At 36.1% G+C, this 72,089-nt stretch overlaps 1 protein-coding gene across 1 annotated transcript; it reads right to left on the reverse strand.

Annotated features, from left to right (window-relative positions):
- Positions 1-11,887: 11,887 nt before the first annotated feature.
- On the reverse strand, positions 11,888-17,042 carry LOC131856383 (disease resistance protein Roq1-like). Its single transcript, XM_059208153.1, has 5 exons — positions 16,126-17,042; positions 14,888-16,031; positions 14,515-14,781; positions 12,541-14,379; positions 11,888-12,331 (listed from the first exon to the last, which is right to left on the reverse strand). Exons 1-5 carry the CDS (start codon positions 16,656-16,658, stop codon positions 11,888-11,890), a joined length of 4,227 nt encoding a protein of 1,408 aa, XP_059064136.1. The 5' UTR covers positions 16,659-17,042.
- Between the last annotated feature and the right edge of the window lie 55,047 nt (positions 17,043-72,089).

Genomic DNA, 72,089 nt, shown 5'->3' on the forward strand with positions numbered 1-72,089 from the left:
GTATATCAAGTACCTCACCTTTAGGCACCTCATAGAGGTTTTCACCTTTGGGTACATCCTTTATTTTCTCCTTTTTAGAGTCTGACACTGCCACAATGTGTTTTTCGCTATCAGATCTTTTATTCTTATTTTTCTTGTTTTTGCGACTAAGATACTTGATATCCGCTTCAGTCATGTTTTCATTTTGTTCGCTGGTGGTGGAAGAGTACATGGGTTCAACTGCATTGAGATAGTAGGCTAGTGTATAGTCATTGGCAAAAGTAGGCACGTTCAAGGGTTGGTTATAAAGAGTATTACCAATCAGTTCTTGATGTATTGAGGATAAGGTTGGTACAGGCTCAAGGGAGTTCATGGTACTATCATCATTGTTTCGAACTGACCAATCGAGTTCCAGAATACTACCTTGCATATGTGTCTTGAGACCAGGAAGAGTTACGACATGATTATCATCATTCATGTTAGTATTTATTGGACCTAACTCAACTAACCTACTTCTAGCATCATCATCTACTTCAGACTGGGCTACATACCGTAGTATAACAGTAGATAGTATTTCATTATTCATGACAGAGTAGTCATAATGCGTTGTTGAATAGTTGTTGTCATAGATAGAGCTCATGTCTGAGCCATCAGAGTCATAGGATGGAGTTGCTGACTCATCTTCAAGTGGTTTAGTGAAGGTATATATAGTATCAACACCCACATCCTTGATGCTGCAAGTTCCTTCTTGATTTGGTTCATTGATTGCTTGCATTTGACACACTTGTGGACATGACTTTGATGATTTTGTTAACCCCTGTTGTCTATTCCATTCAACTTCTTCTGGACTGATGATTGGTTCTCTTGCTCTAGCTTCTAGTTCTTCTTGTGTGATTCCATACTTGATTTGTCTTGTCTCATTAGGAGAATTGGTAGGTGAAGGACTTGCTTGTGTCCTTTCTTTCTTCAGCTGTCGGTCATAGTCTTCTTGTCATTTTAATCTGATTTCTTCTATTTCCTTTTGCATTCTTAGGTGTATCAGCTCTTGTGCATCATCTGCGGTATCCTTGAGTTCTTCAAGCGTTTCTATAGTAGATGTATCTGAGATGTGATCTGGACCCCATTCATACTCATTTGAATCAGTTTCTGAGTCATCTACTTGTTGTCTGCCAGTATATGTGACCGGAATGTTCAGTGGTGCAAACAATTCTTTGATTCTGTATATTTCATCTCTCATATCCTCTGGAGTGTCTACTTCATGTGGTATCATAGCTAATACAACTGGAACTTGACTACCATCTATTTCCTTTCCCTGGGTGGGTAATTCTTTTTGTTCACCATCACATTCCTCCTGAGTTTGTTGAGTATTAATTTCTTGTGTTGCTAGAGGTAGCACCTTTTTCTTCCACTTACGTTGATGGCGAGGTGTGTGCTTCTGATCTAATGACTTTCTTGGATCATATCCCAGTCTAGCTTTATCATTGGTCAACTTAGTTTGTAGTTGAATAGGTTCAACAATACCTTTTTGACATTTGCCGAGAGGACGAGTACCTGAATATCCCATGCGTTGAAGCATCTTATAGCCTGGACCATATTGCGTTGGAGAAATCTCACAATGTCATATTTCTTTATCTGTGTTGTCTTCTTTGAAAAGCGATTTAAGGACATCATCCCCTTCTATTTCATCTGCAAGAGAAGTAGAGGATTGTATAAAGGTGCCATCATAAATGACTATTGGAGTTGAAGTTTGTGGCCCCATGCCCTCTGATGGTTTTTCTGACTGTCTTGGTGATGGAGGAAGAGACGTGAGTGAGAGTATAGGCTCTATCTTGTAACCATCCATGCTAGTGTTTGTGATTTTCAGTTTCTTTTCCAAATCTTTTAGCAGAGATTCTGAACTTTCAGTTGTGGAAGCTGCTCTATTATTAGGAACAAAATCATCAGCACCTTGCGTTAATGCATTGCAGGCATAGCTTGTATTAGCAAGAATAGTGACCTCTACTCCATTATAAGGAAACTTCAGACATTGATGGTACGTAGATGGTACTGCTTTCATTTCATGAATCCATGGCCTACCCAGTAAGATGTTGTATGAAAGATGAAGATCCAAGACTTGAAAAATCATATCTCTCTCCACAAGTCCTACTTTGATTGGTAATGATACCAATCCCTTAGAAGTTCTTTCTTCTTCATCATAAGCCTTGATTGTTATCTTCTTTGTTGGATCAATAACATTTTTCAGAGAATCCCACCTGTGTTAATAGATTGTAAGTACAAATATTCAACCCAGCGCCTCCATCTATCAAAACACGTTTAACGTGGTGTTTATGGATCATGGCTTCAATTGGTAATGGTTGGTATGTGGATGACTTAGTGAGTTATCATCTTCTTTAGAGAATGTGAGGTAATGAGGGGAGGTCAGGTGACCTACCATAGATTGAAACCGATCTACATCTAAATCTTTAGGAACACTGGTGGTAAGTAGAGCCTTGTCTAGGACTTCTTTATGAGCATAAGAGATCTTAAGAAGTTCTAGAATGGAGATCTGAGCATTGGTTCTCTTTAATTGTTCAACAATACTATAGCCAGGAGAAGACGATGAAACTAGTTGCTTTCATTTGGCCATGATTGTGTCTGTTTGTTTATTTGGCAGTTTTGATGTTGTTTGATCAAAAGTGGAGGAACTATCTCCTGGGAGAGAAATCTTCCTTTGAGCACGAGTCACGGCATTAGCAGCTTGTGCTTGATTTTGATGATCCTGGACTATGATCACATTGCAATATTTAGGTTGAACAGATTCAATCATGTTGATCACATTATCATTGTTAGTGTAAGTATAATTGACTCTAGCTCCTCCCTTGGATTTTGAGGAATCTCCTTGTTCATAAGTGGGTAAGGGATCTTTAAAGGCCTTATGATCAGCATTAGTTGTGTGATTTCCCACAATGATCTTGTCTGCGTCAATGAGATCTTGTATTTCATGTCGGAGTTTCATGCAGTGGTTTATGTTATGTCCCTTGTTCTGATGGTAGTCACAACACTCATTTTCTCTACACCATTTGGGTCTAATTTCTGGGTCATAGGGTCGAGAATTGTCTGGCAATGTTATCAGATTATTTGCCAATAAAGTTTTAAAAGCCGATTCATATGACTCATCTAGAGGAGTAAACTCACGCTTAGGCTTTGAGACCCAAGGTTTGTCTTTAAACCACTCTCTTGTTTTCTTTGGGGGATTCTCTGTTGTAGTTTCAGCTGCCTTGAGTGCTTGTGTGCCATTGGCTAAGTTAAATATTGTGGATTTTGTTTTTGCTTGAACAATATCTACCACTCCATCACTAACAACGTTCTTGTTGTTGTCTTTGCTATATTTCCAGTAGTTACTCTTTTCTTTAGAGCTAGAACCTTGCAATGTTTATTTCCAAAGTGATATATCTCCCTTTTTGATAAGTACATCTTCCATTCTGAGGGCGTTATATATCTCCCTTTTTGATAAGTACATCTTCCATTCTGAGGGCGTTATCTACCATTTTGTTAAATGAAGGGTGCACTTGCATCTGGACACTGTATTTCAATTTAGGGACTAAGTTGTTGACGAAGATGTCCATTTTCTCAAGATCTGGGATAGTCCGTGAATATCTAGAGAACATCTTTCTCCATTGTTGGAGGAAAGTGAGAAAGGGTTCTCCTGTCTTTTGTCTGGTATTGCAAAGCTCTATCATAGTGACTAGGTGACGAATGTTGTATGAGTACTGTTGTAAAAATAGTTGGATTAGCTCTTCAAACATTTTAATCCCTTTGGGTAGACTTGCGAACCATTCCATTGCTTGACCTCCTAAACTCCTTGGGAAAAGGCGCATGAGGTACGTTTGATCATGCATGAACTCCATACAAGCAACACAAAACTCTCTGACATGATCTTGAGGATCTGAGGTACCATCATGCTTGTCAAATTTTGGTATCTCAACTCGTGAAGGAAATGGAGACATGTAAAGGTTTTTGTCAAATAGGAATGGGCATATTGTGTCCAAAGAATATTGTTTTGGCGTTTTATCTTTGTTTTCTATTCTTGTGACTGCAGTTTGTAATGCTTGCATTTGTTTGCTCATTTTTCCCCATGGTGTCTCTTCCTCTTTAGCAACGAGGGCCTCCACATTATAACCAGTAGGGAGTTTGGCACTTTGTTTTGCTAATTCTAGGAAATAGTCTTCTTTTTCCCTAGCCATGATGACCTTCATCATTTTTCGGAATTCTTTATTATTCTGACATCTATGTACTTCGTCTTCAGGAGGTTTAGGAAGCTCAGACTCAGTTGATGAATCACTGTCAATGGCATGATTGCTGAAGTCATCATGAGTGTTTTGTTTATTAGCTTCTCTTTCTTGTCTTTCCCCAGACATGGTGGGAGATAGGGGCTGATTGAAGATTGGTATATTGTAAACTAGTATCTGTGACGAGGACGGTTTATTGTAAAAGGGGTTTTCTTTGAAGAACAGATTGTCTTTGGTCGAAAAGGGGGTTTCTTTTTCTTTGTCCTTTTTGTTGCGAGAACTTCTGGTTTGAATAGGCATTTCCAACCGATAGGACCGAGAGCAAGATGTGTTGCAGAAGTCAAGATCAAATTGTAGCTAGTATTTTGTTTAACGTAGTAATTAAGAGAAGTAACTTAAGATGTGGTCTGGTTTCAGAAACGATCTATCCTGTGTAAGACATTATCCAAGTTGACTTAGGTTTGATAGAATGTTTATTTGAACTAGCTTAAAGATGATCGACAAAATGGTGCAACGCAACGACAGAGGTACACTATCAAGGTTGTTTATGCTCAAGAGGATGGTAACCAATTTCAGGCTCGTTGTAGACTGTTTAGACAATTTTGACAATTTTGACTGATAAGATCAGGAATTCGTATGACAGAGGATTGGACAGAGATGAGATTTTGACAGACAGAGTTTCAATGACTGACGACTACTAGTTTTTGATAAGGATTGATGTTTCAATGACTAACAGAGACTAGTTTGGACACAGACAGAATTTATCACTGATTTTGTTTGTTGTTTTCTCCAGTTTTGGTATTCCATTTTTAGTTTTAGAGATGAAAACATAGAAAACATGCAAGATATATAATAATTCAATCACAACACGCTAACCCTATGGAAGTTGGCTTAGAGAAGAAAACCTTTGCTTGCTGACTTAGTTACACACCCAATAGCTAATCAGAATACAGTTGTTGAGTCTCACGCAATGGATTCTCAACACTGTATTAGCCGACTCCAAATGCTAATGGGGGCACGATATGGCAAGTGTCTTGGGAGAGTTACTATCTCTCTTGCACAAAGATTATCAACCTTTCAGAGGTGAATTAGCTTCTATCTTATAGTTCTTAGTCAAGAATTCCGTTTGAAATTACCCCTTGAAGTCACGCAAGCATGATTGAGGCCTATAGCCCAACAAGGTACCGAAACAAGGTGTAGTCACGTAAACGTGATTGAGACCGCGAGGCCCTACAAAATGCTCGATATGAGAGATCTCAAAGAGAAAACTCAAATAATCCCATCCTCTGAGACTTTAATCACCAGAGGCCTATTTATTATAGTGAGTTAGAATGCTCAGGTCCAACTGTACTCACTTGGGTCGTTCTCACAAGGTGATTACTTTTTCCCACTGTGACAGGCCTGCTAAAGGTACACAATCTCAAAACTTAGAAAAAAGCTTCGAGGGTCTAGATTTCTGATTGTCTATAAAAGACAAGAGCATACTCTCCTACCTCTTAGATTTTTCTGAAAACACGAAAGACAGATTTTTTCTTTAACTAGATAGCAATTTAAGTGCCTAAGAAAATACGAAATGAATACACAATGTTTAGTCGATTCTCCTTAGGCAACCTGCAAAACCAATATGTCAGTAGTCATTTTCTTCTTGATTCTTTGGCAAGCATATGTTTGATTGATAGATTCTTTGACAAGCATCCTGCAAACATTAAAAGTCCAAAATTAGTTGCCAAAATAACATAAAAAAAAAATCATCAAAAGAAAATTCTATCATGTAAACTGTAAATTAAACTAATCTAACAAGAATTTCCATTTTATGACTATCCTAGTTATGACAATTTTTTATAGTACTGCACTCTGTCATTGATAACTTTTGAAAATGATTTAATTTGGAAAATCGCTTCAGTGGAAATGTGGAAAACTTGGTTTTACAAATTATATTAAAATTTGGGTAGATCCAATGGTTCAATAAAATGTTACGCCCTCCTAACTGAGACCATTTTTGACTGTCACGGAAGAATAGGTAAAATGACAGTCCTGCACTCTGTCAATCATAACTTTCAAACCCAACATATTTAGGCAAATCCGTTCGGTGAACTTGTATAAAAAAAAAATTTCAACAACATATCAAAAATTGGTTGAGATCCAACGGTTAAAACAAATGTTATGCTCTCCAAACCGAGACCCTTTTTTGACTGTCATAGAAGAACAAACAAAAATAAAGATTTTTATCTGCAAATTTAACACACATGTTTATTAGTTATAAAAACCAAACATTAAATTTGTTCAAAAAACATTATAAATCTTGTAGTTGTGGGTTTGAGCCCCACGGTGGTCGCCAAAAATGTGTGTGTGAAAAGTGAACCTGTATCTGTATCTGCAATACACAACACTTCAATCAAGTCATTACATGCATGGTTAGTCAGATATAATCAATGAATAATAAACCATAACAAATCGACCCATTTCCTTCTAAAAGATGCGAGTATAAGATTGCTCTCAGATTATTTAGCAATACCAGTGACTAGACAACATCAAGACGAAGGATTTTATCTATATGAACATGATGAATGCTAGATGGATGCAATATTGATCTAACAAGATTTAAGCAATATTAAGCTAAATGATTTAATTAATATGAAATAATTAATAGCAATATGTCAATGAATCCTAGAGCAAAAATAGTATAATAACAATATATTCTCCAGCCTCTCTTTGAATGAGAGATGAGCCAGAATTTATAGAAAATTCAGAAAGAAACCAACGGTTGAGATCAAATGATGATGAGCGGTCAAGATTTTCCAAGAGGAAGCACAATCCAAGTGAATTGATGTGATTGGATGCTTTTCTCAGTTTTAAAGGAAATTGAACTAAAATTAAGATTAAATCAAGAAAAAACTAATTTAAAGGAAATTGAACTAAAATTAAGATTAAAATCAGGAAAAAACTTATTTATTCTCTATTTCATTCAATTTTAATATTTAATTGTTTTAATTGCTTTCTTTGAGATTATCTGTCAATTTTTAATTTGTTTTTTCAAGATTATCTCCAATTGATTTCTTTTCTCAAATTTTAATTTTTTTTTGTCAATTAATTCCTTTTTTTTAAATTTATTTCCATTTTTGAAGATTTGTGCTCAATTGATTTATTTAATTGAATTAATTCCTCTTTCTTGATTTGTTTCCTTTTTTGAAGATTTATGGCAATTTGATTTATTTAGTTAAATATGCTAGGATATTTAATTAAAATAAATAAGATAATTGTTTAAAATGATTTACTTGGAATGAAATATTAATTAAATAAATATTTAATTAATATTGATGATTGATTTTGTCATGTGATATTGGATGATTAAAGAATTAATTGTGTGCTCAAGATTGATTTAATTGCCTTTGGTTAGGACCTTGGTGACGTTGTCAAGATTAGGGGCCTATGGTTTAGATGACCATTTTTAGGGTATTACATCTACAACTCACAGTTCACACACTATACTCCTATCTATCTTATTGTTTCTTCATGCGCTCATTCACTCTACTTCTCTACATGCTCCTTCTATATATATATATATATATATATATATATATATATATATATATATATATACCGGTAAGCACAATTCTTGAGCATCATTAAAAATGAGTCCATAATACGAATGCCACTGATTCTATAGTATAGAACTCGTAGCATAGAATACAAGAGACATAATCATGACCACAAACCTTCAACAAGATCAAGATATAATATTTTCAATCACCTCCGGAAATGACTCTAGAGAGTTATACAAGCCTCATAGCTCCACATCACATGTATACCTATTTTCTATAACATCATAAGCTACACTTGCCCCATTTGCTCAATATACTACATTCGAGCCAATCCGGATGACTGGGTTTGACATCAATGACAACAATGACAATTTTCACACAAATCCAACACTATGGTGATCCAAGTTGTATATCTCATGCTAATTGAGTTATGAATATTCATTATAGAATTTCAAATAGTTATATTCTAAAAAAAAGATAGTATATAGTTTTATTTATAAATTTAATATATTCTCATGTGGCTAACATTAATTTATGTTGCACTATAGTAGTATTAGCCTTAGTGAAAAGTAAATTAAATGACACGATCAATTTATGAAGAAAGAGACTCTTCATTTCACCAATCGTTCTATATTTAGAGAGTGCCATACTTTAGAGAAGAACATAATTCTAGTACCTATTGAGATGATTTATTGATTAAAATATATTAATGTATAATTATTTTCTATTTTTTTACTTGAAGGAATCAACATTAGAGGAGATTTTTCTACCACTAATTTAGACTCATCGTCCCTTCTAGATTTAGGAAAAATATCATATTTTAGAGAAGAACATAATTCTATCATCTATTGAGAGAATTTATTAATTAAAATATTTTTAAAATATAAATATTTTTATTTTTGACTTGAAGGAATCAACACTAGAGTAGATTTTCCTACAACTAATTTAGATTCACCACCATAGATCATGTTTGGATAAGATATGGGTATCCTGATATTGAGAAATTCACTCTAATATATATTTTGACTCATCCTCTTACCATGCATGCAAAATAGCTCAACTCCTATCCTTATCCTTTGTTAGTACTCTATCCAAATCAATATGATAATCATGTTTCTTGTTGTTCTTTGCATTAAATGGAAGAAAAAATATAACTTAATCATAAAAAATCATTTGAAAAATCCTAATATTCATTACTTGAAATATATCTCTCTCCCTATGGAATGTATTCCCATGACCATCCACAACATGCTTGAATTCTCTCATAGTATGGTTTTGTAGTCTAATTTGACTAGATAGTGCCATACATCAAGTTATTTTTATTTACAATTTTTTCTAACCCTTTTCCATAAAGATAATTGGTCCATCATCATCATCATCATCATCTATGCTTTGGAAGTAAATGAAAGTCTTAAACTCTATTATATGAATTTTTTATGCCCTCACCACATTGAAGGTGTGGAATATATAATTTAATCTACAAAAAGTAAACAAATGAGTATTTTAGAGCACATTAAAACATTTGAGTGATTTTAGTTGTCCTCTCCAACATCATTGGTTGCATACAACTGAGATGGTAAATAATCTATAATGTCAAAGTCCATTCACATAGAAACATTTAGTAAGTGAGAAAAAATCATCTAAGTTAAAATCAATGGAGTTAAATTATGAAAAAGTAGTAATAGAAACTCATTTGAGGTGACTTGATAAATCAATGTCAACATCCTCTTCACAAACTGATTTTATGGTTTTAGATTGGTGTATGAAACATATTCTACTAAGATACTATGTTGCTTAGAAATATTCAATAAGTTGGTCAAGGTAGCTTACTTTTCTTTCAATTTTATACCATGAATTATGAGTAAGAGATTGCACTAAGAAACCAATAGATAATATTACAATTTGACAAGAAAAATATAGATTAATTATGTTGAGTGGCATAAGATACAATGACATCAAAATGTTCGTAAATAAAAATCCATTTTTGAAATAATTTGACATGCAAATGATAGGTAAATGCACGAAATATGTCATGTTTCAACTTTTGGGGAGGTGTTATTTTATTACTCCAAATAAAATAGAACCCTCGCCACTTGTCTCTAGCTAGATTCACAACTTTTTGCATGCAAGACTTTAATGGATTTGTATTCTTAGTGTTTAGTATTTTAGAAGAACATTTATTTTAATATATTTCTCTTCTATTACTATTATAAGATATCTCTCAGCATATTTTACATATATTTGCAGGACTTTAATGGATTTGTATTCTTGGTATTTAGTATTTTAGAAGAACATTTATTTTAAGATGATTATCTTACATTACTATTATAAGATATCTCTCGACATATTTTACATATATTTTTTAAATATAGATATACTAGTATACTTATAGTTAAAAAATATATGTAAAATATGTCGATAGATATCTTATAATAGAATAGAATCATTGCAAAATAAATGTTCTTATAGAATACTAAACACAAAAATACAAATCCATTAAACTTTTGCATGCAAAAAGTTGTGAATCTAGTTGGAGACAAGTAGCCAAGCTAAAATAACACCTCCACAAAGACTGAAACATGACATATTTCATGAATTTACCCATCATTTGCATGTCAAATTGTTTCATAAATGGATTTTTGTTTATAGACATTTTAATGTCATTGTAGATACCTCTCGGCATAACTAGTATAAAGATCTTCTACATATTTAACAAACAAAGAAGACCTATCTTTGAAACTTCAATAGTCAACATTCAAACGACTTGTGAGTTGATTAGCATGACTATTCAGACACTTGGAGAGTACTTGAATAAGAGATGGCCCGAGGCTCAATACAACATAGCGAATTAGTGGGTATTTTCATCATGTCATTTCAAAGATTATTTGTCAGCAGAGATGAAACTCCAATCACCATTATTGTTACAATAGTAGCGACATTGTTAATTTTCTACATATTTCTGACAAATTTTGGCCTTCAAATCTCTGGTTCAAGGCTCAAATGAAAGAATCTTGATAACCCAAAAATATAAGATGGTAGTGCTCAAAGCAAACTTTCCAACGAGTATAATTTTATTACATCATGATTTTATTATGTTCTTGTTTTTTTAATTTTATGAAATATTGGTTTTTCATCAAGCATGAACTTCTCTGTTCAACGCATTGAGAAAAATAGGAAACTAATTCAAAAAATTCTGAAAAAATATCTATGCCTCAAGTATTGATGTCTTCTTTCTAACAAAAAAATTGAATTTCGATAATTATAGAACAAGTTATGTGTTCAAACTTAAACCTATGTCTGAATTATAACTAGTCGGAATTCAAAACTTAATAAATTGAATTTCAATAATTATAGAGCATCAAGTCCCACCTTTGTAAAACTTCTTAATTGCCTCGCTTCAAGCCTTCAGAATCTATTGGGGATCAACACTATGCTTTTCTTTTACAATCTTACCATTGATTTAATTGTCTTGTGTTATATGGAGTCACATGTTTATATTTCCAAAGCTTCATATCTCCTTTTCTTGGTATACAACAACTTGGTTTAATAGATGGTAATTTGACCATGTCACTTAAACCCTTTTATGAATCTTTATTTATATAGTACTTTATTTATTATACTATGAAGGTGAGGTCAAAAAGACCTTTTACATAAAATAAATATTTTTATCAATTTTCATTAAAAAATGTATATCTTAACATTTAAAACAAAAAATCTAAATAATAAATTTTAAAATATTTTTTAACCAATTAAAAATTACAATTCCTATTAATAAATAAAAACCTTTTTAACATATTAAAAACATTATTTTAAATATTCATTTATTAATTTATTTCCTAAATATTATTATTTTAATGAATAAATTAATATATTACAAAAACTTCTCACTAATTAAAAAACTTTCAAAATAAAATTTCAAACATAATATATAAATAAAAAATATCTTTTATTATTAAAATTTATTTTTAAACTAAAATATAAATCTCCACTTAAAAAATTTATGTGATTCCAGAATCAAATGATTAAATTCCATTAAACAAATTACAATTCAACCTTTTCATAAAATGATCTATTTGAAGACTGCCATGAAAACTCAATTCATGAATGATATAACTTATCAACAATTGTAGAAAGCATTTGCACACTTTTCCACATTTCATCTTTCTTCACCTCTACCCAAATCCCCTTCTTCAGCATTCCCCTACTCCTCCAATCATCAAAATGTAGACGGAACCAATCATCAGGCGCTACCATTGGGCGTACCATTGTAATTACCCATTCTCCTTCACGCAATTCAAGCCGATAATTATATTTAGGAAGAAGGCAGAGGGCAAAATAGGATATAAGTGATTTGTCCCATGCCGGATTATTGCTGTCAACTGCAACCACAAGGCATAAAAAAATTACACTCACTTCTGACGACTTGGAATAAATTTCTCTACAGACGCCAATATTAGCGTCAGCAAACAGATTTTCGTTTAAACATGACTCTGCTCCATCCACTGCTCTTCCAATCATAAGCATTCCCCGTGATGGTTCACTCTGCAATAAAAGACAAAACACTCAGTTCATCCATAGTAAGTTTTCTTTTCATTTACAGATCTCTCAAAATATAACTTAATGAAAACATAGACCATTTGGTAATAACAAATTACAAAACAAAGCTGAAGGTCAATAATGAAACAGATGAACGCTTGCACTAAAAATGATATTTATGATTGTCTGTTAAAAGGAAGTATTGAAATCATTACCTTGAGCTTGTGAATGGAATTCCGTATTAGTGCATTGCTGCAATAAACAAGACTCAAGTATTTTTGTACTTGCAACTCTTCAATACCTGCTATGTTCTGCAGCTTCTCACAAGAGTCGATGACAATTTCCTTCATCAAGCTGAACCTGCAAAGACTTGGCAACTCCTCCAGCTCGGGACACTCTCTAATAGTCAACTGCCTAAGCCCCAGAAGATCACCGGTACCTGCTACTCTTTGCAAATCTCTGCAACTTTCTATAAACAGACGTGCGAGTGTTGATGGCAGCCTAATGTTCTGTATCTTCTTGCACCGAGAAATCTCAATTTTCTTCGTGTCGTTCACTCTATAAAGACATGGCAACTCCTCAAGTACAGGACAATCACTAATAGTCAACTCTCTAAGCCCCAGAAGATCAGCGGTTCCTGCTACTCTTTGCAAATCTCCGCAACAATCTACCCACAGGCTGATGAGTGTTGATGGCAGCCTGATGTTCTGTATCTTCTCACACCAAGAGATCTCAATTTTCTCCATTTCGTTCACTCTGTAAAGACATGGCAACTCCTCAAGCGCAGGACAGTCACTAATAGTCAACTCACTAAGCTCCAGAATATCACCGGTTCCTGCCACTGTTTGCAAATCTCCGCAACATTCTACACACAGGCGGATGAGTGTTGATGGCAGCCTGATGTTCTGTATCTTCTCACACCAAGAGATCTCAATTTTCTCCAAGTAGCTCATTCTGGAAAGATCTGGCAACTCCTCGAGCTCAGTACAATTAGTAATATGCAACCATCTAATAGAGTTACTGGACACACTTTTCAAAACTCGACAACGATATAACTGAAGATATTTTACCTTCCCACATCCATCAATCACAATCCTCTCGAGGCAATTTAGATTTAGATCTTCAAAATCTGGCAACTCCTCAAGCTCGGGACAGCCCCGAATACTTAATTCTACAAGCTCTTCACAACCAAACTGCATTGTTTTCAAATTTTGAGAATCATCCAACTCAAAATATTTCACCATCACATTTGTCTGAAATGTTATGCTCTCCAGACACTTCATACCAGTGAAGCACAAGGACTTCAAATGAATACAGTTTCCAATAGTGATTTTTTCCAGGCAGTTCAGATGTCCAAGCCTTAGCTCTTCAAGCTCTTGGCATTCACTAATATTCAATTGTGCCAGCATCCAAAAACCAGACATTCCTGATACACTATTGAAATGATCAACTTCTACCAGACCCGTACAATTTTTAATCTTGGAACCTGCAAGATTCCTAAGATCTGGAATTCCTGATGCACTTGTCGTATTCCTAAGATTTAGAAGATCGGATGTTGCTGACAATCTTTTGAGTTTTGAACAATTTCTAATATCAAGAAAATGTAATGTATTTACCCCTGTCAAATCCACTTCCATAAGATTTTCCATCTGGTGAAGTTTGATAGACTCAAGGCTTGGATAGTGAACCCCACTAATTAAGATTTTCGATACAAATTTTTCAGTGCTAATCTCTATCTTTTCAAGGCCACTCATTGGGGCCTTCCCACTAGTCCAATGCAGTTCCCCATTAAATTTGAAATTCAAGATAACCAAAGATTCGCGTAGAGTCCTCTCTCCTCTTTTAGTGGAAGCCTGCTCCCCTCTTAATGTGGAAAACCTCAGACATAAACTAGAAAATTTCATACTGAGAGATTCCAGCAAAGACAAACCTTGGATTGGCAGTCGTCGGGCATCCAAGAACACATTCTCTAACTTATCTGATATTCCTAGAAAATCTGGGAACTCTTTTAAAGAGGTTTCAGTAATTCTGAGCTCTCTCAACTGGGACGGTGCCTGAAATTAAAGAGAAATTTTATGTTAAGCTATCAATGATAAAGGAAATACAAATAGTCCGGGGGCAACTATAACGCAATGCATTCCACTTAACCTTAACGGGGATTTAAATTTTGAGAGAGGGGGTCAAAATACCTGTATTCTATTCTCCCACAATGTTTTGAGCTGTCCCAAGCGGATTTTCAAACAATGCAAATTGTGAAGTGGAATCCATGACGGAATGCTTGGATGTTCTCTGGAATAGCCCTCAAGCTGGAGCCATAGTAAAGAAGCTGACGTCTCAAGACAACTATCTGACTGGCCTATAAAGAATGTAACTTTAGAACCCATGGACTCGTCAAAAAAGGAACTGAAACATCTGACATTGGTTTTGGTGAGGATAGTTTTGAAACCCAATAATTTCTGCATGCACAGAAGCAGCTTAGTTTTCTATCTGTTTACCGACAAGTTATAACAATTTGTAATATTACACTACTAAGGATGAACCTGAGAGGCATGACAAACATACCAAAGATTTCAGATCTTGAGGACGCCACAGGCGATGAGGAGGGCTGAGTGCAACTGCCATTTCTCTTCCCAAGTCCCGTAAGTGGTCGTGCATTCTCAATACTGTTTCTCCTTGTATATTCAAACTCCAATTTTCAATTTCTTCTACAAGACACCTGTCTTTGAGCGTTTCCAGGGCATGTTGTGCGTTCCATCCTGACCCCTCCCATACTCTTTCTGCTATATTCTTTGGTTTGCCCACAAAAAAACAAGCAGTATCCATGAAAACCTGTTTTTCTTCACCGTCCAATGCCTCAAAACTTATTAAAAGTCGTTTCTTTACATCCCCTGGCAGCGTCATCCTAACTTTAATCAACTCTAAACTCCAATAACTGCAATGTCTACCATGAACATGTCTGCCCAGAACCTGAAGCGACAAAGGTAACCCTCCACAGACATCTACGAAGTCCTCAACCAGTACCTCATACCCGCTACATGGATGGTCTTGGCGGAAGGCATGCCAACAGAAAAGTTCTCTCGCATTTTTTCTATCCATTCCTTTTAAATTATAACCATCAGTAATCCCTGCGGTTATAAGCAGACCAGCGTCACGGGTTGTGACAATAACCAGACTATTACAAGAATATTTTAAGATATCCATGACTGCTAAAGCATTTAACTGTTCCACATGATTGATGTCATCTACAACAATTAAGAAGCTTAAGAAGGGGCTCCTTTCCAGACGATCTTTGAGATAGGCTGCTCCTTCCGCTGTACTTGTAAAACTCATTTCTTTGCCAAATAGATCTTTAAAAAGCTTACCTTGCAAGGAAGGTAATTGGCTTGTATCAGACTTTTCTCGCACATCAAATAAAAAACTTGCTTTAGTGTAATTCAAACTCTTTCGATTAAACAACTCTATGGCCAGAGTTGTTTTCCCCACTCCCCCCATGCCAAAAATACCCACTATCTGAGCCTTATGCTTCCCTTCTTCCTGTCTGCACTGGCTTTCAAAATCTCGTACAAGTTCATCAAGGCATCGCTTTTCAAAATCTTTCACAAGATTATTGAGCCCTACTCGATAATCAGCAACATGTAAACATATTTTCCTTTGTACTTCTTTTTGCACAGCTGCTACTATTTTTTGGCAATCCCAGTCACCGGAACTTTATAAATGATAGAAGGATTTCGTTAGAAAAGTGATAAACCAGATTTGAACGAATTATAAATGTACAAATACCAAAACTAAAGAAATATTACCTGTTAAATTCTTCCCCAGCTGTAAATGAAAGAGAGTGAAGGGCTTCCTTCCACGCGTGAAGCTTCTCCAGGTATCTGCCCTTCTCTTCATATTTACTGAATGCCTTAGCGTATACTCCCGTTTCTATGTGGCGGAGCTCAGAAGGCTTCACTTGATAAAAAATAGGGATAATTTTGGCGTTACTTTCTAACATGAGAGCTAGCTCAGCTAGACACCAAGGTGACTCTGCATAGCTTTCGGAAAAGATGGCTATGTGTACCTTCGCAGAACGGATGGCAGTCTCAATAATAGAAGGAAATGAGATTCCGAGCTCTTTTTCTTCGGAATCAAGAAACGCCTCTATTTCCAACTGCTGAAGAGATTTGTAAAGATCAGTAGCCAAAGTTGCTTTGACATCGGGGCCTCTGTGGTTGATGAACACGTCATACAATTTTGAAGATTCACAAACTTTCCTTCTTTTGCCGGCAGGATCTATTCCAGAGAAAGCATTAAATTCTTGATTTTGCTGATGAGATGAAGAAGAAGATGCCATCGACTACAATTCAAACGCCAACAACTCGTTCAAACTTACAAAGAAAGAGCAGAATGAATGCGATTTATGGTGGGAATTGCAGTTTATGTGGGAATTGCAGTTAATTAAATAGATCATAGCACAGGCAGATTCAGTACTCTCCTCGTTGTTTCCTCGAGGAAAAGAAGAGTAAAGAACTTGCTTAGAAATTACACAAGGTGCTGATCTGTTCAAAGAAAATGGCAGATTCGGTCATTTCTCGACACATCCAAAGCAAAAACAACAGAGCGAAGGAAAATGCGCAGAAATTAGATTGGGGGGACCTGTACTATTGGAGGGGAAAGAGAAAGAAAATGCGTTGGAAGTAGACAAGAATAGAGATTGGATTCGATTTGGTTCCTATAGTATCCAATGCGCGATTGAAGGCGTCTGAGGCTTTCCCAGAAAGTGAAACGCACTTTCGGTGCCGTGTTGAGTGGAGGAAGTACTATAAGGATGCGTCTTGTCACATCTACTGGGCAGCCATTGCCTGGCACGGGGGCCATTTTGTCCCCTGCGTAGCCATTGCCATCGGGATATGGGTTCCTTTTATAAAGTGAATTTTATCAATCTGAATAACCACTTCCAAAGTAAATGATAAGATTGTTCGTACCCTGTTGACTGGCATAAATACATGGATGGATCTAGTCACATCCAATATTCAATGTATAGATTTACTTATTTATTTAAATATAGTTAGAATAAAATATTATCTAAAGATTAAGTATATTGTATCTTTATTATTTTTTTATATTTCTTAATAGTGAAATTAACATAGTATAATATTAATTTTATTTAAGTTTTGTTTTTAATTTGATAAAATGATCTAATATAGTTAGATATTTACAAATGGTATATTAGTTTGATTTTTCGTTAGCTATTCATATTCCATAGGGGAGAGAAGTCGCTAGTAGTTGTTGAGGGTTCAATTGTTCACCTACTTTTGTTTATAATATTAAGTCTTCTCACATATTTATATTATATATTGTAAATGAATAACGCACATGTAAATAAGAAAACAACCAAATGTTGGTCAAAAGGACCAATACTTTAACACTTGTTAAGGGTTCAATTGATGTTCACCTACTTTTGTTTATAATATTAAGTATTCTCACATATTTAGATCATATAGTGTAAATGAAAGATGCACAAGTAAATTAAAAAAACAACCAAATGTCATTTTTCTCTTTGTATTGAATCAATGCAAAGAAAATATTACAATAAAGAAGAGGGGTTTTGAACACATGAGAGTCTATGAATGTTATATGATAAAAAAACATAAATAATTTCATTAACAAATGAATTAAATGCATTTTGTTTCAAATAAATTATTATAACTATCCAATATAAGTATTTCATTTATAAAAACCAATAAATAATTTATTATTTTAAATAAAACATTATAACTATCTACTATAAGTGTTCCATTTATAAGACAATAGATGCATTATGTCCACCAATAAAATCTATAACATTTTGCTTAATTAAACAACATTACAAGTAACAATAATGATTTTTGCACGTAACAAAAATTAAACTTGTATTCTAGAGGTTTTGAAAATAAAGGATGTGTTAAATTCGACTTAAAAATTCATGTCCAATAATTTATAATTATTAATTATATAATTAATGAATATATAATTGTAATAACTATATAATTAAATACAAATAATATACAAAATAATATATTTAATAATAATTAATATTATATAAAAAAAATGGCATCGAGGAGGATACTAGGGTTGCAGCCACAAAGGGATTTCAAATATTTTTGATAGGAGGGAAGAACCAACATCAGTAGATTTACACAATACATTTGACTAAAAGTGTATGCTTCTAAAGGGAATAAGCTGACATTCATAAGAGCATCGTTTCCTAGCCTAGAAGAGGCCAAGCTAGGTTTGGCAGGATCAAAATAGGAAGTTTGAAAATGGAGGATCTTACACTAGAGAAAGATACCGACAACCAAATGCAGGGTGACGTTGAGGAACTAACTAGCAGGGTTTTTCAGGTTATGCAAATCTTATAGAGGGACCCAACAATTTGTTGGAGAATGTCAATGCCAATACATGGAGACTGAAGAAAGTTCAAAAGGTGGAAGATGCTCCCAAGGTAAGAAATCACTCTGAAAAGGATAGAGTAATTTCCCTTTTCCTTGATAGTCAGACATGGAATGATTCAGTAACACTCCTCAAAGAAAAGGCTTTCTTTCTCAAATGAGCTAGGAATTGGCCGATTTTTATAGGGTTAAGAAGTGGTGCGAGGATAACTAGAAATTTAGATGTGATCTTAAGGCATTACCGAAAATTTTCTATGTAGTAACATTTGAGGATAGTAATAAGAAGACTTGGGTTTTGAATAATGGCCCATTCTTTATGGGAGGTAGGGGTTTCTTTATCTAGGATTGGAAACTAAATTTCAACCCTTTAAAGATAAATATTGATGAAATACCCATCTAAATCAAACTTTATAACATTCCCAAGAAGTATTAGGATGAGGAAATTGGGATTTTTTTATTAAAGTAGATGAAGCAATGGAAGAGAAGGATTTTAGTATGTATGCTCATATTTGTATCACTTTGAAACCCTACCATCCTTTACCAAAAGTTGTGGAAATTTGGACCAATGTTGGGGTCTGGTGTCAACAAATAGAAGTTGAGGAGTTCATAGAACATTGCAAGAAATGCAAGATGGATGGCCATATGGAAGTAGACTTCTTGGTACACAAAAAGGGAAAGGCTCCAATGGAAGAGGGTTTAGTTAACAAGCTTAAGCAACTCTCATGAAGGATATTGGTTGAGGAATCACTGGGGCTCCTCAAGAACCTCTTTAATACGAGATGTTGGGAGAGATGGAGTGTTTGAATAAGATACATGGAATAAATGAGGATCATGCTCATTGTGTTGAGGATGTGAAGGAAATGTTGCCAAAGGAGAATAGTGTTGAACACAGAGTACCACTAAGAGGGGGGTGATTTAGTGGTCCCTAGGTCTATTTCTTTCTTGAACTATCTTAAGAATATCAATTATATACTTAATCTCATAAACAGTCAAACAAGTAATATAAGAGAGAAAGCCAAAGTGACCATGCACACGCAACCAACTCACAACACCAGATTTACGAGGAAAACTCAAAATGAGAAAAACCTTGGTGAGAAAAGCTGCTGAAGACTACTGCTCCAATCTAGCCTCACAGGTAAAACACAGATTTACAAAGATTTTGGGCACCAACCCAAGGAGCACCTTTTAGGGCACCAACCCAAGGAGCACCAACCCCTGCACCAAGCACCAACTTGGTTATATATATTGAAATACTAATTGAATGCAATTTAAGGCTTCCTGTTGCAAATGTATTTTGCAACTCTTGAATCAATTGACTATCTGTTATCTTTCTCTCCTTTTCACTCACAGTCTCTCAATACACTATGTCACTCTAGGATGTTGCATGCACTGCCATGCCTTACCGATTAGGCACAACTGCCCAACTAAGAAACTACGGGTAGAAACCTTTTACTGGTCTGTGTGCTACCTCACACTGTAACTTGATCGAAACCTCTCCTCAAGTTCTCTTCTTCTAACTTCTCTCCTCTTTACTATCTTCGCAGTAACATCATCATCTCTTCTATCCATAGTTCCTTTTTCTTATAAGATGAATTCCAACCAAAAATTCGATTCAAAATCCAAGCGGTTAGGGTTCCTTCACCATCCTCGAGGCAAATCAAATCCAATCAGATCTTGCAAGATCTGATCACCTTGAAGTCCATATGTTCATCTCCATCATTTTTGTGCCTTTTCAGACATGTTTTATAGACACGATAAACGCGATCCTTCATTTAGATTTGCATTTGTCAAATTGCTTTTAATGCCTCTGTTGTTTCCTTCTTGAGGTGTTCTTTCAATCCAATCTTTTGTCTTCGATTCAAGCACCAACTACTCCCCTGATCTTCCTCTTTCATTCCTTCTTCCTCAAGCCGCAATCAGTCTGATACAATCCCTTGATTTGTAGTTCCTTCATTAATGGTGAATATCAGTTTCATCAACCCTGCAGATGAAGCTTCACCAACTACACCCTACTTGTCACCTCATCTTCACACGACATCACACCAATCAAGACATGACCTTCCAATGTTCAGTTGGTTCGACAAAACACATACCGGTAAAGCCCTTTTCCATTAGAGTGTTCTTCACCGGTCAAGTTCTTCACCTGTTGACCAGTATAGAATCCAGTACTGGTTGCACATCTTAACACTCAGCCTCTTCATTTTTAATCAAGCAACCATCTACCATGCTCCATCTCCACCAGTTGACATCAATGACAACTAAGTGGCAAAATGTCAACAATCTCCCCCTTTGGCATTGATGTCAACTTCACACAGTCTACTCCATACCGGTACTTTTCTCCCCTTTTGACATAATGACAAAGGGTACATTTATCCCCCTTTGATCCACACAAGGCTCCCCATGAGCCACACAAACCTTCTATGCAGATGATACAACTCCCAACTTGTGTTGGAGGTATTCAAATGTGCTTACTGGTAGTGGTTTGGTGAAAATGGCTGCTACTTGATCACCAGTAGGAACATAGTCCATTCTTACCTCTTGTCCTTCAACCTTCTCTCTGAGGAAGTGGTATTTGATTACAATGTGTTTTGTTCTAGAATGCATGATCGAATTTTTTGCTATGTTGATTGCACTCGAATTGTCACACTGGATGAGAATAGGATCAATGATGTCCACTTGGATATCTTTGAGAGTCTGCTTCATCCAAAGCACTTGAGAGCAACATGTAGCCGCAACAATGTATTCAGCTTTAGCCGTAGATAGGGAGACTGAGTCCTGCTTCTTGCTATGCCAAGAGACCAACCGGTTGCCCAAAAAGAATGTACCACCACTTGTGTTCTTTCTATCATCAATGCATCCTGCCCAATCGACATCAGTGTATGCTTCCAAAATGAAATTTCCTTGTTTAGGATACCACAAACCATAACTGAGTGTTCCTTGTAGATACCTAAAAATTCTGCTAACAACATTCATGTGAGACTACTTAGGTGCATCTTGAAATCTGGCCACCATGCATACTACCTGAACTATATCTGGTCTTGAAGCAGTTAGATATAGTAGACTGCCTATCATGGATCTATACAAAGTCTGATCCACTACTGGTGATTCATCATTTTTACTTAATTTGCTGCCAGTCACCATGGGAGTACTTACTGGTTTGCAATCTTCCAGTTGGAATTTCTTCAGCATCTCGTTTGCATACTTGACCTATGAGATAAAGATTCCTTTATCTTTCTCTAGTATCTCCAGGCCAAGGAAGTAAGTCAATTCACCAAGCATTGACATCTCAAATTCTAATTGCATCTTATCAACAAACTCTTTGTAGAAAGTATCCTTATTGCGACCAAAAATGATGTCATCTACATACACAACCACAATAATCATGTGATTCCCATCTTTATTTATGTACAAATTGTTGTCAGTACTTCGCTTTTTGAATCCCTACTCCTTTAGATATAGATCTAATCTTGAGTACCATGCTTTGGGGGCTTGCTTAAGACCATACAGAGCTTTCTTTAACCGACATACAAAAGTCTCATCATCATGCAACAGAAATCCTTCCGGTTGCTCCATGTATACTTCTTCTTCTAAATTTCCATTTAGAGAAGCAGATTTTACATTCATTTGGTACACTTTGTAGCCCTTGTACGCAGAGTAACCTAGAAACATCCTAATTTCTTCTAATCTAGCCACTGGTGCAAATGTTTCTTCAAAGTCAATCCCTTCTACCTGAGAGTATCCTTTGCACACTAGTCTAGCTTTGTGCCTCACAAACTTACCTTCTTCATTCATTTTATTCCGGTAGACCCACTTTGTGCCGATAATGTTCTTGTCTTTCAGTCTAGGGACTAAATCCCAAGTCTTGTTCTTCTCAATCTGGTACATTTCTTCTTCCATGACATCCATCCATTCTTGTCTCTTACTGGCCTCAATGAAGTTTTTGGGTTCAACTTCAGTCATGAGGCATAAGTTGACTTGTTCATCATTTCGAGCAAGTCTTCTTCTAGTTTGCAACCATCACTCTTATTTCCTAGAATTTGCTCTTTCGGATGATTCAATTATACATATCGATTAGGAACCTTCTGAGGTGCTTCCTCTGGCTCAGTATCAGACTAAACTTCAATATTATCATCATCAGAGTCATCATAACGGTTAGTGTGTGGTTGACATCCTTTGTGTATGTTCTCATCAACTCTTACATGCACGCTTTTGACAATTTCTTAGTCTTTTATTGTATCATTTGTAGGTCTTGTTGTTTGACAAGTAACCAAGGAAGATCCCTTCATCACTTCTAGAGTCAAAGCTTCCCAAACCATCCATATCTCTCTTAATGAAGAATTTGCTTCCAAAAACTGAAATATTTGACTGATGGCTTCCGGTCATACCATAATTCATAAGGTGTCATCTTGTTGTTTGTTCTTAATTGAACCTGGTTCAAGGTGTATGCAACAGTATGAACAAATTCTTTCCAATAAGTATTCGGTAGACTAGCCTCATTCAACATAGTTATGGCCATCTCCTTGACTATCCTATTCTTCCTTTCTACCACACTATTTTGTTGTGGTGTTCCAGGAGCAGAGTATTGTCTTCTAATTCCATGTTTTTCACAATAGTCTTCAAATTCGTCAGATGTGAACTCTCCACCCCTATTTGATCTTAGACATTTTACTTTGTACCGACTTTCCTTTTCCACCATCTTCCAAAAGATCTTGAATCTTTTGAATGCTTGTGATTTATCTTGCAGAAAGGTGACCTATGTCATCCTTGAGTAGTCATCAATGAAAATCATGAAGTATCTTTCACCGGCAAGGGCTCTTGTTGTAGTTGGACCACATTGATCTGTATGCACAATTTCAAGTGGTTTTGAGATGTTGTGTTCCTTTGTCATGAAACTTACTCTTGTTTGCTTTCCTTTTACACATTCATCACAAAATGTGTTAACTGGCTTAATGATGGGTGGAATATTTCTCACACATCCCTTTTTGCTTACTATAACCAAGTTATCAAAATTTATGTGGCCTAATCTTCTGTGCGACAACCAACTTTCATCTACTTGTCCTAACATACATTGGGACTCATAGCATTCCTTCAAATTATAAACATTTCCATCAGTTCTCTTTCCCTCTGCCACCACCTTATCGGTACTGTCTTTCTTTATCTGACAGCCGGTTGAGTCAAAGGTAAATTTGTAACCTTTGTCGCACATCTGACTCACACTTAGGAGATTATGTTTGAGGCCTTCCACATAATATACATCATGTGCCTTCAGTTTTCCATCAATGCTTAGTGTTCCTTTCCCCTTTATTTTGATGGAGGAATTGTCTCCAAACCTTACTGATCCACCATTCCAATCTTCAAGATTGATGAATTTTCTTTTGTCACCAATCATATGGTTTGAGCAACCACTATCTACCACCCATAGATTTTTCCTCTTAGCATGCAAGGAAGTCTGCAGTACGAGACTTGAATCTGCCTTTTCCTTTTCTTTTTCAACCCAAACCGGTTTGATTTCCTTCTTATTGTCAGCTCCTGTATTCTGCTCAGGTTCAGATACCGATCTTTGATCAGGATTTTCCTTCACTTGATTTCTCTTTTTGCTTCTGCATAATTTGGCTATGTGTCCAACTTCTTGACAGTTATAGCATTTTATGTTTTCAATAAAGGAAGCACTCTTAATGCTATTGTAGGATGTTGGTTGGTTCTCCCTACAATCAAAACTCTTATGCCCATAACCTTTGCACTGGTAGAAAACAACATTCATATCTCGGAGTTCATTAAATGAATTTCTACTTTCAAAATTCATAGAGGGTTTATTGTTTAGCCTACAGTCAGCTATTATGTGCCCAAATTTATTGCACCGGTAACAATAACCATGAAAATTTGATACATACCGGCCATGTCATCTTGGTCTTGAATGGAACTGCCTCATTGGGGGTCTTCCATTCATGTTGTTAAATCTGGTGAATCCTTCTTGGTCAATCTTGGCATTCCTCCTTGGATCTGCAAATTTGTGCATGAAATGCGACATCTGGTTCATTTCTGTATACCGGTTTTAGTGTCGATTTCCAATAGCATCAACATATGTCTTTTTGTCGGTTTCCTTGCCTACAGTGAATGTCTTCTTTTCTTCTCCTTTATTTGAGGAAGTGAACATTATCTCTTTGTCAGATTTTTCTTTGTGGGTTGACCCTTGACCAACTTCAAAGCCTAAGCCACCTATGTCTTTGGGTTGCTTTTGTTTTCTTAACGTCTTATCCAAGGCTTCAGTGTTGCCTTCATACTTGCTTCTTATTTTTATTTCTTCCTTGTTTTCTTCAAGCTCCTTTCTAAGCTTTATTATTTTTGCCTCCAACTCTTGATATTCCTTTTCTTTCTTTGTCCAGTCAAGGGTTGTAGCTTCACCGATTCTCTTAGTTTCTTCCAGCTGCAACTTCAAGTCAGATATGATTTGACCGGATTCTTCTAGAGACTTCTTCAAGAGATCTTGTTCATCTACTGCAACAAGTTTCACTCTCTTGAGTTCTCTTCTTGTTTTACTTAGTTCTTCAAGTGCACTGATAAGTTCACTCTCCAAATCCACTTCAACCTCAATATCCTCTTCTTCCTCATCTTTAATAACAAGTTTGTCAAATGCCATGAAAATATTTACTTTTCTATGGTCCTCATGGTCATCATCTTCTGATGCATCCTCGTCATCTGTTGTGTCATCTTCAATGGTATATAAATTGTTTTGGTTCCAGTAGTCTGTTCTTCCCTTTTGATAGTCATTCCTTTCTCTGTCTTTGTCGATAGATCTTCTGAACTCTCTTGACTCATCTCCATCGATATCTTTGTGAGGACAGCTTGCAGTGAAGTGTCCTACCTTCCCATAGTTGAAACATTTCAGTGGTGGCTTTCCTTTATATCGGCCTGATCCTCTTTTGAGCTTCCTGACAAAGTTTGCTACTTCAGCATTAGAATATTCACTGGATTCTTTATGAGTAACAACTTCCTTCCCCTTTTTGGTGGTATTGAAAGCAGTTTCTTTTCTTGAGGAAGTCTCACCGGTTGTTCTCATCTCATAGGTTGTCAAGGAAAAAAATAGTTCATCCATAGTAAAAGTCTTCATATCCTTGGCTTCTTCTATGGCTAACACTTTAGTATCATATTTGGGAGTGAGAGATCTAAGTATCTTTTTGATAAGAATTTCATCTGCAATCTCTTCACCAAGTCCTCTGATAGCATTCACAGTTTCATCAAATCTATGAAGGTATTCTGCAATTTTTTCATCATCTTTCATTTTGATGCTTTCAAATTTGCTCCTTAGAGTTTGTAGTTTGGCCTCCCTGAACTTTGCATCTCCCTCAAACAACCTCTACAACTTGTCCCATATTTCCTTTGCTGAAGCATAATGCATAACTTTAACAAATTCATTATTGGACAGTCCACTCAAAATGGCATGTTTAGCCCTTGCATTATTTTCATACTCCTTCTTTGCATCTGGATCAGTGGGAGGAGTATTAGGAACGATATACCCATTCTTGACTGACATCCATATATCAAAGCCAAAAGATGAAATATATGTCTCCATTCTTCTGCTCCAGAATGCATGGTTAGATCCATCAAACATGAGGGCTTTTGAGGAAGTAGACTCACTTCTTGCCATTGTGCTCAAAGTCTAGAATCTACCCAAGGTTTAGAGATAACCGAGAACATTTCTCTGATACCAATTGTTAAACACAGAGTACCACTGAGAGGGGGGGTGAATCAGTGGTCCCTAGGTTTATTGCTTTCTTGAACTATCTTAAGAATATCAATTATATACTTAATCTCATAAATAGTCAGACAAGTAATATAAGAGAGAAAGCCAAAGTGACCATGCACACACAACCAACTCACAACACCAGATTTACGAGGAAAACTCAAAATGAGAAAAACCCCGATGAGAAAAGTTGCTAAAGACTACTGCTCCAATCCAGCCTCACAGGTAAAACATAGATTTACAAAGATTTTGGGCACCAAACCAAGGAGCACCAACCCCTGCACCAAGCACCAACTTGGTTATATATATTGAAATACTAATTGAATGCAATTTAAGGCTTCCTGCTACAAATGTATTTTGCAACTCTTGAATTAATTGACTCTCTGTTATCTTTCTCTCCTTTTCACTCACAGTCTCTCAATACACTGTGTCACTCTAGGATGTTGCCTGGACTACCATGTCTTACCAATTAGGCACAACTTCCAAGCTAAGAAACTACCGGTAGAAACCTTTTACCGGTCTGTTTGCTACCTCACACTGTAACTTGATCGAAACCTCTCCTCAAGTTCTTTTCTTCTAACTTCTCTCCTCTTTACTATCTTCATAGCAACATCATCATCTCTTCTATCCATAGTTCCTTTTTCTTATAAGATGAGTTCCGGCCAAAAAGTCGATTCAAAATCCAGGCGGTTAGGGTTCCTTCACCATCCTTGAGGCAAATAAAATCCAATCAGATCTTGCAAGATCTGATCACCTTGAATTCCATCTATTCATCTGTCATTTTTGTACTTTTTCAGACATGTTTTACAGACATGGTAAACACGATCCTTCATTTAGATTTGTATTTGTCAAATTGCTATTAATGCCTCTGTTGTTTCCTTCTCGAGGTGTTCTTTCAATCTGATCTTCTGTCTTTGATCTAGGCACCAACTACTCCCCTGATCTTCCTCTTTCATTCCTTCTTCCTCTAGCCACAATCAGTCTGATACAATCCCTTAATTTGCAGTTCCTTTATTAATGGCGAATATCAGTTTCATCAACCCTGCGGATGAAGCTTCACCAGCTACACCCTACTTGCCACCTCAGCTTCACATGACATCAGACCAATCAAGACACGACCTTTGAATGTTCAATTGGTTTGACAAAACACATATCGGTAAAACCCTTTGCCAGTAGAGTGTTCTTCACCTGTTGACTGGTATAACATCCAGTACCGATTGCACATCTTAACACTCTGCCTCTTAATCTTTAACCAAGCAACCATCTACCGTGCTCCATCTCCACTGGTTGACATCAATGACAACTAAGTGCCAAAATGCCACCAAATAGGTGTATGTCTCCTTCAGACAACCAAGAAGGGATGGGTAGGTGAGATCAGTAACACATTGATGATGTAATGAGGAGGTCATTTAAGGATGATGATCAATGTAGAATCTTGGAGGAAGATGTTCCAAATACAAGTGATGTGGTTATCTCCCATATGGATGAAGCTACTGTAGATGTGGAAAAGTTAATTGTGGTCATTGAAAGTGTTGGGTTCAATCTGGATGGTGAGGATAACATAGCTTCATATGAAGAATCTTTCTCCAATGTCACACAAGAAGGATATTGTAAGGATACCCACAAGCTCCCTTCAAATGACTCTAATAATGCATTAGAGGAATGTGAAAATCCAAGGCTAGATATTTGTAGGGATAGTGGGAAGGACAACTCGGAGTGGGATTCAATGGAGGAGGATGGTTAGGGATTAGTTGGGAAGGAAGAAATATTAGAGAACAGGACTATTAGCCAAACCTTGGCTAAATAAGAAAAGATTAGGATTGGGGAGAAAATGTCCAGGGGGTGGAAACATAATAAGGTGAAGCTCAAAATTGCAGGATGTACCAAGGGACAAAGTAAGTTGTTTATTGGGAAGGGTGGTACCCTTCCTGAGGAGTCATGAAAATTTTTAGTTGGAATGTTAGTGGATGCAATTGTTGGATATTGTTGGATGAGTTCTGCAAATATGTGCTTATGAGATATTTGAGGATGTTTGAGAGATGTGTTGTCATTGATGTCAACATATTTTCTCTGTTTGGTGCAGTAATGTAGTGAAGTTCAATAAGTTGGTTTATGTTGTATATTGATGATCTATGGTTATGGATTAAAGGGATTTCAGATAATTATCTCTAGTTGATTCAGTATGAGTGTTTGAGGTCTGCATGGAGATTTGAGTGATATTTGAGCATTTGTGTTGTGATCAGTTTTTCAGTTGTTCAGTGATGCTAGAGTGTTAGTAATTTGATCGGCATTGCTCCACATTATAATATATTGATCTGTGGTTTTGGTAATAGGTTTGGGACGTTGATGTGTGTCCTCAATTAAAGTGGTTCATGTTTTGGAGGTCCATAAGTGAATCTTTCAGTTTGACAATCAGTTCAGTTGTTGCTCTTCAGTTGTTGTTCTTGAGGTCTGGTGTGATGATAACGATGATTCTAGTAATCTAAGTTGGTGCGGATCTTGCTGTGGAATTCATGATGCTTGTGGATGTTTTTAGATCATGCGTTAATCATGTTGGTGTTCTGCATTGATTAGTGAACACATTATTGATGATTTTGCTTGGTATATTAGTATTCTTCATATTCTTGGCTGACATGATGATTGTAGCTTGTTCCAGATGTTTGCGACATGTGTTTTATGTTCAAGATGGTGATTTAGGTCCATGCTATATCTTAGCTGACATTGTTTTGGTCTGCATATGATATTGTAGTGTGTAAGGTTATATTTTGTAATTAGTTGACGTGTGTTGAGCTAACCTTGATAACCTTGGATCAATCGGTTGATGTCATGTATAAATAAATGTAATAATCTTGTGTGAGGTATCATGTATGTATGTGAGAATAATTTATTAATCATTTGGTAGAAGAGTAGAAGTGTGGAGAAGAAAAATGGAAGATGTTTTGTGCTTAACCAAAATTGTAACCAGGCATTGAAGATGCTATTTCTCAGTTCATGATTTTCTAGAAGTGATTCAAATTTGTTTGTAAGATAGTGATTCTTCCCAAGGGTTATAGCCCTTCTTGTTTATTGTTTTGAGAAGTGATCTCTAGGCAGTGTTCCTGAATGCATGTGCATTCTCCATTGTAATATTTCATATACTTCTAATAGGGTATCATCATATTGTGGGTAGGTTCCCACCATAGTTTTTCTTTGACCGAGTTTTCCACATCAAAAATATTGGTGTTATATATGTTCATGTTGTGTTGATGTTTCATGCTCTCATTTTTTAATATCTGATCTAAGTTTGAAGTAGGTTTCTACAAGTTTTGGTGATAACTGATTCACCCCCTCTCTCAGTTGTTTGCCCTATTTTCATTAGCAATTCGCTTGACAAGAGGCATTTGGTCAAGAGAGGTCTTGATCAAGCATGGATAGATATTGTGGTGTTATAAGAAACTAAGCTTAGTAGGATTGAGGTAGATAGACTTCTTAGAAGCTAGAAGCCATGGAAAAGATCCTTTGTTGAGGTTGTGGGTGTTGCAAATGGTTTAGGTTTTCTCTAGAACCCTGTCACAATTGGATTGGAATATTGATGTGTGACAGAGCATTGGAAAGTTGTCAAAATTACTCATTTAGCCTTAATTGTGAATTTTTTTAATAAACATATATGGCCCCTCTCGAGTGAGGTAGAAAGTCAAAGTTTGGCATCATATTTTTGATGTTTTAAAGGGGCTAGAGGAATCTTTAATAATAATATTGGGGGGGTATTTTAACACCACTCTAGAGCTTGTTGATAACATGGGAGGTAGGATGGAGATGGGGATGACACATAAAGCTTTTCAAAATATTGCTACTAATAATGGACTGGGGATATTAAAATAAAAAATGGGTCTATCACATGCACAAACAAAACATGGGGTGCTTCTCATATTGCAGAGAAGTTGGATAGATTTTTTGCTAGTGGATATTGGGCAACCAAACCCTAAACATTTGAAGCCTCTATTTTTCCATTCTTTGGTTCAAAATATTTTCTTGTGGAACTTCTAATTCAATTGGATGCAGTCCCCATTTGTTACTTGTTTAAATTTGAAAAAAATATGGTTCAAGGATATTGAGATACAAGAATTGGTGACCCAATGGTGGAAGGGAGTTCCAGCTATAGAAGGTAAGAAGGCTTTTGTATTTTTCAAGAAACTTCAATAAACTAAGGGGAAATTGAACGAATGAAATAGAATTCATTTTAGAAAATTTATTGAAAAAAATTAAAAGTGGAAGGGGATCTGAAAAATGGTGCAAGAAACCATTATGCACTCTGGGATGATAGTGTTGGAAATATGAGTTTTTATTGACTTTGTATGGTTGTCATTGATATCAAACTTGGTTGTCCGAATGGATTCTAGTCCAAATATGATCTTGTACTCCTGCAGGTTTCCCTTTCTTATGTTTGGTGTTGCACTTAAGCTTGATAATTTTGGTATTGTTTGTGGCATGTTTAATATATGCAGGAAACAATATTTAATGTCTCATTGGCAGAATGATTTGGATGTTTTATGGACATTGAAAAAGTAAGTTGTTCTCTAACACTAAGGGTGTCTGTTAGGGTGGTCTAGAAAGTCTTTGGTGACCTCTAGATACATTGAAGTTTGTGTTGTGGTTTAGTGGACATGATTATATGATCCAAATAGTATATTCAATATGTTTCTCTAGTGGTATTTCTATTCTACAAGTGAGTTGTGTTGATTTATGCTTGGTACATTTAGTTGTGTTATGGCTTGATTTATTTGATTGGATCATACATTTTTGGTCTTGATATGCATTTAAGAATGAATTAGGAAGTTTTTGTGGGTCTCACCATAGTGTGTGGGAATTTGCGTGGCATATTTTTCATTGGAAGATGCCTTTTGGCCAATCGATTGCTAAATTATATTGTTGTTCTACACGTTACATTTGGTAGTATCTTTAGAGGATGTATTAGCATGTGTAGATCATTGGATTCATCTTGGAAAGATATATCATGATGTAATTTGGTCCCATCTTTCTCCTAGAGTAGACCACCTTGATTTTTTTTGGTTTGGGTGGCTTATTTTATGCAATAATGTTTATTCTGGTTGTGTTCAACCCTCAATTAGTTTTCTTTTATAATATATCTTATATTTAAGGAGTGTGGTTGTATGATTTGTATGAATTGATGAGAAGCATATGTAAATGATGTGCAAGTAGATTTGAGATTTTAGAAGTGTGAAAATTGGATCTTTGAAGATAATACATTCAATGAGATGGTGTGTTGTGATAATGTTGATTGTTAGAGATATTTGTCATGATGTTGGCCACTTGATATAGATGTGTTGGCATATGCACACTCCAATGAGACATTGAAGGTGATTGAAGGTTTTGTCATTGATGGAAACCTTACAATCCTATGGCACTAGCAAGGAATTACACCGGCATCAACAGATCACACTCTACACTAGCACTCAGACCACTGACATCGACAGAGAAAGGAAGCATACCGGCACAAAGGCTGACAGGATTTTTGATATATTATATTTTGTTTATTATTGTAAAAACTTTGAAAGCCGACTTGATATCATTGTAAAATGACTTATATATATAAGAAGTCATTGTAAGAAATTTTGTAAGGAGATGGAATGAATAAGGAAAAATAATTAGGCATACCTATTATGCAAAATATAGGTTAAAGGGTTTATGTAAGAAGCAGAGCAGAAACCGGTACTGAATCTGGCATTATAGATGCTATTGTAAAGTAGTACAAGACATTAGATTTGTATAATCCACATTGTAAGTCAGTGAGACTTCCCATTGAGCAGTGAGCTCTAGGCACTTGGCCTTCCTGCATGTGCAGGCCTCTCTTGTAAGTAATATTATTCTCTTATTGGCCAGTAAGTGAATATTGTGGGTCAGAAATCCCACCGAGGTTTTTCCCACACTAGGTTTCCTCACTAAAATATTGTGTTATGATGTGTTTCTTATGTGGTTGCTTTTATTTCTGTTTATTGCATTATTTCTTGCATACCGATACACTGTTATAATATGTTCTACATGTTTTAAGTTAAGAAATTCTAATTACCGGTCAGATACTGATTCACCCCCCCCTCTCAATATTTGTGGGAATCGTAACAATTGGTATCAGAGCCTAGTCCTCTATTTTCAGAAGCCTAACAACTTGAGGAAGATCTTGACACCGGTAAAGATGGAAAATCTGATGAAGCAACTAGAAGCAACTCTCTCAGACTATGATGCAGAAAAATTGAAAAATATCAAACTTGAAGATGATCTAAAGGCAGCTTAGGATATCATCCAGGCACTTCAAGAGAATTTTACCATTGCAAGAAACAAGAGAAGAGAATTATGTGAAAAGTTGCAAAATGAGAATGATGAAAAGGAATCACTTAATGATGAGATAAGCAAGCTGAAACTGGAGAACTTAACAATGAAGAATGAGATGCAAGATATGACCATGAGATTCTGCAAAGAAACTAAAGATAGGAAAAAGAATGAAGAAGAATTGACCAAAAGACTAAGTGATGCAACAAATGAGAACACAAGAATTAGCTATGAAAATGACCTATTAAAGACAGATCTGATGCATACACAGAATGACTCCAATGAACTGATGAGACAGAAAGAGATCTTACAAAGAGAACTGGATATTGCAAATAAACACAAAGAAAAATTCAAGAAAATCTCAGAAGAACTTGGTGACTTGTTGAAGATTCAGAAACCTAATGGTGATACTTGTGGAATTGGCTTTGAAGCAGGAGAAAGCTCTGGTACTGCAAACACTCAGGATCACAACAAACCGGTAAGACAACCTAATGCTTATAAATTCAATGGAAAATGCTTTAACTATAATAAGTATGGACATAGAGCAAATCAATGTAGATCTAGAAATTATCAGAACATCAACACACCCACCAGTCAATGTTCAAAATGTAACAAAGTTGGCCACAACTCTGAAAATTGTAGAATGAATGTAAGATGTTATGTTTGTGGAAGATTTGGACACCTATCTAATCAATGTAGAAGACGAACTGGCATAGGTTATGGCAAAGCTATTCAAAAAAATAACGTGACTTGTTATGCATGTAACAAGATTGGGCATATTGCAAAATTTTGTAGAAGCAAAGGATCACCGACAGACAACAAAAGTTCTAGCTTGAAAGGAAAAGAAAAAGTTGAAGAGGTTAAGAAAGAATTCTCAAAACAATGGATTAGAAAGTCTGACCTAAATGTTGGGAACACTCCTCCACCAGTTGAACCAATCAATGCTTCACCGACAGGACAGAGTAGTGCTTCACCGGTAGGACAGAGTAGTACTCCACTGACAGGAAGCTCTTCATCAAATTGAAGAAAATCTTCTTTGAGGGTTTGGCAATAAATGAGACATATGCTATTATTCCCTCGGTTAAAGGTAAGAAGTTGGAAATTACTTCATTACCGGCAGACAATCTTAAGTGAATACTTAACTGACATGCATTAAATATGGTAGATGGCAAATAGACTTTATAAATTTGTGATTTTAGCTCCATTTCACTTCACTGAGATTTCAAACATTCGAAGAGCACGAAATTTGTAGAGCTAAAACATTTTGAGCAAAGAGGCAAAGGCATTTCAGCAATCAATCCATCCAAAGGCAAAAAAAGGTATTTATCATCATGGCATCCACCTCTACACTTGAATATATAGCAAACCCTACTATAGTCGAGGTTGTAAAATGCCATAGGCCTGTATTTCAATTAGTTCCCAAAGTAGCAAAGAAAGATGATACTGTAGGTGCTTTTTCTCAAATTCCAAAAGGAGTTGTTTATGTTGAAGACCCTGGAATTTACATTCATTGCAAGATAGAGGAGTTAGGAGATGAAGAGATCAAAACAATGTATAAATCTGTCATATGTGATGAATCCGGAAATGTAAAACTGGAACATAAAATCATTGAAACCCTAGGATTTACTGAAATCCTCTGCATTCTTGAATTTCCCAAGGATGTGATTAGGATAGTCTTAAGCAGGGTACATGGTGAATTTTTCTGGTTAGATGCAATTCACAAAATTACCAAGGAAGCTGTCAAAGCAGTGACAGGGTTACCCTCAACCGGTAAAAGACCAGACAAGACTAAAAAGGTCTCAAATGACCTAGTAACTAAACTAACTGGTGCAACATCTGACAAAAGGTCCTTGAGAGTCAATGATGTAACCGACATAAATGTGAGATTTATCATAATGATTTTAGGGTATAAAGCCACTCATGCAAATAGACTTAACTCAGTTTCAAGTTTATGCATTAAGAGTGCTTATGACATGATTACAGACAATGTGAAAATTGACATATGTGAATGGTTAAAGGATGAACTAATTGACAACTTAGGCAAGATAAAGAGAGATAAGAAAGGAACTTTTAGGTTTGGAAATCTACTTGTATGCTTGATGCTACACATAATGATGCTACACATAACCAAATAGGTTCCCGGTATAGGCTATAAAGAACTTGGATTTGATATACCGGTAGGTAAACAGTTATCAGAACTATTCAATAACATGGGTGAAGACAAGGAAAAGAATATCCATGAACACTTTCAAGCATTAAAGGCTAAAATGAAGAAGAGAATCAGATTGTCACAGAAAATTGTTGACAAGTATAAGGATAACATATGCTTTGTAATAAAAAAGGATGAGATAGGGATGGAAGAAGTCATCCCAAGGACAATTTGGGTAATAGAAATGGGTTATGAGACTGATGACCTTATCATTGAAACTTATGCTAAAGCACTTCTGGAAGCACCAAATGAACCAAAGGAAGAAGTATTTGGTAGTGCTGAGAGAATAGAAAAACAAATTCAATCTAAGAAGAGAGTGAAAAAGGTTGAAGCAGTTGTGAGAAGAGGTTCTAGATAGGCAAAGGCTATTAAAGAAGATGTGATGAAACAAACTGGTATCACTGAGGATGAGTTAGCAGCCCCATAGCCTGAAACTCACCTATCACCGATAGGTACTTCTTTGGAGAATGACATGCCTGCAACTTTCAAGAGAGTTGTAAGGAAAAGAGATCCTTCATCGGCAACCACACCCTCACCTAGGAGAACAAAACAGAAACAACAAGCAGTGAGATCTCCGGTTAAGAAAACTACACCAAAGAAGAAGCTGACACCAAAGAAGAAGAAGAGGACTCAACAAAACATGGCCCCTCTTGACATATTGCTAAATGAAATTACAGAGGAAGGGAAACTAAAGAATATAGAGAAATTATATGATACTCTGACAGCAGATGAAAAAGAACAAGTTGAGAATAGTGTTATTTTGCACATGGACATGTATAAGAAATTTTTTATGGAAGTGGTAGATGAAGTACCAGATGAATTATTTAAAAGATTGGAAGCAAGAAGACAAGCTGTTGTAGAGCTTGACAAGAAAATCAAGATAGAAAAATTACTTGATGTTTACCCAGTGAACTCACTTAAAGAAATAGATGATTTAATTGCAGAAGCCAACCGGTCAGTATTCTCTACTGCACCGACATATTGCATTAATGGTTGGAAGAGTTAATGAGGTGATTGAAGAAATAGAAAATGCATGGGATATATTCCTAGTTGAAAGAGAAAAACAGGAAGAGTACATGAGCCACAAACCTATAAAGGTATATCAGAAGGACAAGGACAAGGGTAAAGGAAAAGTTGGTGGACCTCCTAATATCAAAGTAAAGGATAACTTAGTCCCACCGCCTCCAATTACATCACCGGTAATAACAACTACTGAAGATCAACCGACAATTGAAAGTATGAATGAATAGGATATAAATCCTAATCTTGAAGTCTTATACACAGTGGATGTTGATACACAAAAGATCAACATTGTGGTAGATAAAGATACAACTGGTAAGACAGACATGGCTAGTAAGCCTCCGGTAACTGAGCAAACTGATCAAACTCAAGAGAAACTGACAAATAATAACAAAGAACAACAAGTAGAGACTGAGTCTGAGATTGAGACTGAGCAACAAACAAAGAGACAAGAAGAGCAACAGGCTCCGGAACAGGGACAGTTTCACATGGAAACAGAGCCACCGACAACAAGAGAAGATAAAAAACCATTGCTTAAAGAAATGGAAACACAGACTGACCTACCAGAGGTCACAAAAAGCTTGGTTACTTCTACCACCGATGGTATTTAGAATGTTGGTTCCTCATCAGCAGGCTATAAATCAACTAATGTAACAGAAGTACTTTTAGATTCTATCAAAAGGATAACAGATTGTAGTTCACAGGCTTACAAAGCTATAGATGACACAATCCCAATTTTGAAGAGGCTAGCTCCTAACTGTAACATAGACAATAAAGATTCTTTAATTCAAATTGACATTTTGTCCAAATACATCACTAAGAACACAGTGACAATTGAGCAAATAAAGGAAGAAGCATTGAAGGATAAGATGGTGTAGACACCTAAAATTGTCATGTCTAATTAAATAAATATTTTATTTATTTAATTATTTTATCCTAATTCTTCTATTAATTGATTAAATCTTTATTTATTTAGTTAATTCATTTATCCTCTTCTAGCCTTATTTCTCATTTAAATAAATACTTTTATTTATTTAAATTATCCTTTTCCCTAAATTAAATAAATATTCTTATTTATTTAATCATCCCACTTCTTCTATTAATTAAATGAATCTTTATTTATTTAATTAATTCATTAGCTTTTTCTACCCATGACACATGTCATTCATCTCTTAATTCATACACTACCTACCCCTTTCATTATTTTATTATTTTCTTTACCTACCCTCTAATCATAGCCGACCATTTATCTTTTACACCTCTCAATCTTATCCCTTCATTTCTTATAATGTCTTCTATATAAGGAGATGTTTCCTTCATTATCAACCCCGATGATTACTCGACTACACTATGCTTTTGAACTTTCATATGCGATCCTATTTGCAACCACGTTTTCGTTCTTTGTTGAGCTCTTGTGCACATAAAATCTGAGAGCAAATATATCAAACAAGATCAATGGAGATAGGAAGAATGGAGATTCAAACCCTATTGGACATGTGATGGTATAATCTTTGTGATTTCATTTGATTTGCATTGTCTTAGGTAATCTTCATATGTTATGGTGGATCTTTGTTGATTGTTAGACTAGGGTTTTGTGGTTGAATTCATTTAGTCTTTCAATATTGTTGTTTCCACTTTTCACCTATACATTTTGGCACGCCCCATGGGACATGGATTTTTGTTAGATTTGTGTTTTTTGCTGGTTTTTCTAACCCTATATTGTTGTTTTGCAAAACAATTTAGAGAATAACCTTGTGCAGCTAGGGTTTTGGACACAAAATCAAGATCTTGGAGAGATTCGATCATATCTCACAAACGGCTTGGAAATTTTGCACCAAAGTTTTTTTTGCACGTTGAAGACAGTATCAAGAGCTTTCAAAGAAAAATTCAAATCTATTGGAGCATATTTTAATTTTCTACGAATTTTTTATGAATTTTCATAAAAAATTAATTTTGAGAGCAAATGAGAAATTTTTTTGGATTTTCTTACATTTTTTGAAATCTCTCATAATTATACACAAGATCTGTTCTTTGTGATTTTAATTTTGATGCAAAATAGTTCCCTAAAAATCAGATCTTTAAAAATTAGGGGTTTTCCTTATTTTGATTAGATATCACAAATGGCTTTGAATTTGGGCATAAAATTTTTATTGTAGGTCAGGAAAATTATCAGAAGTGTTTAGTAAAAATTTCAGATTTTTTGGATCAAAGTTTCATTTTATATGAATTTTTAATGATTTTTCATAAAAAATTAATTTTGAGAGAAAATTAGCGAATTTTTTGGATTTTCTTACATTTTTGGAAATCTCTCAGAATTATACATAGGATCTATTCTTTGTGATTTTCAATTTGATGCAAAATCATTCCTCAAAAATTGGATCTTTGAAAAATTAGGGTTTTGCATTAGTTTACTCATATCTCACAAACTGCTTGGATTTGTTGCAGAAATTTTTTTATGCAAGTTTGGAAGACCATCAAGACTGTCTAGTAAAAATTTTAGATTTTTTGGATCGATTTTGCATTTTATATGAATTTTTTATGATTTTTCAAAAAAAAATTACTTTTTGGAGCAAATTAGCAAATTTTTTGGATTTTCTTACATTTCTAGAAATCTCTTGAAATTTTACAGGTGGTCCTTTTTTATGATGAATCAGATCTTTCAATTGGTCAATAAAACACATTGTTGAAGGCCCCTATTTCACAAAGTCTTTTGGATCTAAAATTTACCTAACTTGTGTGCTTGCAGGAAGGGGTGATCATTTGTAACAATCCAAACTACTAATAAATCTTTGTTGCAGGACCTTGAGAAGGATTTTATTTTGATCTTTATTGTGCCTTGTTTTCATATATTATCAAACACTTCAATTGGTGCACTAAAATTGAACCAGTGTCTTTTGTGTCTTGGGCAATAGGTTCTTTTTGTTTCATCTTTAGAGGGCCTGTCTCCCCATGTGGTCATTAGGACTACTAGTGAAGAGAGATCGACCCAAGTGGTAGTGAGAAAAATCCATCCTCTTCCAAACCACTATAAACAACTGTATTCATGGTGAAAATTATGGATAATGTGTGTTGATTAGTTCATATCGACACTATGTCTCCCCATAAACCCGTTTGATCAAATTTATTTGATCAGTTGTAGAGCGTAACCCCTACCGGCTAGGAGCCTTCTGTATTTACAGAGCTGAAAGTGCCGCATGTATGGCCACACGAGTGGATGCCCTTACTAGCACCTTTTTGTTTTAGAAGCCAAAATCCTTCTAGTTGTTGGGGCAGGAGGTCGGACCTCTGGTAGCAGCCCATACACATATGGTTCTTAGTAGAGATACAAAGTTTGCCATGGGGAGTTTTCGTGGGGACTGATGCTTGGTTGTCCCAAGAAGTGAGTGTCGAGGGTGGAGCCACTAGGGTCAAGCATCTAAGTATCCGCTTTGAATAGCGTAGCCTCGGGGGGAACTCCATGTGGGATCAACAACTATTTTCCTGGCCAACCATAAGAATTGTGCTTGTCTTATTTTGAACAATCAAACATTCAAGACCAAACAACAAAACATTGTGTCTTTTGTGTCTTCAAGTGTATGCAAAACAATTTTACATCAAACAACACATTTTTCTTTGAGTCATTTTGAGTCTAAACACTTGGAAACATTGAGTCTTCATCAACATTGTGTCCTCTTGTCACAGAAATACAGTCAAAATTTTAGATTGGGTCACAAAAAAACAATTTCACAAATTGGAAAAATTTACAGTCCAGCAAACAAGAGCAATCAATTTCAAATTTTTTGAGCTTCCTAAGTTATTTCTCCAGGTTTTCATCTAGCATTCAACCTATTTTTGGGTCTCACAAAGTTCATCATTGCTTTAGACCTTACATTACATTCACATTTGTCTAAACTTGAGTCAAAAGGTCACTTGCTTGTCCTCATCTTACTTTGTCAACACACTACATACAACAATATTTTTCTAAGTGGTCCCTCATCAAGGTCTATCACCTTTGGGTCTCATTTGGTTTTACTTAGAGTCAAGGTCAACTTACCTCATCAAGAGAAACTATCATCTCTTTGGAAGTCACACCTACTCTACTACATACATACTTGGTCTTACACTTTAGACATTGCAAGTAAACTTCAGATTCATTTACATTTCATCCAACTCTTGGTCTTACATACTCTTTCCATTTTCATCTAGTCTCACACATCTTGGTCAATACCTAGTTCATAGTTGAAACCCGTTCCCACAAATCTAGGAGAGAAGCTAAAGAGGTTCAAGAGTCCGAAAACATGAGTTCCTATGAGTATGATAATGATATCTTTTTCAATTTTGATCATACTACATTACCTGACATGGATGCTTATAGAAACATTCCAAATGTTGAGCACATGGACACTACAAAAAACAATGGTACACATAATGACAATATGGACAAAATTTCAGTACATTCAGTAGAAGTGGAAGACTCTATTATGGATCCCCATTTCAATCGATTGGTTGAGGAAATAATAAGGAGAGATAGACAATACTTCTTATAAGTGATGGCACAAAGTGGAGCTAAGATACCTCATGATTTTGACATGTCTCAAATAATGGAAAATCGACCTTTGCAACAACCTCACCTCAACATGGATCAAAGGAGGCCTAATAGTGGAAGCAATAGAGGACCACATCTTGTCTCTGAATCACCATTATCTTTGTTTCAAAAACCAGAGGTCCCATACACACATGGTCAAGCATATGATACTCACCTTCACATACCATTATGGAAGTCTTATGCAGAAAAATATACTCAATCACATGCTAATGCTAAAGACCTACCACCAAAGCAATTGGATATCCAAAGGCATGATCAAAATTTGGACCTAAGGAAACCCCGCATCAAATTTGGGGGTAACACACTAGAACAAACTCATGACATTCCTGTAGAGTATGGTATACAGGGACAAAGCAGATATTCCATTCCTCACCATGACTCTATACCAAGTGGTCCATATACGCAATATCATTATAGACCTCCTTTGTATGAACATGTGTATGATCAATACCATCCATTTATGCAACATGCTCCTCCTCCACACAGTGGTTTAAGCATGGGATATGGTCCAAGAAGTTAGTCTCCACCTAAGAATAATTTGGAACAACAAATCAAGGACTTACAAAAGAAAATGGAGGACATAAATACACCGAAACCAACTTACACAATGAGAGACATATGTCCCTATCCATTTGACAAAAGCAGTCCAATGCCTCCATTTCCTACACACTTTGTGACACCTAAGTTTGATAAGTACAGAGGAAAAGGAGATCCTAAGGCACATATAAGACAATTTTTCACAACTTGCATTGAGGTAGCAGCAGAAGAGACATATTTGATGAGATTATTCCCACATAGCTTAGGTGATCAAGCTATGGAATGGTTCTCCCAACTCCCACCTGGAATTAAGTCTTGGAGTGATCTAGTACAGGCATTTATCCAACATTTCTCATACAACATAGAGATAGACATATCAGTCACTACTTTGTGCAACACCAAGCAAAAAGATGGAGAGTCTTTTTCATCATTCTTACAAAGATGGAGGAATCTAGCCAGCAGATGCTCTTGTGAAATTCCATAAAAACAAATGGTAGAGATGTTCACCCAAAATGTTAACAAAGACATTGGTTATGATCTAAGAAAAGCTTGTTTGTCCACCTTCAAGGACGTCATTGAGAAAGGATTAGTGACAGAAAAGGTCCTAATTGAGCAAGGTATCATTAAGATATTCAAAGAAAACAAAGAGGACTTTAAAGGAAAAGACAAGCCAAGATTTTGGAATAAAAACAAGAACACAGTCAATGATGGTGTCATGGATGCCAATATAGTGCGACCCAAAATCATTTTTTCTGGATCAAGCTCTACAAACAATCAGGTGAATACTCAAACAACTTCCAAGTCACGAAGGAAGTACACTCCATTGGGAGAACCACTAGAATCAGTTTTCAAAAAGCTAGTGGCAAACAAAATAATAACAATTCCAGATCTGCCTCCATATGAGCCAAAGGTCAAACCAAATTGGTGGAATAATGATGAGTATTGTGAATTTCATTAGAGCAAGGGCCATAAAACAGGAAATTGCCATCGTTTGAAGAACATCATACAAGATCTTATTGATAGAGGTGACATTGAGATTGAAGGACACTCATCCAATCAACATGAGATGTTTAAAGAACCATTCCCAAAACATGACAAGGGAAAAGCTAAAGCCACAGATGAGCAGACCAACTATACCAGAGCATCATATAGCTATGATTCAACTGTCAATCATATTTCAATGGACAATTATATCTCTACCATTATCATCAAGGATAAAACGCTTGAAAATTCTACCCAAAGACCCAAGATTGTCTTGAAAGGCATTGGATCTTCTTTCGAACCTACCTTTGAATGTAATGTTACAAATCATAAAGGTAAATTCACTTTGCAAGGTGCTCCAGCTAAAAACACCACTTCTTCATCAACCAGACTTGAGTATGATCTTGTAGAACAGTTGGGGAAGACACCCACACTCATATCCATTCTTGAGCTCTTACATATATCCCCCACACATAAAGCTATTCTTGACAAAATCTTAAGAGACACTACCATCCCCACCGATCTGAACATGGACCAGTTTCAAGCCATGGTGGGATATATTTCCATTCCACACTCCCTTACATTCACAGAAGTTGACGAAACCTCTGTGAGCCAACCACATAATGTACCTTTACACATTGAAGCCTTCCTACACAAACATTGAATAAAATGAGTCCTGATAGATGGAGGAGCAGGTCTAAATATTTGTACATTGAGCACTATTAAACAATTGGGATATTCTGACAAAGCTGTGAATTCTACAAACAAAATTACCATCAAGGCATATGATGACGAAGAGCGTTCATCGAAAGGCACAGTCACCTTGCCTCTCAGAGTTGGGCCAATTACAAAGGATGTAGTTTGTCAAGTCCTTGATCTAGAGCTTACATACAACATATTGCTAGGACGTCCATGGATTCATGAGATGAACGTAGTACCATCTACATATCATTGATGTATCAAGTTTTCACACAATGGAGTTGAAGTGACTGTCAAAGCTGACCCAAATCCATTCATATATTGCAACAATCTGTGACCTAGATCATAAATAACAATCCCAGTCAATCGACAAGCTATTCCTTCATCATCATATGTTGATCCAGAATCCTTAAAAGCTTCTACATCCAAACAAGCAGAGCTCAAAGAAAAGTTCAAGATTAAAGACCTAGGATGCGGTGAGTATATCTTTCATGTTGATCAACTCACACTATCTCCTAAGAGATTGAGTCGACAGGAACAATCTATAAACAATTTGCAAGGAATTGGGTGCGAACCACCTAGTGTTTGGCTACTAAGTTTGAATGCAAATCTCCTCTAGTGGTGCAAGCAACTCTTAATATCAATAATCCTAATATTGGTTCCAGCAAAGAATCTATTGAGTGTATCGCCAGCCCTCTTGAGAACTCACATAGCCTTAACATTTCATCCACTCATTCCATTTCCACTCCACTTCCAGACTTGGATCAACAAGAATCACAAAAGCCCTTACTCATTAGGGATCAAAAATCAAGATTTGAAAAGAAAAATCTAAAAGTCAGTAATAAAGAAAAGTCCTTTAGTCCAAATCAAAATCAAAAGCTATTGGACTCTACAAAAATCAAAGTCAAGGATAAAAATCCTATGAAGAAAAAAGAACAAAAGTTGATCTCCTCTAATATCAAAATAACTGGGGGCAAAAGCTCTAAAATTTCAAGTCAAAAAGCATACTTGTTGATCCTAAGTCTCCATCATGCTATCCTACTTTCACTTCTTTTCACAATCATAAGCCTTCATCGCTCATCCACTTGTTCTACACATCCTTTCCCTTCTAGTGATACATCATGGACCTTTAATGGAGCTTCCTCGAAGGACTTTGTTATCAGAGATGCCCAAACTTCTTCAAGTGACACGCATATGGGTCTATGTAGTCCACACACTAGTAATTCTATCTTAGTTCCTTTATCAAGGAAGACAGTCACTCAAGCTACACATCATTCAGTCAAGGAACATTGCAGTTACAATCATAAAGTCAAGCCTCACACATTTGAGGTAGGTGACTTGGTTCTCAGAGAAAATCCTAAAAATCAACAAGACAGAGAGAAGAAGGGCAAGTTTGAACCAAACTGGCTTGGTCCTTACATCATCACAGCAGCATATGGATCTAGTGCGTATCAGCTCTCAACCATAGAGGGTAGATCTTTGGAGGATCCTATCAACAACATGCACCTTTGCAGGTTTTACACATAGCTCTTTAGAGTATCCTAATTTAAAAATACAAAAAAAATCAAAAATCAAAAATACAAAAAGAATAAAAAAAAAAAATAAATAAAAAAAGTAAAAAAAAAAACAAACCATTTCGTCCAACGATGAAAACCACTTCGGTGGTGCCTTGGGCAAGTGCCATGGTGAAAACTAGGTCACCAACGCCATGCGTAGAGACATTGCTCCTCCCTCCTTCAGGATTCACTTTCATCCTTTCACTTTTTGCACACACTCATGACCTATCCATCCATAATAAACTTACCCATTCCCATCATGGCTTGTTATTGACCTACCCAAGATTGGTTCACCATTCATAAAAACCTTCCTTTTCACCCTTTTCCATTCATAATAAATCAGCTCCTATTTGTAGCTAAGGTAAATCCTTCATCTATTGATGGGTGTGGAATTGAGAGCATCACATGTTTCGAGGAGTACAATTTCTTCTACTTTTCTTCAGTCTATCCACACACAATCCACAATAAAGCAACACTTGCATCGCCAATCCGCAATAAAGTTTCATCTTCTTCGCAATAAAGTATCAGTTTCATGGATTTAGTCAGTTTTAGAAGAGACACAACAACAATAATGGGCTTCAACAAATCAAATCTTTCAACAGACTCAAACAACATTATGGTTCAGTGCTATCTATCCTTTTTGTGAAAGTAAACATTGTGACCACAATCAAATAAGACTTATACAAGTGACAAGAGACACTAAAATTGAGGACTACAGTGAATGTTGGTGTCGAGTTTTGGTTTTCTTTTGATTTTTATCTTTTGGTGACATGTCTTTTAGCTTTTCCGGGATGTCTTTGCCTAGAGATTCTATCTCCAGGATGTCTTTGACTAGAAAGGCAAGGATGGGGTATCGTCACCTATTTTTCTTTTGTTGTCTACGGATTATCTCTTAGTAATTCTATGACTTGTCCAAGGATATGAGGACACCGTGAGTCTAGTATGAACTGGGGCATTCCTTGTTTGTGACTATCTTATCTCCATGCAAACAAGTACAATGACTTTCTGGGTCGAACATATGTGTCAATTGCCATAACCTATTTTGCCATAATAAAGCTCAATGATGATAATGCACAAGAAGCTCTTTTCACTTTCATATCTTCTATCTTCCATCCCCCTTTCTTGATTGACTTCCATCATCCTTCCCGAGTCTATGTAGCCTGCTATCACATAATTGAGTATAATGACACACCAAAAATATTTGCATTTCATGTAGTTGCACCTGCATTACCACATATTAAGCATTTCATACATACATATAGGTATCACAATTGCATCACATCCTGCACACAACACATATTAGCACATTTTACATTTTCATCACGTAAGTAATCATTTGCATTATCATATTCATTTGCATTTCATACATTCACATTTGCATTGGCATAACATTTAAAAACATAAAAGAACAAAAATATTGCATTTCATGTATATATTTGCATCCATATCAATCATCATTATAAATCACATCAAAGCAACATCACATAGGTACACAAGCATATAGCTACCGCAAGGATGGATCATCTCATATATATAATCATAAGTGTCATGATACAATGATGTCAAAATCATATGGCTACAATTACCCGAAGGTGTCTACATCATCATACAAAATGGTACAAATTGATACATAGGGAGCCCTCTAAGGCTATGATGAATTCCCTCCCTCGGAGCCACGTAGCCTCAACGGAGTCTGAGCCCTGGAAGGACCCACCCCAAGATCATCTCTCTTGGCCCCTGTGTCCTCTTCAACCACCCCTCGCGTCACCCTATTCAGATAGAGGAACCCATTGATCACTCCTACTAGTAGTGCCGATCTTGTCGCGGTCATCGTGTCCCATGCCACATGTATAGCCCTCATCTCCAGTCCTGGATTTTGAAACACTCATCTCAGTGCATCCCTGTCTCCATCTTGATCATAAGGAACCAACTCCCCATTGATCGGTATCCTCAAAATCCTGTATACATCCTCTAAGGTGATTGTCATTTCACCCATTGGCAAATGAAAACTACAAGACTCTGAGTGCCATCTCTCAGCCAACGCAGTCAGCAACCCCATGTTCACCTAAAACTCAGGCACATATAGAATAAATCCTAGACCCATAACCTCAATCGCGAATCTATCCTCAAATATCAGCTCTGGTCGTAACCTCTGAGTCGATGGGAATCTCTCCCATGAATCTAGCATAGGTAGGTACTCCTGCAGTCAAGCAAATCAATCATGTCAGTCATAGTGGCATTCCCTATTCATCACAAAATGCTGCTCTTTATCCTAGTGCTTATATTTATCATATGGTGCTATTTATCCTAGTGACACTCACTGTTCATCACAAAGTGTTGCTATTTATCCTAGTGGTACTCCTTGTTCATCACAAAGTACTACGTGTTTTTGCACTCCCCGTTCATCACAAAGTGTTGCTCACTTTTGCACTCCCTATTCATCACAAAGTGTTGCTCTTTTTACTACTCCATGTTCATCACAAAGTACTATGTTTTGGTACTCCCTGTTCATCACAAAATGCCTTGATCTATCTTATCCTAGGGCCTCTGCTTGAGTGTATCCTCTTGAGTAGTTTCCTAACTGGCAACGTATGTTCTATCATAGAATTGTCAATCCTATCCCTATCTGCTATTCTAGTCTTCCCTAGAGGACTTGCTTGAGTGTATCCTCTCACCAGCTTATCCAATCGACAACATATGTTTATCACAGAATTCTCGATTCAACCTAAAAGACGTAAACACGCTTACATACTACACATACGCGCCTAGCCAACCCAAACGCCTGGCACCAGCACAGACGCGCCTAAGCTTTTTTCAACCTTGTTTGACATACCTAAAATGTATTTATTTCTCTACCTAACATGCATTTATGACAACATCAATGCAACAAAGTACAAGGAGGTTTTGCGATACTTACCGGCTCTCCTGCATCTGATGGCCTTTGAAATCGATGAGTGCGATCGAATATGTGAACCAATGCCATCGTTGCTGACTGTTGCTGCTCTATTCTCTCTCTGCACTCTGATCTCTTGGATGTGTGGATGAAAATGAGGATGTTTTCCCCTTGGGGTCTATCTTATAGACTACCCTAGCCCTAGCCCTAGCCCTCGTTTCTCGAGTCAGTCTTCATTATCCCATGACTCTGTCACCCTATCCTGTTTGGTCAGTCCATTCTAGCCTTTCTTTCTTATTGAGAGATTGTCTACGATCTTTTCAAACATTTTCATCCAATCTCTCGAGGGGGCATATCATTCCCATCTTGGGGCAACCTTGTATCAGTTCATATTATCTTCTTTGAAACAACGTGACAAGTTGCATTGTCTCAAAGAGGGGCAAAATGTAGACACCTAAAATTGTCATGTATAATTAAATAAATATTTTATTTATTTTATTATTTTAGCCTAATTCTTCTATTAATTGAATAAATGTTTATTTATTTAATTAATTTATTTATCCTCTTCTAGCCTTATTTCTCATTTAAATAAATACTTTTATTTATTTAAATTATCCTTTTCCCTAAATTAAATAAATGTTCTTATTTATTTAATTATCCCACTTCTTCTATTAATTAAATGAATCTTTATTTATTTAATTAATTCATTAGCTTTTTCTACCCATGACACATGTCATTCATCTCTTAATTCATACACTACCTACCCCTTTCATTATTTTATTATTTTCTTTACCTACCCTCTAATCATAGTCGACCATTTATCTTTTACACCTCTCAATCTTATCCCTTCATTTCTTATAATGTCTTCTATATAAGGAGATGCTTCCTTCATTATCAACCCCGATGATTACTCGACTACACTACGCTTTTGAACTTTCATATGCGATCCTATTTGCAACCACATTTCCATTCTTTGTTGAGCTCTTGTGCACATAAAATCTGAGAGCAAATATATCAAACAAGATCAATGGAGATAGGAAGAATGGAGATTCAAACCCTATTGGACATGTGATGGTATAATCTTTGTGATTTCATTTGATTTGCATTGTCTTAGGTAATCTTCATATGTTATGGTGGATCTTTGTTGATTGTTAGACTAGGGTTTTGTGGTTGAATTCATTTAGTCTTTCAATATTGTTGTTATCCATTTTCACCATAAATAGATGGAACTTGAAAAGCAAAAATTCTTTGAAGATCAGATAAAAAAGTGTACAAGGGAATTTGACACACTTCTACCGGAACTATGCAATTTACTAAAAGTGTTCAAAACTTTGTATAAAGACATATGCAAGACAAACCTACTAACAACTGACATAGATAAGCAAATGAGCAAGGTACAAGATGAAATAAATAAACTTACAGACAATTTTATTAACTCACCGGATACACTATCAGTTTTTGAACAGAAGATAACAATTTTTGAGGATGAGTTACTTAAGTTGGGAAGAGAAAAGGAGAGAATAGTGGATAAGGCAAAAAGTTTGAGACTAAGACTGAGTCCAAGATTGGACTATCTAGCATTCATGCAGAAGGAAATATCTGAGGCACTTGTATAGGGACAGAGAACACCGACAGAGCATATGCAGCTCCTCACCGATATAGTTCAAAGAACAAATGCAACTATAAAGGACAGTAAGAAATTTATGGAGAGTATAAACTTAATTTTGGCAGATATATTTCAAATGGTGACCACACAGGTACAAGGTTAAGACTACAACTCTATTGACATCTTGACAACCTTTGTCATTGATGCCAAAGGGGGAGTAGTGGTATGATAAAGTCCAATATCAGAGGAATCATATGCTTAGGGGGAGCACACATTTTTTTTGGTAACACATTTTTGGATTACAGTTTTGGATACACTTTTGAATTTTCTCATGAGTGTTGCCATCAATGCCAAAGGGGGAGATTATTGGCATATGCACACTCCAATGAGACATTGAAGGTGATTGAAGGTTTTGTCAATGATGGCAACCTTACAATCCTATGGCACCGGCAAGGAATTACATCGACATCAACAGATCACACTCTACACCAGCACTCAGACCACCGACATCGGCAGAGAAAGGAAGCATACCCGCACAGAGGCTGACAGGATTTTTGATATATTATATTTTGTTTATTATTATAAAAACTTTGAAAGCTGACTTGATATCATCGTAAAATGACTTATATATATAAGAAGTCATTGTAAGACATTTGTAAGGAGAAGAAATGAATAAGGAAAAATAATTAGGCAAACCTATTATGTGAAATATAGGTTAATGGGTTTATGTAAGAAGTAGAGCAGAAACCGGTATTGAATCTGGCATTATAGATGCTATTGTAAAGTAGTACAAGACATTGGATTTGTATAATCCACATTGTAAGTCAGTGAGACTTCCCATTGAGTAGTGAGCTCTAAGAACTTGGCCTTCCTGCATGTGCAGGCCCCTCTTGTAAGTAATATTCTCTTATTGGATAGTAAGTGAATATTGTGGGTCACAAATCCCATTGAGGTTTTTCCCACACTAGGTTTCCTTGCTAAAATATTATGTTATGATGTGTTTCTTATGTGTTTGCTTTTATTTCTGTTTATTGCATTATTTCTTGCATACCGGTACATTGTTATAATATGCTCTACATGTTTTAAGTTAAGAAATCCTAATTACCGGTCAGATACTGATTCACCCCCCCCCCCCTCTTAGTATCTATGGGAATCCTAACAAGATGTTCAAGTAAAATTTCATGTTTAGGAGATCCTTCTCATTTTAGTTCTAATATTTCCTTTGTTGTTGATTGATAGTGGGTCCTTTGGCAACAATTTGTATCTTGCCCTGAAGTAGTGTGCCATTGTTGAGAAAGTCCATATATCTTACCCTAAGGTAGTGTGCCCTAGCTTTGTGAGTCCATTAGGTGTTGTTTATCCTTGGTGGTAAACCTAAAAAATTATAATCATTTTATTCATATTGTGAGTCAGATTCTCATTGTGGTTTTTCCCCATTTGGATTTTTCACGTAATGCTGATGTTCATTCATGTATGGTTTATGTGTGATCAATGTTGTTATAGAATGGTTAACTGTTGTTTATGATTAATATATTTTGAAGGTTCAAACCGATTCACCCCCCCTCTCATTCATGTCATGGATTCAACAATTGGAATCAAAGCAAGGTTCCTCTTTGGAAAGATTAACTACTTGATGTAGATTTGAAATGGCATAAGAACTTCATCTTAAAGAACTATTTTTTGATGGATCAAACTTCTCTTATTGGAAGGAAGGATGGAATCCTATTTGGAAGCTTTGCAAAATGGACTCTGAGATATTATCAAGACTAGTTATATGCCTCCACAGAATGGTCCTCAGAGTCTGAATGAAGTTAAGAATCATGGGACTGATCCAAAAGCTAGGAAAATAATATCCAGTTTCTTGAGTGATGTTGTACATTTGGTAAGGTTAAAGGATTGAAAAAAGATAAGGAAAATTAGAACAAATTATGTTATTCATATGAAGGTGATCCTAAGACAAAGAAAGCTAGGTTTGTGAATCAGAAAAAAAAATATGAGTGTTTAAGGATGATTGATGATAAAGGTGTTGAGAACTACATACACAAAGTGAATGATATTGCAGAAGCTATCAGAGGTGTTGGTGGAACATTAGAAGAAGGTATGTCATAAAAAAGATCATGTTCATATTGACTAAATCCTACAAACCTAAGAACTGTGTGGTTGAAGAATGTCATGATCTAAAATATTATACAATAGATCAACTTATTGGAACTTTATTTGCCTATGAAATTTGAGAGATCGAAGAAATAAAAAGGGAAAGAAAAGAGGTTGCATTTATTGTTTCAAAGCTAGTAGAAGATGAACCGAAAGCAAGTGAAATCTTAGATGAGATCAAAGCAAACTTTAAAAGAATACTGAAAAGAGGTATCATAAAGTACAAAGGTAAGTTATCTCTAAAGTGTTTTGATTGTGGTATAATTGGTCATTATGCTTCTAAATGTATGTATTTAAGGAAGATTACAAAAGATCTAATGATGATAAAAAGAAAAGTAGATATAGAAGATATTTTTTAAGAAAATAAAAAATGATAGAGATAAAGGGAAAAAGAGCCTATATTCTATGGAGATACATTCATTAGAGGATGAAGACAATGAAAAATTGGATGAAGAATCTCTATTTTTTGCTATAGAGGAGAACAATAAGGATATGTCTGGAAGACCAAAAGGAAAGAAAAATAATGAGAATTTAGCAAGAAAGAAGACTACAATACATGCTAAAGTGGAACATAGAGCTTGGATCATTGACTTTGGGAATATTCAAATCATATGACCGGTGATAAAGATAAGTTCATTAATTTTAAAAAGTATGATGGAGGATAAATAAAATTTGTAGGAGAAGAAGTTGCAACCATCTGTTGAATAGTAAGTATCTCAATTGATGGTAAGCATAAAATTGATTATGCTTATTTTGTTGAAGGTTTGAGGCATAGTTTATTGAGTGTTAGTCAGATGTGCAATAAATGTTATGAAGTTTTATTCAATAAGACTGAATGTGTAATTAGGAGAGGAAAAATTGGAAGAATGGTAGCATAAGGTATTGGGACAAGTGGAAATGTTTACTACATAAAGGACAAGAGTGGAAGTAGGTGTTTTTCAGACATAGAACACTGAATATTAGTTATAGCACAAAAGGATCATGGGACATGTCAATTTTGATAACATGATAAAGATTAGTAGTATTAAAGTTGTGAGAGATTTATTAAGGATTGTCAAACCTACTGATACTATGTGTAGGGAATGTCAACTAGGAAAGAAGACAAAGAGGAGATTCAAGAACAAGAAATATTCTACTTCTTAACCTTTGGAGCTAATTCATATAGATATTTGCTTGTCTACAAGGGAAAAAGGATTGGATGGAGAAAGGTATTTTATGCTACTTATTGATTATCACTCTAGGATGACATGGATTATATTCCAGAAAGAAAAATTTGAATCTTTTGAAAGGTTTTAATTGTTCAAATCAATGGTTGTAAATCAGATAGATGCTAAAATCAAGTATTTGAGATCTGATAGATGAGGAGAGTTTACTTCAAATAAATTTGAAAACTTTTGTGAAAAATATGGAATGAGAAGACATTTTTCTACCCCTATAACCCCTCAATGGAATGGAGGTATAGAGAGGAAGAATAAGAATGTTATTGAAATGGCTAGAACTATGTTGAAGGATGCTAACTTGTCTAATGTGTATTGGAAAGAAGTTGTGCATACTACTATTTATACTCATAATAGGGTACATATAAGAGAGAATCATACTAAAAACTTTATGGGTTGTGGAATGGAAGACCTCCTATCCTGAATTATTTTAGAATTTTCGGGAGTAAGTGAAATATTAGAAGGGATAAAGATGATATTGGAAAGGTTTTTACTAGAGAAGATGAAGAAATATTTATGGGATATGCTACAAATAGTAGGGCCTACTAGTATTACAATAAGAGATTGAAAAAGATAGTGAAAATTACAAATGTGAAAATATGTGAAGAATGGGATCAAAATGCCCCTAAACCCATATAGGAGATTGATTTTGAGATCATCCCAATTGTTGTAGAAGAGAAGACTAATCCACAAGGTAAAAAGAAAGAGAAAGAGACAAATTAAACTGAAGAAGAAGAAGAACTAGATCAAGTAACTAAAACCCTAACCAAATATGTATAAAAATCATTCAAAAGATTAAATAATTGGAGACAAAAACAAAAGAGTTCAAACAAGAAGAAGAGTTGCGGAAGCAAATGAGCAAGAAAACTATTATTTTATCTCATTGGAGGAACCTAAATCATACGAGGAAGCAAAAAAAGAAGAGAGCTGGGTCAAAGCAATGGCAGAAGAACTAAATCATATACAAAAGAATTAGACATGGGGAACCGGTACCAAGAGAGGTGGACAAAAATGTGATAGGAACTAAATGGGTGTTCCAAAATAAGCTAAATGAATAGGGACATGTTACAAAGAACAAAGTGAGATTGGTATGTAAATGCTATTTACAAGTTGAAGGTATTAATTTTGAGGAAACTTTTCCTCTAGTAGATAGAATGGAAGATATAAGAATGTTTCTTTCTTTTTCTACCTATAAAAAATTTAAGGTATATTAGATGGATGTTAAGTCAAATTTTCTAAATGGACAACTAAAAGAACAGGTGTATGTTGAGCGGCCAGATGGATTCAAATTGCAAAAGATCAATATATTATTTATAGATTAAAGAAAGCATTGTATGGACTCAAACAAGAACCTAAAGATTGGTATGCTAAATTGAATAAGTATTTGTTGCAACAAAATTTTAGGAAAGGTATTGCTGGCATCAATCTCTATTTCAAAGTTGAAGATAACAAGTTGCCGATTGTTGTTGTCTATGTGGATGATATTATATTTGGACGAAGTGATGGTCTATGTAAAGAATTTGTAGAAGAGATGTAGAAGGAATTTGAAATGTCAATGATTGGTGAGTTGTCATTATTTCTTAGTCTACAAGTTACACAAATAGAAGATGGAATTTTTATGTCTGAAGATAAATATGTCAAAGAGATGCTAAAGAAGTTTTGAATGGAGAATAATTTACCAGTTGCTACTCCTTTGATTGTTAGTTGTAAATTAAGCAAAGATGATATATCTCAAAAATTTGACCAAAAAAGGCATAAATCTATGATTGGAGGACTCTTATATTTAACTACCCATAGACCAAATATCATGCAGGTTGTCTGTTTGGTTGCAATATTTTAGGCTAATTTGAAGCAATGACATGAACAAGCAACGAAGAGGATTTTCAAGTATTTGAAAGGGACTTTGGATTTTGGTCTTTTATACAAGGAACATGGAGATTTCATGTTGAAAGATTACATAGATGTTGATTGGGCTGTAAGCATTGATGATAGGAAAAGAATTAGTGGTGGTACATTTTTCTTGGGAGATAGGTTGATCTCTTTGTTAAGTAAGAAGCATGATTTAGTATCTTTATCTACTAAAAAGCATAATGCATTGTAGTAGCACCTTGATTCAATCAATTTATATGGATGAAACAAATTCTTAAAGATATCAAGGTGTTATATGATGAAGATATTCCCATTATGTGTGATAATACCAGTGCTATAAACATTTCAAAGAATCTAATAATGTGTTCAAAAACTAAATATATCTCAATAAGGGAGAAGGTTGTAGAAAAGGAAGTCAATCTAGAATATATTTCTATAAAAGAATAGGTTGTAGATATTTTCACCAAGGATTTGGTGAAGGATTTTTTTGAGTACCTCAAGCATAAATTAGGGGAATATTGAAAGCTTATCCTTTATCTCTTGGATTGATGTTGTCACTATTAATGAATAATGATGAACAACAAATACCCTAACTGGTACTAAGAGGGGGGGGGGGGTGAATCAGTACATACAAAAACCTCTCTGAAACTTATCAAGTTAAAACAATGCTAGTCGATTGTCTTCATTACTAAACTTAACCATGGCAACACTGGTTAAACACAGTACGACTTCAGACAACATAAACCGGTAAAACTGAACACTTGAAATACATTCAATACTTGATAACTACTTCACCCATAAACATATGCATGTAATGTATTAGCAATGCCATAACCATCAGTTCTGCATGCATAATCACTTAAAAAAAGAATACACAATCATCATATGAAAAATGCATAACTCATGACATACAGATTTTTTACGTGGAAACCCAAATGGGAAAAACCACAGTGGGGATGAATACCCACAAGCTTGTTTTGAAGTCTTTTGAAGCTCACTCTATTAGGAGCCTAGTCCGGTTAAAGACTTTACAATAAGGTTCTGCTAGGAACCGATCCTGTTAAAGATCACATGATTAAGGGATGGCTATATACCTTGTCAAAGGTTGAAACCCTGTTAAAGGTTACCTTGCTAGAGGATTTAAAGAACTCAATGAAATTGAGTCACCTAGTTAGAGGATTTACAGTAAACCCGTTAAAGCTACCCGGTTAAGGGATTTTCCTTTTGTTGAAATGGTTAGAAGACAACAGGTAAAACTCTGATCTGATAACAACACTATATGCTAAGGCAGATCCTTTTCATTTCCTCTACTCTACAATCACACTGTAGTTTTCACTCAGTCATCTGGCAAGTATCTCATCACTCGGATACACACACAAATTTTTCCAACAACAATAATATCAAAACTCATCGACCTTATAGACAAGAATTAGGTCAATAACACAAACCCCAAACCCTAAGCATCTTAGGTTTACAATTACAAGTGATCCAATCCTGACCGTCCAAACACATTTTGTAGAATGAAACAATCTCAAACAGATCACAAGTCATTTTGCGTCATCCATTCTTCACCGCACATAGAAATTAGTAACCCATTATGCTTTCTTCTCATACCGCTAAGAAGAATGTTCATTGCCGAGGTAGACATTTAATGCAATCAATCTTCACATGCAAGATCCTCAAGGAAATCCTTCATGTGCACAAAGCTGATGTGGCATCTCAATCTCATCCTTATTTGTTAGCATACTCATCACAAAATATCATCAGTTGCATCGCACAAGCTAGATTGCCAAACCAAAAACCCTAGAGCTGAGACTACTAACCGGTAGTCACACTTAGTGAAACCCCGACACTAGTTCACTACATCTCTTCATACTAGTTCTCCAACTTGATCATCAAATAAAAACTTCTTCCAATCTTCATATTAGTTGACCTGAACTTATTGACATCAATGACAACATACATTATTATCATATTATCATACCGATTCATCATATGCCAACAATCTCCCCCTTGGGCATTGATGGCAATACTTAGTGTAGCATTGCAGCTAAAAACAACATAGACTACTGCAACTAAAATATATTCATCTTATACCATACATCAGATATCTTCTCCCCTATCATATATCTTCTCCCCCTTTGACAACAATCCCAAAGTGGAGGCACAAGCTTCCATACTCCACTATGTTGCTCCCCTATGGAGTAGCATCCTTCAACACATTAATCCTAAAAGATTTGTCACTATAATACCTGACTGATGTGGAGAACACACCTTTAGTTTACTGCATGAAGGGGCAAAACCCCTAATTCACTTCTCAAATAGGTAAATGTAGTCTTCGATAAGGGCTTAGTAAATATATTTTCTAGTTGCTCCTTACTGGAAACATGTTCTAATACAACCTCTTTGTTTTGAACCTTCTCTCTCAAGAAATGATACTTGAGCTCAATGTGCTTAGTTTTAGCATGCAATACCAGATTCTTGGAAATATTTATTGCACTTGTGTTGTCACAAAATATACTCACCAGTTTAGATATAGGTACTTTGAAACCATCCAATACATGTTTCATCCAGATTGCTTGAGTGCAATTCATAAATGCTACCACATATTCTGCTTTAGTTATAGACCGAGAAATACAACTCTTCTTTTTGCTTGTCCAGGAGACTAGTCTTCCACCAAGAAAGAATGCTCCACCAGTTGTGCTCTTCCGGTCGTCCACATTACCTGCCCAATCTGCATCGGTAAACACTTTGAGATTAAAATCACCATTGTATGGATACCACAATCCATAGTCAACAGTCCCTTTCAGGTATATAAGAATCCTTTTTACTACTACCAAGTGGGATTCTCTTGGACTCTTCTGAAAATGAGCTACTATGCCCACTGCATGAGTAATATTTGTTCTGTTGTGCACCACATAGTGCAACTTACCGATCATTGACCGGTACTCCTCATTCACCAATGATGAATCATCTTCCTTAGTCAGTTTATAGCTGGTCACCATCAGTGTACCAATTGGGTTGCTTTCCTCCATGCCAAAGGTCTTCAATACTTCTTTGACATACTTGGACTAGGTAATAAAGATACCCTCTTTCATTTGTTGAATCTGTAAACCAATGAAGAACTTTATCTCTCCAATTAGAGACATCTCAAACTCTTTCTTTATTTCATCTGCAAAGGCATGACTCATTTCATCATCTCCTCTAAAGATTATGTCATCTACAAATACTTCACAGATCAGAATCTAACCACCTTCAGATTTCAGGTATATGTTATTGTCCTCACTTGTTCTTTGAAATCCTATTTTCACAAGATGAAAGTGTAATCGTTCATACCATGCCCTTGGTGCTTGTTTTAATCCATATAGGGCCTTGTGTAATCTACACACCATGTTACTATCTTCTGATAAGGCAAACCCATCTGGTTGCTCAATATCCACTTCCTCTTCTAGGATTCCATTCAAGAACGCAAACTTCACATCCATCTGGTATACCTTAAATCCCTTGAATTCTACAAATGCAAGTAGCATTTGGACACCTTCTAGACTAGCCATAGGAGCAAAGGTTTCTCCATAGTCTTCTCCCTCTTCCTGAGAATATCCCTTCCATACAAGTCTTGCCTTGTTCCTCACAACTGTGCCTTCTTCGTTTAGCTTATTATTGAAAACCCATTTGGTACCTATGACATTTTTGTGTTCTGGTCTAGGTACCAAGGACCATGTTGCATTCTTTTCTATCTGGTCTAGCTCCTCTTTCATTGCGTTAATCCACTCTTCATCTGTAAGTGCTTCTCTGGAAGTCTTGGGCTCCAATTCAGAAATCATGCAAGAGTTTTCTTTCACCTTTCTTCTTGTGAGTATCCCTCCATCTTTATCTCCTATGATCTACTTTGAATCATGATGTAGTTTCACATATCTAGGAATGACTCTAGCTGGTTTTTCTTGCTTTTCCTCTTCTTCTTCACTTACTTCTTCTTCTTCACCTACTGCAGCTTCTACCAACACAAGAACACTGAGGTCTTTACTTGTTTCTTTCTTAACTGGTTCCTAGAATGTTATACCTAGTTTATCTTTCACTTTCTCGCTGCAGGTTTCCTCAGGTTCCTTAGGGGATTCATCAACCCTGACATTGATACTCTCAACAATTTTTTGTGTTTTATTATTCTAGCACTTAAGAGCTTTTCTCTTAGGGGAATATCCCATAAATATTCCTTCATCACATTTAGCATCAAACTTGCTCAGATGCTCACCTCTCTTGATGTAACACTTACTGCCAAATACTTTAAAATAGCTCACAATGGGCATCTTCCCAGTCCAATACTCATAAGGGGTTTTATTTTTACCTTTCTTGATAAGTACCTGGTTAATAGTATAGACTGCAGTGCTCACCGCTTCTCTCCAAAAAGTGTGAGAAACCTTTCCTTGGATCGACATAGTTCTGGCTGCTTCAACTACAGTCATGTTATTCCTTTTTGTTATGCCATTCTGTTGTGGTGTCCTTGGAGTAGACAACTACCTCTTGATACCACTATCTTCACAGTACTTGTTGAATTCATCAGAAGTGAATTCACCTCCTTGATCAGTTCTTAGGCATTTTATCTTTTGACCACTTTCCTTCTCTACTAATGCTCTAAAGGCTTTGAACTTTCCAAATGCCTCAGCCTTTTCTTTCAAGAATGTGACCCACATCATCTTGAGCAGTCATCAGTAAGAATCATGAAATACCTATCTCCCCGAATACTTTTAGTTTTCATAGGACCACACAAATTGGTGTACACAAGATCAAGTAAGTTCTTTGCTGAAAAAGACTTACCTTTGAAAGTTGAGGAAGACATCTTCCCAAGTTGACATTCTCTACGTAAAGCATTCTCTAGTTTGTTTAGCAAAGGAAATCCTCTTACTTCCTTGATCTTACTAGCCTTTATAATATTATAAAAGTTCATATGACAAAGTCTCATATGCCATATCCAACTATCATCAAACTTTTCCATCAGACACCGACTAACCTTGGCATTTAGTTGAAACAAGTTACCTCTGGTCTACTTACGGGTGGCAATAAGTTCACCACTCTTTCCAATTATACTGCAGAATCCACCTTTGAACTCCACAATGAGTCTTTTGTCATTTAGCTAAGAAACACTCAACAAGTTGTGCTTAAGACCTTCTACCCAGTAGATATCATCTGCACTGCTCTTTCCATTCAATGAAATGGATCCTTTTCCCTTTACCAAGCATGGTGCATCGTTGCCAAATCTGACAACACCTCCATCCTATTCTTCTAGAGCCTGAAACTTTCCCCGATCACTAGTCATGTGGTGAGAACAACCACTATCAATAGTCCACTCATTAGAGTTGTCAATGTGAGAGACAAGTTCTTTCTTGTCAGACACTTCTTCCTTTACATCTACAAATACTACGTCCTCATTCTCTTCATCCTCAGATTCTTCATCAGTAACACCTTCATCCACTGCAACAAGACAATTTCTTCTATTTCCTCCTTTATACTTTCTAAACCTCTATGGTTTATTCTTATTGTCATTGTTGGGATAGTTAACAAATATATTTCCTATCTTATTGCAGGAAAAATATTTTAAAGGAAACTTACCTCTGTATTTTCCAGTGCCTTTTGGAAGTCTCTTGGCAAGAAGAGCTTCAAACTCCATCAGAATCTCTTCATCATCCATATCTCTACATTGTCTGGATTCATAATTGGTACTTACTTCTTTTCCTTTTCTGATTGGTACAACATATGCTCTAAATATTGACTCAATCTTCTGAACACTGCCATCATAGCTATTCAACTCATATGTAGTCAATTTTACAATGATAGAGTCTAAGGATACCTTGGTTTTGTCAATAGACCTTAGCTCCTAAATAGCAGCAACTTTGATTGCATAGACCAGTAACAATGATCTCAAAAATTTACTGACAACGGTGGCATCTTCAATTGTTCCACTAGTGCTCTTGATATCTCCAACCACAGTTTTGATCCTTATGCCATATTGTTGAATGGTTTCACCTTCAACCATCCTCGTGTCTTCAAATTTTCCTCTAAGGCTCTCTTCCTTAGCTTGCTTGACATGCTCATCACTGCCATGAATTGTTTCTAATGTGTCCCATACATCTTTAGGAGTATCCTTATCTTGTACATCAATGAAGTCAATATCAGATAGACTACTAATAAGGGCTTCCATAAGTTGCCCATTTTCTTGAATCTCTCTTTTTTGATCATCAGTTAGAGTGCTAGTGGGGATTACATAGGCATTCTCAACATAGCTCCAGTGTTGAGCACCCAAATTCTTGATATAGATCTTCATTCTGTCCTTCCATATTTTGAAGTTATCTCTATTGAACTTAGGACCTTCCCTCTTCATTATTAAGGCAGGATATTTTACCTCAAGCGGTTAAGCTTATATCACTGAGGACCTGGAGTCGCTTTGATACCAATTGATGAATAATGATGAACAACAAATACCCTAACTGGTACTAAGAGGGGGGGGGAGGGTGAATCAGTACATACAAAACCCTCTCCGCAACTTATCAAGTTAAAACACTGCTAACCGATTGTCTTCATTACTGAACTTAACCATGGCAATACTGGTTAAACACAGTAAGACTTCAGACAACATAAATCGGTAAAAATGAACACTTGAAATACATTCAATACTTGATAACTACTTCACCCATAAATATATGCATGTGATGTATCAACAATGCCATAACCATCAGCTCTGCATGCATAATCACTTAAACAAAGAATACTCAATCATCACATGAAAATGCACAACTCATGACACACAAATTTTTCACGTGGAAACCAAAATGGGAAAAACCACGGTGGGGATGAATACCCACAAGCTTGTTTTGAACTCTTTTGAAGCTCACTTCTCTCTGTCTGGTTAAAGACTTTACAATAAGGTTTTGCTACGAACCGATCTTGTTAAAGATCACCCGGTTAAGGGATGGCTATATACCCTGTTAAAGGTTGAAACCCTATTAAAGGTTACCTTGCTAGAGGATTTAAAGGACTCAATGAACTTGAGTCATTTGGTTAGAGGCCAACAAAGGGATTTTCCTTTTGTTGAAATGGTTAGAAGACAATAGGTAAAACTCTGATCTAATAACAACACTATATGCTAAGGCAGATCCTTTTCAGTTCCTCTACTTTGCAATCACACTCTATAGTTTTCACTCACTCGTCTGGAAAGTATCTCATCACTCGGATACATACACATAACTTTTACCAACAACAATAATATCAAAACTCATCGACCTTATAGACAAGAATCAGGTCAGTAACACAAACCCCAAACCCTAAGCATCTTAGGTTTACAATTACAAGCGGTCAAATCCTGACCATCCAAACACATTTCATAGAATGAAACAATCTCAAATAGATCACAAGTCATTCTACGTTGTCCATTCTTTACTGCACATAGAAATCAGTAACCCATCACGCTTTCTTCTCATATCGCTAAGAAGAATGTTTATTCCCGAGGTAGACATTTAATGCAATTGATCTTCACATGCAAGATCCTCAAGGAAATCCTTCACATGCACAAAGCTAATGTGGCATCTCGATCTCATCCTTATTTCTTAGCTAACTCATCATAGAATATCATCAGTTTCATCGCACAAGCTAGATTGCCAAACTGAAAACCCTAGAGCTGAGACTACCAACTGGTAGTCACACTTAGTGAAACCCTGACACTAGTTCACTACATCTCTTCATACCAGTTCTCCAACTTGATCATCAAATAACAACTTCTTCGAATCTTCATACCGGTTGACCTGAACTTATTAAAATCAATGACAACATACGTTATTATCATATCATCATACTGGTTCATCATATGCCAACAACTACTCTAAGGGGGAGTAGTGGTTTGTGTATTGGATGATCAGTATGTCATAGTATGCCCTTTGTCTTTGATATCAAAGTGGGAGAGATCTTATTGATAGGGGGGAAGATGCTATAATTTGTTCAAGTTTCTCAAGTGTTTCCATCAATCATAAAGGAATATATTGTTGGAAATATGAGTTTGTACATATGGTTTCCATTAATGTCAAACTTAGTTGTCTGGAAAGATTTGGGTCCAGATATGATCCTATACTATTATAGGTTTCTTTGTCTTATATTTGGTGTTTGTTGTGGTGAGTTTAATGTATGGAGGAAACAATATTTAAAATCTCAATGGCAAGAATGATTTAGATGTTTTATGGATGTTGCAAAACCTTGTTGTTCTCTAACAATAAGGGTGTATGCTAAACTAGTTTGGAAAGTATTTGGTGACCTTTGAATATGTTGAGTTTGTTTTGCATTTCAATGGAAATTATTATATGATTCGTGTATTACTTTGTCTTGATTGTTTCTGGATTAGATTGTGTATAAGTTTTCTGCTGACATTATGTTGTCATTGATGTCAAACGGTGAGTAAGTAGAGATGAGTAGTATGTGTGAGAAAGCATTTCATGGATAATCGGTATGAAAGGTGGACCATGCAAGAAGAGATGAAATTGGTATGGTGGATGTTGATTGTGATGAAGACACAAAATGTTACAAGAATCACATCAACACTGGAGGTGAAGTATGTACATGCCACCGGTATAAAGGACAAATTGTATAAACTGACAGAAATGGTATGTTATCAGTATACTTTAAGTGCAACATCTATCGATAAGAAGGATATCAAACAAGAAAGCAAACAAATAGGTCAACTAGTAAACAAACTAAATTAAAGGACTGATATGGTTGATGGCAAGCCAAGTGGATTCGTGGACAAAATATATTTTGGCAGATATGTAGGAAAATTGATTAGGTCATGTCGGTAAGATGTTATGAACCAGTAGTGGGTCTTGGTTAGTAATTCATGTCAGATAGACATAAAAAGTCGGTGAAGGATGCCAAACTGACTCAACAGGCAAAGGCGACATGTGGCAAGCATGTAGAGGTTGGTGGACTACTCATTGACATGGTAGGTAATGAGTAGGTCGACATTAATGGAAAACCCACAAATCATGAATTGAAGGTAGGATGTTATGGCTCGAGGAAGACAAAAAGGCAAGATGACTAATTTGATTCTATATGACAATATGATCCTTTTGCTCATAGGTCAAAGGAAACAATTGAAGCATTAACGATAATATAAAGAGGAAGGTTGAAAAACTTGTTGCCGATGTCTAAAAACATAAAACATCTATTGGAAGATGAGGATATGGTAGTGCTGATTGATGTGTTGTAGATTATCATTCCAAGAAATGAAGATCTGATTAGATTGGATGCAAATTGATATTGTGAAAGAAAATCCTAACACACGATCATTTGAATGTTGTTTTTGGCGAGAACCTTTAGATTTAAATATGCGGACTAAAAACTAGAAAAAGTTTTTTTTTTGGAGGTGTGGGATGTGAGTTTGAAGTGAAGTGTGAGTTTGAGCAAGAAAAGAGAAATCAGTTTGAGAGACATTTCACTGAGAATCAAAGTGTTGAATTTTTAGCAAGGAAAACTGGTAAGAGGTCTTTATCGACACTAACAAAGCAACCAATGAACTGAAATAGAGTTATCAGTCTAGGATATCAGCAGAGTGTGTATTGGTAGGAAAGCATCCATGAATGTGTTATTGTGTAAGAAGAGATTCAGAGATAGAGAAGAAAGGCAAAATGAGACTAGTTGGTGATTTGAGAAAGAAACTAAACAACCAGTAGTGAAAGAACTGGTGTGGAAAAGAAAAATGTTACTGGTAGACAAAAGTTGATCAGGTGTTGTAGAACCCATTTGCAACAAGGTGCTCTCACAATATTTAATTATATTTCTTTGTATCACATCAAGTCGGTGCTTGGTGTAGGTGTTGGTGCTCCTTGTTTCAGTACCATAAATCTATAGGGGTTGATGCCCTAAAATCTTTGTAATTCATTGTTTCATTATGAGGCTATATTGGAGCAGTAGTCTCAAACATCATTTCTCACCGAGTTTTTCCTACATTGGGTTTTCCTCATATATATAGTGTTGTGTGATTGTATGCTTTTGTGTGTTTTCTTTTTATTACTTATCTTGGTTCACCGACATAACCCTTTTTAGTGTTTAGATTGTTAACCAGTATTTAAAATTTGGTTTAAAAGTAAAAAATTTCAAGGAACCACTGATTCACCCCCCTCTTAGTGGTACATTGTGTTCAACAATTGGTATCAGAGCACTAGGTTCCCTGTTGGTCAAAGCTTTCTCTTGCTTGGTTAGATTCTATTATTGGAACACAATGACAATAAATGAGTCTTCTTCCTCCAAATCTCCCATGTTTGATGGAACCAACTATACTTTTTGGAGCAGAAGGATGGAAACCTTTTTGTCCTCTCTAGGTTTTGATGTGTGGATGTCTATGAAAAATGGGTATGTTGTCCCAAATGCTCCACCGACAGATCATGATGCCAATAATGAATATGAGAACAATGCTAAGGCTAAGCATGCTATTTTGAATGGGTTGTCAGATAACGAGTTTGTTAAGGTCATGCACTGCTCATCCGCAAAGGTTACTTGGGACAAACTGTAGAGACTCTTTGAAGGAGATGCCAAAGTCAAGGAAGCCAAACTGCAAGCTCTAAGAGGTCAGATTGAAGGCCTGAAGATGAGAGAGGAAGAAAATATTGCAAACTATCTTCACAAGGTAGATGAAACTATGAATACTATAAGAGGGATACGAGAAGATGTAGCAGATGTAGTTTTTGTCAAAAAGGTTCTCACTTCACTCACCTCCAAATATGATACAAAGGTCTCTGCCATCGAAGAAGCCAAGTATTTGAAAACATTCTCAATGGATAAGTTGTTTGGCTCCTTAATTGCATATGAAATGAGGACAACTGGTGAAGGAACCTCTAAGAGAGAATATGCATTTAACTCCATCAAGAAGGGAAAAGAAGAAGCTGGGCAAGGAAAATCCAATGAGGACTCAAATGTATAAGTGAAACTTTTTGAGGAGGCTCAAGAGAGGATCCGGTAAGTACCAGGGTAAACTACCTCTAAAATATTTTAACTATGGTAAGATAAGACATTTGAACTCAAAATGACCCTATGATGAAATTGATGAAGAAGAGCTACAAAGAACCAACATATCCTTGAGAAGAAACCAAGAAAGGAAGGTTTACCGGCAAGGAAGAAAAAGCTAGTGGAAGAAGAGAAGCCTATACAACAATGAGGATGATGCCACATATGAAGAAAGTGCATCAGAAGATGACTACTGAAGGGAGAAAGAGTATTCAATCTCTTTATGGCAGTAGATGAACCAATAATTGAAGAAGAAAATAAGGACATTGAAGGTGAGGTGAACTTAGAAGGATAACTCATAAGTGCACTAGAAGAATTGAGCAAAGAAAGAAAATAACTCAAGAAGTTCAAGAATATTGCTGCAGAAGGACAAGACCTCCTGAAGCAATCCTTGGATAAGTCTAATCAAGTGATTGTTGATTTGAAACTCTAGTTGGAAGAGGCTAAAAAGATATGTGAAGTCACATCTGGTGACTTGACAAAAATAGAAAATGAGAATCAAGAACTAGAAGGAAAAATAGTATGAGAAACAAGTATGAGCTTGAAAAGAGAAATGAAGAATTAAAAATGAGAAACAAGTATGAGGGCAGCACTGAAGACTTGAACAAGATGCTGAGCAAACAAAAGAAATCAAAGGATATCAGTGGCTTGGGGTTTGAAGAAGGACAAAGTTAAAACAACACAGACACATAGGGTAAGGAGATACAATTCACTTCTTCAAATGAAGGTGAAAAGAAGAAAACATTCATTGTAAGTAAATATACTAGTAAATGCGTAAGCTGTCAGAAACCACCCTACAAATGGCTATGCTCAATTAACGAGCAACAAGCCACACACAATGCACCAGAATGTAGATCCTAGAAGCAAAGGAAAGGTTGATCATGAAGGGTTACCTAGAGTCAACAACTTGAAAGGAAGACCCCTGGTGAGATAGATGACTGCAAGACCAAGGTAACCAAACCGGTATGTTCCAAACTTTCATGGTTATTGTTACCAGTGTAACAATCTTGGTCATATGATAGCCAACTGTAGATTGATGAATAAGTCCACTATGAATTATGAAAGTAGAATCTCCTTTGTCACACTTTGGGAGATGAATGTCATCTACTAGCAATGTAATGTTTTGGTTCATAGGAGTTATGATTGCAGGGGAAGCCAACCGGTTTCCTACAATAGTTTTTCAAACTCATCTTATAATATGAATGGGAAGTGCTATAATTGTCATGAATTTGGACATATTGCAAAGAATTGTAAGAATAGGAAAATCAAGTAGAAGAGGATAACTCCTGATTAGAAACCGATAGTCAAAACAAAACACAAAATTGCAGCCGACAAGGAGAAGGAAACTCAACCTGTTTGGGTTGAGAAAGAAAAGATCAATGCAGAGTCAATTTTGATTGTGCAGACTGCCCTACATGTAGAAAGGAGGAATCTATGGGTAGTGGATAGTGGTTATTCCAACCACATGACCAGAGATAAGAAAAAGTTCATCAAGCTTGAAGATTGGAATGGTGGTTCAGTAAGGTTTGGAGATAATTCATCCATCAAGATAAAAGGAAAAGGTATTCTAAATATTGATGGAAAATTGAAATCTCATGATGTATATTATGTAGAAGGCCTGAAGCACAATTTGCTGAGTATGAGTCAGATATGTGACTAAGGATACAAATTAATCTTTGACTCTACTGGTTGCCAGATAAGGAAGGAGAGTACCGGTCAGATTGTAGTAGAAGGTAAGAGGATAGATGGAAATGTATACAATTTGAAATAATATTTTGAATCCCAATGCATCTTGGGACAAGTGGATGAAAGCTAGTTGTGGCATAGAAAGTTAGGGCACATAAATTTTAACAATCTAGTCAAAGTAAGAAAAAAGGGCTATGTGAGACACACACTGAAGATCATCAAACCGTTAAGCATATTTTGTGATGAATGTATTAAAGGAAAGAAAAATAAGGTCTCCTTTCAGACTAAAAAAAATAACACCTCAAGGCCCTTAGAATTGGTGCACACAAATTTGTGTGGTCCAACTAGGACAAGAGCTCTTGCCGGTGAAAGATACTTCATGCTCTTTATAGATGATTACTCAAGAATGACATGGGTGAATTTACTCCAAGACAAATCACAAGGATATGAGAGATTCAAGATCTTCAGGAAGGTGGTAGAGAAGGAAAGTGGTGTAAAGCGGAAAAATCGCGATTGAACCCTAAGTGTTCCCCCCACCACTCCAAGGAGAGAGAAAGGAGGTCACTAGGGTTGACGGTTTTCACTGAGGGGAGACTTTACATTCAAAAGAGGGGTTGAAACCCATAAGATCCAATCCCACACAATGCAAGATTGGATTATAAATGAGTTTCAAGGGTTAAGATAGCAAGGCTACCCTCTTTTGTAAAGAATGTAGATAGAAGGATTGAGCTAGGAATGCATGTAAAGTGAGAAAGATTCACTTATAAACAGAGATAGGAATATAGGATGAAGCTGCGGACCTGAAATTAGCAGCAAAATGTCGAGACGACACTGTCCTACAAATTTGAGTGAAAGTTGACGGGACGATGGCGCCCGGCGTGCACATGATCCTCCGAAAAATCCGCGAAACAAAGGGGGATCTGTTCGTCTCTGCACAAGGGTTCCAGATCTTCAATTATAGCCACATACCTGCAACCTACACATAGAAAAGAGAGGACGATTGGGGGGTTAGGGATTAGGGGTTTGCCCTTAGGTCAAACCCCGGTTTTGGAATTAACCAAGAAATGAGAATGTTGTAAATGTAAATGATTGTAATGTAAACAAGTACTAATACCTTGTTGTAAGAATGTTTGTATTCTTACATGCGAAGGTGTAAATGTTGTTGTATGTTGTATGTTGTATGTGGTATGTGATCTCCTCTTCAATGGTTGAATCCTTGTCTTGAATGCAACACTTAGCCTTGAATGGAGACTTAGAATGATCAATTGCTTGAAGGAATGCTTGAATGCTTGAATGTTTGAATGTCGCTTCCATGTCTTGTACACATATATCCTCCCTCCTCAAAATGGGAGAGGAAATGTAGTTTATATACTTGCCAATTAGGGTTGAAAGACTGATTTTTCCGACCTTGGGCCGACATAGCAACCTTATTTTCCAATTTGCAAACTTAAAGACCCGAAGCCCCATAAGAGACTAGGCCCAAAATAGGGCTAGGGACCAGGGTGCTGGGCGCCATGGTCCCACCTCCAGGGACAGCAGGGTGCAAGGAGGATCAGGCCAGGGTGTTGAAAAATGCAGTTTTTGATGTCATGAACAAGTTTTGGGGTCTCCATTCAGGTTCAGTGTTGCATCACCATCGTGAAGACCCAAATGCAATCGAAATTGCAAGTGTCACAATTTTAGGACGTTACAAGTGGTTATAATCTAAAGTGCCTAAGTTTAGACTAGGGTGGAGAGTTTACATCCAATGAGTTTGAGGACTATTATGAGAGACATGGAATCAAAAGATAATACTCAACCCCAAGGATACCACAACAAAATGGTGTGGTAGAAAAAAAATAGGACAGTTAAGGAGATGGCTAGGACCATGTTGAATGAGGAAAACATACCAAATATCTATTGGAAGGAAATAGTGCATATTGTAGTATACACTGTAAATCAGGTACTGTTGAGAATAAACAATGAGATGACACCCTATGAGTTGTGGTATGACCGGAAACCATCAGTCAAACAATTCAAGGTGTTTGGAAGTAAATGTTTTATCAAGAGAGACATGGATGGTTTGGGTAGTTTTGATTCTAGGAGTGATGAAGGCATCTTCCTAGGTTACTCAACTCACAACAAGGCCTATAAATGCTACAATAAGAGACTGAGAAAAGTCATTGAATGTGTGAATGCCAAAGTTGATGAAGACCTAAACAGGGGAAGACAACCACAAATGAATTGGTTTGATGATACCGGTGATGAAGACAATGAAGTCCAGACTAATAATGAACCAGAAGATGGAACTAGTAAGTCCCCCAACCAGTATGTGAAAAAGAATCATCCAGAAGAGAAGATAATAGGCAATAAATCTGATGGTGTGCAGATAAGAAGAAGACTAGCAAGGAACAATGAGAAAGTAAGCCTCTGCCTCATGATAGAAATTGAACCCAAAAATTTCAATGAGGCCAGTAAGGATGAGAAATGGATGGATGCCATGGAAGAAGAATTATAGCAGATTGAGAAGTACATGACTTGGGAATTAGTCCCATGATCGGAAAACAAGAACATCATTAGCATCACATGGGTCTACTAGAACAAGATGAATGAAGAAGGTAAGATTGTTAGACATAAAGTTAGATGTGTCTGCAAAGGTTACTCTTAAGTAGGGGGCATTGATTTTGAAGAAACATTTGCACAGGTAGCTGGACTAGAAGTCATTAGGATGTTTCTAGCTTTCTCTGCCTACAAGGGATATAAAGTGTATCAAATGGATATAAAATCTACCTTCCTAAATGGAAATTTGGAAGAAGAAGTGTATATGGAGAAACCAAAAGGATTTCTACTACATGATGATGAAACCTTTGTGTTCCTATTGAAGAAGGCCTTGTTTGGGTTAAAGCGGGCTCCTAGGGCTTGGTATTCAAGATTAGACAAATACCTAAAGGAGAAAGGATTAAAAAAGGGAAGTACTGACAACAATCTATACATCAAAGCTGATAGAAATCATATGATCATTATGGTGGTGTATGTAGATGGCATCATTTTCGGAAGCAATGAAGACACTCTTTGTAGAGTCTTTGTTGATCAGATGCAAGCAAAATTTGAGATGTAAATGACTAGAGAATTGACATACTTCCTTGGTTTGCAGATATCACAGTTAGATAGGAGGATATTCATCTCACAAACAAAGTATGCAAAGGACATGTTAAAGAAGTTTCAAATGGAGGACTGCAAACTGGTGAGTACCCCTATGGTGACTAGATGCAAACTGAGAAAAGTTGATGAGTCATCGGTAGTGGATCAGACCTGATATAGATCCATGATAGGTATTTTGTTATACCTAAAAACACCTAGACCAGATATAGTGCAGGCAATGTGCATGGTGGCTAGATTTCAAGCAACACCTAAGTAGTCGCATATAAATGCAGTCAGTAGAATTTTTAGGTACCTGTAGGGGACACTTAATTATGGATTATGCTACCCTAAACAAGGGGAATTTACCCTAGAGGCATATACAGATGTAGATTGGGAAGGATGCATTTATGACCGAAAAAGCACAAGTGGTGGTGCATTCTTCCTAGGTTACCAGTTAGTTTCATGGCATAGCAAGATGCGGGATTCAGTGTCCACATCAACTGCTGAAGAAGAATACATTGTTGTTTCCACATGCTTCTCTCAAGTGCTTTAGATGAAGAAGACCCTCAAGGATATATAGGTGGATATCTTTGATCCCATCCCCATCTGGTGTGATAACTCAAGTGCCATCAACATATCAAAGAATATGATGATGCATTCAAAGAAAAAGCACATAGCCATCAAATATCATTTTCTCGGGGAGAAAGTTGAAGGACATGAGGTCATAATGGAATATTTTCCCACCAATTAATAAATGATAGATATCTTCACCAAGACATTGCACTTAAGTTTGTAAGGAGATGTATGGTTTAGGGGGAGTTTCATAGAAGTATTTGTATCTCTTGAACCACTTGGTGACCACAAAGGCAGTTGGTAGCTTATGTCAAAGGGGGAGAATAAACTGGAAAGTGGAAAACCCTAATCCTTTTCCATTGTTGTCAAAGGGGGAGAAATCTACCGGCAGTGCAGGTGTGTTGATGTCAATGCCAAAGGGGGATATTGTTAGCATTATGTTATCATTGATGTCAACTGGTGAGTAAGTAGAGGTGACCGGTATGTGTGAGAGCATTTCATGGATAATTGGTATGAAGGGTGGATTGTGGAAGAAGACATGAAACTGGTATGGTGGATGTTGATTGCGATGAAGAGGCAAAATGTTACAAGAATCACATCAACACTGTAGGTGAAGTATGTGCTGACAAGGAGAAGGAAACTCAAGCTGTTTGGGTTGAGAAAGAAAAGATCAATGCAGAGTCAAGTTTGATTGTGCAAACTACCCTACATGCAGAAAGGAAGAATCTATGGGTAGTGGATAGTGGTTGTTCCAACCACATGGCGAGAGATAAGAAAAAGTTCATCAAGCTTGAAGATTGGAATGGTGGTTCAGTAAGGTTTGGAGATAATTCATCCAACAAGATAAATGGAAAAGGTATTCTAAATATTGATGGAAAATTGAAAGCTCATGATGTATATTATGTAGAAGGTCTGAAGCACAATTTGATGAGTATGAGTCAGATATGTGACAAAGGATACAAATTCATCTTTGACTCTATCGGTTGCCAGATAAGGAAGGAGAGTACTAGTCAAATTGTAGTAGAAGGTAAGAGGACAGATTGAAATGTATACAATTTGAAATATTGTTTTGAATCCCAATGCATCTTGGGACAAGTGGATGAAATATGGTTGTGGCATAGAAAGTTAGGGCACATAAATTTTGACAATCTAGTCAAAGTAAGAAAAAAGGGCTATGTGAGACACATACCGAAGATCATCAAACCGGTAAGCATATTTAGTGATGAATATGTTAAAGGAAAGAAAACTAAGGTGTCCTTTCAGACTAAAAAACATAACACCTCAAGGCCGAAAAAGCACAACCCTTACCCTTTGCCATTGTTGTCAAAGGGGGATAAATCTACCGACAATGCAGGTGTGTTGACGTCAATGCCAAAGGGGGAGATTGTTAGCATTATGTTATCATTGATGTTGACCAGTGAGTAAGTAGAGGTGATTGGTATGTGTGAGAAATCATTTCATGGATAATCGGTATGAAGGGTGGATTGTGGAAGAAGACATGAAACCAGTATGGTGGATGTTGATTGCAATGAAGAAAAATGTTACAAGAA

This window comes from Cryptomeria japonica, chromosome 7, assembly GCF_030272615.1.
Source record: "Cryptomeria japonica chromosome 7, Sugi_1.0, whole genome shotgun sequence".
Taxonomy (NCBI): Eukaryota; Viridiplantae; Streptophyta; class Pinopsida; order Cupressales; family Cupressaceae; genus Cryptomeria; species Cryptomeria japonica.

Excerpts from the sequence above, each read along its gene's own strand:
- LOC131856383 (XM_059208153.1), bottom strand. The coding sequence starts at position 16,658 with ATGGCATCTTCTTCTTCATCTCATCAGCAAAATCAAGAATTTAATGCT. Across the intron at positions 16,032-16,125 it reads GCTGGGGAAGAATTTAACAG|TTCCGGTGACTGGGATTGCC; the intron begins GTAATATTTCTT and ends TCATTTATAAAG. Across the intron at positions 14,782-14,887 it reads CTCAAGATCTGAAATCTTTG|AAATTATTGGGTTTCAAAAC; the intron begins GTATGTTTGTCA and ends CTGTGCATGCAG.